This window comes from Aegilops tauschii, chromosome 4, assembly GCF_002575655.3.
Source record: "Aegilops tauschii subsp. strangulata cultivar AL8/78 chromosome 4, Aet v6.0, whole genome shotgun sequence".
Classification (NCBI taxonomy): domain Eukaryota; kingdom Viridiplantae; phylum Streptophyta; class Magnoliopsida; order Poales; family Poaceae; genus Aegilops; species Aegilops tauschii.
The window spans coordinates 358,645,211-358,717,299 of NC_053038.3; the positions used below are offsets into that span (position 1 = coordinate 358,645,211).

General features: G+C 44.4%; 3 protein-coding genes across 4 annotated transcripts; all 3 read left to right on the plus strand.

Moving 5' to 3' along the window:
* Positions 1-8,755: 8,755 nt before the first annotated feature.
* LOC109766085 (histone-lysine N-methyltransferase family member SUVH2-like) lies at positions 8,756-11,318 on the plus strand. Its single transcript, XM_020324853.3, has one exon. It carries the CDS (start codon positions 8,875-8,877, stop codon positions 10,912-10,914), a length of 2,040 nt encoding a protein of 679 aa, XP_020180442.2. The 5' UTR covers positions 8,756-8,874; the 3' UTR covers positions 10,915-11,318.
* Positions 11,319-15,538: 4,220 nt separating this feature from the next.
* On the plus strand, positions 15,539-16,580 carry LOC109766080 (uncharacterized). Its single transcript, XM_020324849.3, has one exon. The coding sequence runs from the start codon at positions 15,618-15,620 to the stop codon at positions 16,353-16,355; it is 738 nt and encodes a 245-aa protein (XP_020180438.1). The 5' UTR covers positions 15,539-15,617; the 3' UTR covers positions 16,356-16,580.
* Positions 16,581-20,746: 4,166 nt separating this feature from the next.
* LOC109766088 (uncharacterized) lies at positions 20,747-23,111 on the plus strand. Of its 2 annotated transcripts, none has more exons than XM_040387271.3 (9): positions 20,747-20,964; positions 21,233-21,337; positions 21,414-21,465; positions 21,570-21,670; positions 21,769-21,863; positions 21,993-22,148; positions 22,300-22,374; positions 22,468-22,533; positions 22,647-23,111. In XM_040387271.3, the coding sequence occupies exons 2-9, from the start codon at positions 21,283-21,285 to the stop codon at positions 22,860-22,862; spliced, it is 816 nt and encodes a 271-aa protein (XP_040243205.1). In that variant the 5' UTR covers positions 20,747-20,964; positions 21,233-21,282; the 3' UTR covers positions 22,863-23,111. The 2 variants fall into 2 exon arrangements, with proteins under 2 accessions (XP_040243205.1, XP_020180445.1); XM_020324856.4 differs by having other exon boundaries at positions 20,754-20,964; positions 21,567-21,670.
* Positions 23,112-72,089: the final 48,978 nt, after the last annotated feature.

The following is a 72,089-nucleotide window of genomic DNA, read 5'->3' on the forward strand; positions in this document are numbered from 1 at the left end:
GCATCTGCTCCTGCAATAGGTCTGCCACCAAGTGGTGCATCAAGGACATAATTCTTCTGTGCAGCAATGAGGGTAATCCTCAGATCACAGACCTTGTCTGCATCATTGCTACTATCATCTTTCAAATTAGTTTTCTCTAGGAACATATCAAAAATAAACGGGGAGCTACATCGCGAGCTATTGATCTACAACATAGTTATGCAAATACTATCAGGACTAAGTTGATGATAAATTAAAGTTCAAGTAATCATATTACTTAAGAACTCCCACTTAGATAGACATCCCTCTAATCATCTAAGTGATCACGTAATCCATATCAACTATACCATGTCCGATCATCACGTGAGATGGAGTAGTTTTCAATGGTGAACATCACTATGTTGATCATATCTACTATATGATTCATGCTCGACCTTTCAGTCTCAGTGTTCCGAGGCCATATATGTATATGCTAGGCTCGTCAAGTTTAACCCGAGTATTCTGCGTGTGCAAAACTGGCTTGCACCTGTTGTATGTGAACGTAGAGCTTATCACACCCGATCATCACGTGGTGTCTCGGCATGACAAACTTTCGCAACGGTGCATACTCAGGGAGAACACTTGTACCTTGAAATTTAGTGAGAGATCATCTTATAATGCTACTGCCGTACTAAGCAAAATAAGATGCATAAAGGATAAACATCACATGCAATCAAAATAAGTGATATGATATGGCTATCATCATATTGTGCCTTTGATCTCCATCTCTAAAGCACCGTTATGATCACCATCGTCACCGGCTTGACACCTGGATCTCCATCGAAGCATCGTTGTCGTCTCGCCAACTATTGCTTCTACGACTATCGCTACCTCTTAGTGATAAAGTAAAACAATTACATGGTGATTGCATTTCATACAATAAAGCGACAACCATATGGCTCCTGCCAGTTGCCGATAACTCTGTTACAAAACATGATCATCTCATACAATAAAATTTAGCATCATGTCTTGACCATATCACATCACAACATGCCCTGCAAAAACAAGTTAGACGTCCTCTACTTTGTTGTTGCAAGTTTTACGTGGCTGCTACGGGCTGAGCAAGAACCGTTCTTACCTACACATCAAAACCACAACGATATTTCGTCAAGTATGTGCTTTTTTAACCTTCACAAGGACCGGGCGTAGTCACACTCGATTCAACTAAAGTTGGAGAAACTGACACCTGCCAGCCACCTGTGTGCGAAGCACGTCGGTAGAACCAGTCTCGCGTAAGCGTATGCGTAATGTCGGTCCGGGCCGCTTCATCGAACAATACCACCGAATCAAAGTATGACATGCTGGTAAGCAGTATGACTATTATCGCCCACAATTCACTTGTGTTCTACTCGTGCATATAACATCTACGCATAAACCTGGCTCGGATGCCACTGTTGGGGAACGTAGTAATTTCAAAAAAGTTCCTACGCACACGCAAGATCATGGTGATGCATAGCAACAAGAGGGGAGAGTGTTGTCCACGTACCCTCGTAGACCGTAAGCGGAAGCGTTATGACAATGTGGTTGATGTAGTCGTACGTCTTCACGATGGACCGATCATAGTACCGAACGTACGGCACCTCCGCGATCTGCACACGTTCGGCTCGGTGACGTCCCACGAACTCACGATCCAGTAGAGCTTCGAGGGAGAGCTTCGCCAGCACGACGGCGTGATGATGGTGATGATGAAGCTACCGGCGCAGGGCTTCGCCTAAGCACTGCAACGATATGACCGAGGTGGAATATGGTGGAGGGGGGCACCGCACACGGCTTGGAACAATCAACTTGTGTGTCCTAGGGTGCCCCCCTGCCCCCGTATGTAAAGGAGCAAGGGGGGAGGCCGGCCGGCCCTTGGTGCGCCCCAAGGAGAGGAGGAATCCTCCTCCTAGTAGGAGTAGGATTCATCCTTTCCTAGTCCTACTAGGAAGGGGGAAGGGGGAAGGAAAGAGAGGGAGAGGGAGAGGGAAAGAGGGGCCGTGCCCCCCTCCCTTAGTCCAATTTGGACTCCCCTTGGGAGGGTGCGCGCCACCTCCTGGGCTGCTGCCCTCTCTCTCCCCTAAGGCCCACTAAGGCCCAATACTTCCCCGGGGGGTTCCGGTAACCCTTCCGGCACTCCGGTTTTCTCCGAAATCACCCAGAACACTTTCGGTGTCCAAATATAGCCGTCCAATATATCGATCTTTATGTATCGACCATTTCGAGACTCCTCGTTATGTTCGTGATCATATCCGGGACTCCGAACTACCTTCGGTACATCAAAACACATAAACTCATAATACCGATCATCATCGAACGTTAAGCGTGCGGACCCTACGGGTTCGAGAACTATGTAGACATGACCGAGACTCATCTCCTGTCAATAACCAATAGCGGAACCTGGATGCTCATATTGGTTCCTACATATTCTACGAAGATCTTTATCGGTCAAACCGTATAACAACATACGTTGTTCCCTTTGTCATCGGTATGTTACTTGCCCGAGATTCGATCGTCGGTATCTCAATACCTAGTTCAATCTCGTTACCGGCAAGTCTCTTTACTCGTTCCGTAATGCCTCATCCCGCAACTAACTCATTAGTTATATTGCTTGCAAGGCTTATAGTGATGTGCATTACCGAGAGGGTCCAGAGATACCTCTCCGACAATCGGAGTGACAAATCCTAATCTCGATCTATGCCAACTCAACAAGTACCATCGGAGACAATTGTAGAGCACCTTCATGATCACCCAGTTACGTTGTGACGTTTGGTAGCACACAAAGTGTTCCTCTGGTATTCGGGAGTTGCATAATCTCATAGTTAGAGGAACACGTACAAGTCATGAAGAAAGCAGTAGCAATATACTAAACGATCAAGTGCTAAGCTAACAGAATGGGTCAAGTCAATCATATCATTCTCTAATGATGTGATCCCGTTAATCAAATGACAACTCATGTCTATGGCTAGGAAACTTAACCACCTTTGATTCAACGAGCTAGTCAAGTAGAGGCATACTAGTGACACTCTGTTTGTCTATGTATTCAAACATGTACTAAGTTTCCGGTTAGTACAATTCTAGCATGAATAATAAACATTTATCATTATATAAGGAAATATAAATAACAACTTTATTATTGCCTCTAGGGCATATTTCCTTTAGTCTCCCACTTGCACTAGAGTCAATAATCTAGTTCACATCGCCATGTGATTTAACACCAATAGTTCACATCGTCATGTGATTTAACACTTTATAGTTCACATCGCCATGTGACCAATACCCAAAGGGTTTACTAGAGTCAATAATCCAGTTCACATCGCCATGTGATTAACACCCAAAGAGTACTAAGGTGTGATCATGTTTTGCTTGTGAGAGAAGTTTAGTCAACGGGTCTGCCACATTTAGATCCGTATGTATTTTGCAAATTTCTGTGTCTACAATGCTCTGCACGGAGCTACTCTAGCTAAATGCTCTCACTTTCAATATGTATCCAGATCGAGACTCAGAGTCATCCAGATCGGTGTCAAAGCTTGCATCGATGAAACTCTTTACGACGAACTCTTTATCACCTTCATAACCGAGAAATATTTCCTTAGTCCTCTGAGGATAGTTTTTTGACCAATGTCCAGTGATCTACTCCTAGATCACTATTGTACTCCCTTTGCCAAACTCAGGGCTGGGTATACAATAGGTCTGGTACACAGCATGGGGGCCATGCGCGGTGGTGGCGGAGCGTGGATCGACGGAAGGAAAGCTTCGGCGCACCCCTACCTGGCGCGCCAAATGCCGGATTTTGGGTTTTGGCAAAACCCTTGAGGTTCGAACACTGGGGTGCGCACAAAGATCTCTCCTCCCCCTGGCACTCTCCCTCACCGCGGTCTCAAGGCTCAGCGCGTCGAACTCGCAGAACAAAGAGACACAAGGTTTATATTGGTTCGGGCCACCGATGTGGTGTAATACCCTACTCCAGTGTGGTGTGGTGGATTGCCTCTTGGGGCCGAGGATGAACAGTTACAAGGGAAGAACAACCTCTTGAGGAGAGGTGCTCTTGTGCTTGGTGAATTTGTGTGGATGAGGATGATCTGAATGGCCTCAGATCAGTTGCCTCCTACTGTGGTGGCTAGCCCTATTTATAGAGGCCCTAGTCCTCTCCCCAAATGCGGGCTGAAGGGATGCCACAACGGCCAAATTTGAAGGGAGACAACTAGTACAAGTTATCCTGACTAAAGGTGGTCTTCGCCTGCCAAAGGCTCTGGTGGTGACGCCGTCCTGGGCTCCATGGTGACCTCCGTCCTGTCGTCCTGCTGGTCTTGGTCTCGTTGCACTGATAGGGAAACATTTGCCTGACGCCTCAGGACTCCTCGCCTGCACTTGCCTCTTTAGCACCAAAGAGGAAACGAGGACACTGTGCGCGCTGGCGCCCGCCTGACCCCGGTCATCTTGGCTTGCGTCACAGAAACCTCGCGAGGTGCCCCTTGCCTTGATCTCTCCGCCCCTCGCGAGCCAGCCTAGTGAGGCCGCCCCCGAGGAGGTCTTGCATCGTCCGCCTCGCGAGGCTTGGCCCCTCGCGAGGGTCTTGAGTGTTTGCTGGTGAAGATGGGCCGTACAGGGCTGCTGGTGGAGCCACGCCGTGGGCCGCAGGCAGGCAAGTCTGGGGACCCCCGTTCCCAGGACACCGACAGACGTAGGGTTTTACCTCCATTAAGAGGTCCCGAACCTGGGTAAACATTGTGTCCCACTTGTCCCTTGTTACCATCAATCCTCAGACGCACAGTTTGGGACCTCCTACGCGAGATCTGCCGGTTTTGACACTGACACATGTGTTTTTAGTTCCTCAGACCATGAGGGTATCATAGTCACTTCCTACCGTGCAGTGGACTTTGGGGTTGCTCAAACGTCACAGTAACACGGTGATCATAACGACAACTTACGGGTTCATCGGAAAGTTTGACAAGGGACTAGATAGCTCGAGAGTGGGATTTGCTCCTCTGACGATGGAGAGATATTCTTAGGGCCCTCTCGATGTGATGGTATCCATCATATTCTGGCCAGACACAGGTGACCACGTCACGGGGATGCCGAAACACTTCAACGAGAAAGAAGAACAAAACCGGCAACGAGATCAACGGAATAGTGAGCATGTGTATGACTCAGGAGGATACCGATGCATCACGGGTTTTGTAAAGTATCACAAAGCAAAGGGAACATCACATGATAACCAAAGGTTCACTCAAATGTCATTCGTGTAATCATAGGGATCGGTATGGACGTCCACAGTTCCGCTATCGGTCATTGAACGAATGGTTTCTTTCATGTCTATGATTTACCGAACCTATGGGGTCACAAGCTGAAGGTAATCATGATCTACTAAGTGTTAGTAGGACGAGAGTATCAAGGATTTATTTGTGGGGTTGTTTCATTAATATTCGGAATAGTTTCGAGAGGAACCGGAAGCGTTTTGGGGTCACCGAAAGAGTTCTGGATGTTTCCAAAAATGTTCTGGTGCGAGGACACTTTGGATGGGCCAAGGGGTAAGGCCCACAAGTCTTGAGGTCAGTGCAAAAGGGGTTCTATGGAAGACATGGGCCAAACGCCAGGGTGCTTGGCGTCTGGTCCTGGGCTAGACAACGAGGTCCGTGGCGTTTCCGGAAACGCCAGGAACCTTGGCGTTTCGTGTTGGAAAATAAGGAGGACTCTTCCTTGCATTCCAAACCGACTTTGGAGAGGTCCCCTCCCCAAGTTATGACCTGAGCACTCAACATATAAATAGAGGGGCAGGGCTAGCCCCTAGAACAAAATGGTTTGGAGCCTCCTCTAGTTCCTCTAGTTCCTCTAGTTCTAGTTGATCCTAGTTGATCAATTAGAACTTGACCTAGCTCCTATAATTCTCATAATTAGAAGCCCAATGTGGTTCTAATCTCCTCCCTCTAATTCTCCGGCGATGATTAGCGCTGCCAGATCATGAAGACCGTACGCTTGTAACCAAGTAGAGAGGTCGTGCTTTCGGTCTTCCATTCGTGGGATCGTTCGAGGGCAATTCGCGGCGTTGTCATAAACAGCTCGAGGGACTCCAAGTACGATCTACACCGACTAATCTACTTCCACTTCACTCAGGAGTCGGTAACGATCGTTGATCCAAACCCTATATGCATCTTTTATTGTTCCTGGGTGATCGTAGGCCGATTTTTTTGTTTTCTACTACGTTTCCCAACATCAGCAAGTTGTTACTCTCACCGGGAGGGCACAAGTTCCTGCTGGTGGCGAGCGACAAGTTCACAAAGTGGATAGAGGCCAAGCCGGTAACCAACACGGAGGCCAACACAACAGTGAAGTTTGTCTCCGAGTTCATCCACCACTTCGGCGTCCCGCATAGCATCATCACGGACAACGGGTCCAACTTGACCGCCACGGCATTCCAAGATTTCTGTCACAAAAGGTGGATCCAAATAGATTACACATCAGTCGCTCACCCCCAGTCCAACGGACAAGTCGAATGGGCCAACGTATTGATTATGCAAGGTCTGAAGCCATGGCTCATAAACGCCGCTGGTACGCTCAAAGGGCAACTGGGTGGAGGAGCTCCCCTCCATCTTCTGGATCCTGTGGAAGACACTGAACAAACCAATTGGCTACACACCTTTCTTCATGGTGCATGGAGCAGAGGCAGGCCTACCATTAGATATCGAGTACGACTCGCCACGAGTCCACGCCTACAAGGAGGAGGCCGCAGAAAAAAGCAGAAAAGACGACGTGAGCGCCAAGGAAGAGGCACACCACCTCACCCTCGAGCTCACAACAATCTACCAACAGAAGTTGCGGCAGCACCAATGCCAACGCGTACGAGCACATGAATTCAACGTCGGCGACCTCGTACTGCGCCTCCAGCAAAAGCCACGCAAGAACAAGTTGTCCTCTCCTTGGGAGGACCCCTACATGATCCACGAGGTCCTCAACAATGGGGCCTACTACCTCCGCAACAAGAAAACATATCGGGTAACTTTGCGACCTTGGAATGCCGAGCATCTCCGTCTATTCTACACATAAACTCTAAGTATTACGTACTTTTTCGCATAGATAATTGCAAATCTACATTACATGTATACTTAGTTCAAACAGAATCAAATTGAAAAATAAGGAGGCCCTTGAGGCTTCCCACATTTTTTTCATTTCCCTTTTATAGTTTGCTAATAAACATGACACACAACTTTTTAGCACAAACACTATCATGAACCCCTTGGGATAGACAAATCGTGGAAGCACAAAGGTATCTCTTTGTTGATGGACTCGGGGCCTACATCGCTTTAAGTGGACCCCCCGCAGCTCCACCCGGAGGATGAATCGTGCGTTCCTGCTTTTTGCTCCGGACCCTCGCGGACGTTTCTTTTGCGGACCCCCCCCCCACAGCTTCTTGCTCTCGGGCTGCATCGACACAATTTTTATGGTAGTCCTTCCTTTGAGGAGAGCAACCATAGGGATGCCAGAAGATTGAATCAAGCATTCTGGTCACACGAAGCCCTACTATACGGCGTCAACCAACGTAGGGGGACCTAGTTGAGACGATTTAGAGAGTTGCAATTATTATGGGGAGAAAATCTCCGCGACATAGCCTATATAAGATGATCTGGAAGATCATCAGTCCTGAAGACCATGGTGACTTTTCCCCACTTGGTTTTCACGCATAAGGTTTTTAATGAGGAAACATGTGCAATAGAAGGTAACCGGGGAGATCATTGGTCCTGAAGGCCGCAACTAATCCATGAGATTAGTCATTGTACCTTTTTTAGTGAGGCTTTTTTCAATTGGGTTTTCTCACATAAGGTTTTTTATGAGGCAACTTTGCGTATATAGTGCACTCTTTTCTTCATCCCTTTTTCTGTTGGTTTTTTAGAGGATTTTTTAGCGAGGTATATGCTTTGCGCGGTAATCGCCAAGGGCGAATGTTATGACACCACGTGTTAACAAATAATTATTTGACGAAAACTAGACACCTTGATCAAGGATCAAACCTCATATGTAAGGAAACTTACCATGCAAGTTTCCTTGGTTAAGCTAACTTGCCATAGAAGTTTCCTTCTAGACTATGGCAAGTTCCCTCCTCTCCAAGGGATCTTGTAGACAAGCTTTCATAGGTGAAGTAACTTGGTGATAAAAAAGTCTAGCAAACTTGTGAAGCAAGATTGCTTATGGGCTAAGGAACATATAGGTATACTCCCTGCGTTTTTATTTACTCCACATATTTCCTTTTACCTAAGTCAAATTTTATAAAGTTTTTTGCAAAAAAAATATATATAAAGTTTGGCCAAGTTTATCCAAACAATCTAAACTTTCACGATAACAAATATATATGGTATCTAAACTTTCACAATAACAAAAATATACTACTTCCTCCGTTCCAAAATAAGTGGCTTAATTTTGTACTAACTTTACAGTATATGATATGAACATATTTTCATACCAAAGATTTATACATGGTATGAATATATTTCCCTGTCTTGTACAATGATCCACCGAAGATTAATGAGAAAGAGCCTCCAAGTTTCTCTCCCTACATTTTACATTTTGTGCTCGTTGTTCTCTACAAATATTTGAAGGCAAGACATCCTTAATTCTCGCGTCCAACCTACCCTTAATAACGGCGTTAATCGCAAGTCGTGCAGCGACGACCGACCAACCCATCCACGACTCGAAATGGTGACTGAAACTACGGAATCCGGAAAGGCATAACTGCCCTCAGGAGGAAGTAGAAAAGACCCGACGCTGGCGGCAGCAGCGTGGTCACATGGCAGAGTAAAATCAGGAGCGGTCTCCAACCAACGGCGGAGAGAAGGAAAGCCCCCAGCCCAGGGCCCAAAAACCCTCTTCCGCCGTCGCCGATCGCCCATGGCGTCCGCTCCCGGCCGTCCCTTCCTCGTCCCCAAGCCAGATCCCGACGCCCCCGCTCCCACCGCCGAGCTCTGCGCCGCCCTCCTCCGCCGGGTGTCCACCAAGCCCGAACCCGACGCCGACGCGCTCCCGGCCCCGACCCAGACGACGCCTCTCACCCCCGAGCTCTGTGCCACACTCCGCCGGGAGCTCGAGCCCTCCCCCGACGACCATGCCGACTTCGCCCACAGCCTCCGCCTCGCCCAGCGGCGCCTCGACGCCATCTCCGCCAGCCTCTCCACACCTCCCCAGCCATCGCCTCCCTCGCCACCGCCTCCCCCACCTCCGCCCGCTCCGCGCAGCGCCAGCCTTTCCTCTACGCCTCCCCCGCCTCCGCCTGCTCCGCGCAGCGCCGACCCGGCGCGGGCCTCTTCCTCGACTGCCAGAGCCAGCGCCAAGGGCAAGAAGCGCGCGCGCGGCACCGCCGGCCCGGAGATGGTGCGCGCCACCGTCACCGCGGAGGCCGACCACCTCGAGGTCCGCACACTCGTGCGCCGGGCGCGCCTCACCTTCGAGGCGGTCCGAGGGATCTACCACCGCGGCGGCCGCATGCGCGCCGACATGACCGCCCTGAGCACGATGCTCTCCCAGGGCCTCTGCCTCTACCGCGACGTGCGCATCGTCGGCCCCATCCCGGGTGTCTTCGTCGGCGACGTCTTCAGCTACCGCGCCGAGCTGATCGTCGTTGGCCTCCACAACCAAACCCAGGCCGGCATCGGCTTCATCCCCGCCAACCTCGTTAGCGAGGGCCACCCCGTCGCCACCAGCATTGTCTCCTCCGGCGGCTACCTCGACGACCACGACAACGGCGAAGTCCTTATCTACACCGGCAGCGGCGGCCGCCCGCGACACGGCGTCGAGCACAACACCGACCAGGAATTCGAGCGCGGCAACCTCGCGCTCGCCTACAGCCACAAGTACGGCGTCGAGGTACGCGTCATCCGCTGCCACGACTGCGACACCAGCCCCAGCGCCAAGCTCTACGTCTACGACGGCCTCTACAAGGTCGACTCCATCACCTACGGCCCCGGAAAGTCAGGCCACGAGGTCTGCAAGTTCAAGCTCGTTCGCATCCCCGGCCAGGCCCCGCTCGGCAGCAAGATCTGGCGCTCTGCCCGGGATCTCACGAACATGCTCGACTCCAACATCCGGCCGCGCGGCTACGTCACTCGAGACCTGTCCAAGGGCAAGGAGGTGATCCGTGTCCCCGTCTTCAACAATGTGGATCGAGACATGTCTCCCCTCGGCTTCGAGTACATTGCCCGCCCTGACTTCCCGGCGCCCCCGGTGCTGCCCAGGACGGCGAGGCGTCTCAAGTGCTGCCAGTATGCGACGGCGTCGTGCGGCGGGACGTCGTCATCTGGCAGCTGCGCCTGCGTGAGGAAGAATGGCGGAGGCGGCCCGGCGTACAATGCCGACGGCACGCTCGTCAGGGGAAGGCCGGTGGTGTACGAGTGTGGCGCGCAGTGCGGGTGCCCAGCGAGCTGCTCGAACCGGGTGACGCAGCGGGGGATGCAGCACCGGCTGGAGGTGTTCCGGTCGAGGCAGACAGATTGGGGCGTCAGGGCACTGGACTTGATCCAGCCGGGCGCCTTCGTCTGCGAGTTCAGTGGAGACGTGGTTACCGTGGACGACGACAGTCACCACGAAGGCAATGCCGCCGGCGCGTCGACTGAATGGGGCGGCATCGTCGATCCGAGGAAGTTTCGGGCGAGATGGAGGGAGTGGGGAGACGCCTCCGCTGCCACGCTTCCGGACGACGCCGAGGAGCCTCCCCGATTCGCACATTTGGCAGGGCCGCGCCCGCGCTACGTGCTGGACGTGTCCCGGAGGAGGAACTTTGCTCCCTACATCAGCCACAGCAGCGCCCCGAACGTGTTCGTCCAGTTGGTGCTCCGTGGCGACGACAACGAGTCGTACCCTCGTCTGATGTTGTTCGCCATGGACACCATCCCGCCGCTGCGGGAGCTGAGCATCGACTACGGCATCGGTCCGTGATCTGCAAAGTTAACTGGCGAGAGGGATCAGAGATGAAAAGGTTTTACTGCATCTTAAGCTCAATAGCTGGTGGCTTCACGGGTCTCTGTTGTTGGTGGGGAATTTTCCTTTTGTCATTTCGTCATTCTTGATGTGGGTTTAGGCAGGGCTTACTTGCACAAGTGCTGGTGTAGTTACCTTAGTACAGGTGGCTGGCACAAAACACGTTCAGTCCTTCATATTCAGGAACTCTATCGCGTATTTATGTGGCGAATCAGACTCTGAACCTTGCATCTCATAACATGGATGAATGTTAAGTTAATCCCTCCGATCCAAATCTAAGTCGACTAGCAGTTTAGCTAAAGCACATCTAGATGTGCCATAAGTATTGCATATCTAAGTCTTAAATCATTGATCTTACGGAAGATTCATGTGTATATTTCCCCCCTTTTTCTTTTACTTCTTAGGCTTGATTGAGGGACTGAGATGTGCAATAATTAGGGCACATCTAAATGTGCCCTAAACAAACCCACTTATACTAAAACTGTGTCAATTAATGTCCTGCTTTATTAGTCCTCACTGTAATCCGTGCCAAATTTTGATCATAAATTTAACTAATGAAATGTTCATGCATGTCACTAAAAATCATATCATTGAAAACTATGTTCAAATACGAATTCAACGATATAATTTTCATTGACATGCACTAATGTTTTGTCAGTTAAATCTTTAGTCAAAATTTAGCACAAATTACAAAGAGGACTAATAAACCAGAACGGAGGTAGTAGTTTGGTAGTAACATAGTTTTTTTTAAATACGTGGTAATCTAAAATCTCGGTATTTGATTGCGTGGGCAATGAATACTTTCATCCCTAAAAATCACGTTTTTTTAATTCGGTTAGAAAAAGGGGGTCGAGGTCTCTTTCTCAAATACTTGCACACACACACAAAAGGGAAGTATTCAAAATACTACGGTTTATAAAGTACTCTAGCTAACAATCGTGCCCACACACTTCAATTTGACAGCATCTTGAGAAGATTTACCTCCTTGTCACCCACTGCATTGATGCTGCCTAAAATTCGGGTGTCCGGGAATCTGAGCTGTTAGGTGTTCATATGATTGTGATCACTTTGCATCGGTTGCAGACCTATGGTGTCACCCTCGTTTCTCACCCAAAGGAAGTGTCGCGTCATTCTGTCTGAACATCTTAGAACATCACGATCTTTGCTCGGTTGCTTTCCATCAACATTGCATTGATGCTACCTAAATTTTGGTTGCTCGGGAATCTGAGCTATGTCATGTGTCCATATGATTGTGGTCACTTTGCATCGGTTCCAAACCTATGGTGTCACCCTCGTTTCTCCACCCAAAGGAAGTGTCGTGTCCTTCTATCTTAACTTCTCAGGACGTCAAAGATCTTTGCTCGGTTGTTTTCCATCAACATTGCATTGATGCTGCCAAAAATCGGGATCGGGTTGGTTTAGTTTTCTGGTGTATCCAACTGGATGCGGCTGGCTTTTATTGTCTTTGGAGTTTCTACATTCCATTATCTGTGTTTTCTTCTCCGGGGCGGTGATTTGCATCCCAGATCACGGCCATCGGCGTCTTTTGATCTGCATCGATGACTTCATGACCGCTACTTCCACAAGTGCCTAGGAATAAAAAGTTTGCTTCACCGAAGAGGAGGCCCACAGGTGGCATCGAGCTATACTCATGGCGCACCGCCGGTAGATGTAGGAGAAAGAAGACTTCAACATCTCATGAATTTGAATGAAGTTTGGGTTTTACTATATGGATGTATTTTGTAAGGACAAGTGGTGTTTAATATGTGGCTTTAGGCCCTTACAAAAATTCATTTTTCAGTTATTAAATTCAAGACGGGAGCTCCTATATGCCACATTTTGCTGCGAGGTCGCGCGACGCACAACACGGCAGCGAACACGGCCGGCCCCAAAGGGGGAGCCGACTATGCCAAATTCCAAAAAATCATGCGCTTGCCCGAGTTTGAACACACGACCTCACCTGTTGCTAACAAGCCGAGTTTAACATATTTGCTGATTAATAGATAGCGTTGAGGTTTAAGAACTATTAGCAGCATTAGATCAAACATTTTCTAAAATTTCGAACGTGTTTTTTTTTGCAAAAAGTGGATTTTTTTTAAAAGCGTAAGTTCCAAAATGTTCAAACAATTTATTTGAAACTTTAACATTTTTTGAATTATGAACAATTTTTGAAAAATGGATTTATTTTTAGAAATTCTAGTTTTTTAAACGCGGACATTTTTTGAAACTCCGAAAAAAGGAAAATGCTAACATTATTTGTATTTGTGAATAAAATTTGAAAACACAATTTTTTTGCATCTATGAACAATTTTTTTTAAAGAATGCTTTTTGAGAAAGAAAAGAAATTTTTGAAAAGATTTTACCATTTTTTAAAATACTAACACTTTTTAAATTTCCTTAATATTTTTTCAAATACAGGAATTTTCAAATTAGCACACAAAATATTAGAATATAAAATTTGTTAAATTCCCGTTCAATTTTTGTTAAAGGCAAATAATTTTTATTGTGTAATTTTGTATAAAATGATTCTGTTTTGAAAGGTGAACATTTTATGGAACTCTGAACAATTTTCAAAAATACGAAACTTTTTTTGAAATTTCCAACAATATTTGAAATTCTCAAACATATTTTGAAATAAAAAACACAAAGAAAACAAAAGGAGCAAAAAATAAAAAGAAAAAAAATATGGGTTCAAGGATCTTCCACAAGGTTCCCAGAATCGGTAAAAACCGACTGGGGAGGAAGTCCTCAAAACCAAAACCGCACGACTATATGTATAGTGGGAGATGGGTCGGCCGAATTGCCTATGCGATTAGTCAACCCTTTGACATAGAGAGTGTCAAATAGGGTTTTTTATTCTAGATGCCCAATCTGGATGTGAGCGTGAAGAGTGAGCATGTGAATTGTGGATTGGGCTATGTCCCATAAGCTTGATGGCAAGAGACCGATTGTTTCTCGCAACACCAAGACACACAGACATCCTTTTTTCTGAGGAAAACCCAAGTTTTCATTCATCATAAGCTACAACGTGTGGGATACAGTTCACATCGTGGGAATCACCAAACCAAAGGTGACGTCCTGGATCTAGTGATAAAGCAAACTTGGCTAAACTATGTGCCTCAAAATTGACTGCACGACCTTCAAAAGTAAAATTACACCAAACTAACGACGCTCTTACATTAATCTCACTAATAATGACCCCGTAGGTGCCACGGCTAAAGTTCTTGATATCTTCCACCACTTGTTTCGAGTCTGAAGCAATAATTAACTTTTGAGTATGGAGATCCTCCGCCAAAGATATTGCTTCTCTACATGCGATAGCCTCTAATGTGGCGGGGTCGTAACTCCCTGAATGCCTAGAGCTGAACTTCCGAGAAAATTGTCATCTCTATCTCTATACACCACAGCTGCTGAGCCTCCTCTTCCTTGTCGGACACCAGCGTCCACGGGGATCTTTGCGAAGCTCTGAGGGGGAGCTCGTGATCGCTGGTTGACGGTTCCTATACACAAAGACATCCTAATTAGCGCGTTTGGCACCACCTAAGGTAACGGCCCAACAACGCATTTTTATATCGTTAAACTAGTGGACCAACGCCCATTGACTATCGATCGGTCGATGACTATTGACAGTTGACAAGGAGAGTTTCCCGTTGACTTCTGGAAAAAAAATATGAAATGTGATTTTTTTCGCAAATTTGAGGAAATTTCAATACTTGGAAACTTCCTATTTTGTAAAAGTCCGAAAAAATGAAAAAATTCAAAAAAAAAGTTCACAATTTTTTAAAGAATTCACAAACAGATTTGATAAAATTTCATGAAATTTCGGTAAAAGGCTCATGAATTCTCAAAAAGTTCAAGACTTGGAAAATTGTAATTAGGAAAAATGAATGAAGAAAAGTTCATAATTGAATAAAAATCACGAAATTTCTAAAAACCATGAATTTGAGAAAAAGCTCGTGGATTTAAAAAAAGTTCACAAATTTTGGAAAAAAATCTTAAATTAGAAAACTTTCGTAAAGAAAAAAGTTAATGAATTTGAAAAAGTTCATAAACTTGGAAACGGTTTAAAGAATGGAGAAAATGTAACGAATTTGACAAAAGTTTTAAAGTTTAGAAAAATCAATTTATTTGAAAATAAAAAAATAAAAGGAAAAGAAATGAACCGGTGTAAAAACATGTCAGAAAAAACCTAAAGAAAAACAAAAGAAAACCATTACCAAAAGTTAAAAACCAATAAGAAACCACCAAGAAAAAAACTCGCGCCGCAACTACAATACTTGACCGGCTCAGTACCGCCGTGCCAGAGGCGAGGTTAGCGAGAAATAGACCTAGTGTGATGACGGCGGGAATGAAATACGCTGCTTGTTAGTTGTTTTTAGCGTAACATTTTTTTAGAATATGTTAGCGTAATAATAATGTACTTACTGCTTACAAGCCCGCATAAGTGGGGCTTCATAAGCCCGATAAAGCCTATAAACTGATTTGTACAATAAGGCCCGGCCTTATGAAGCCCATCTCCTGCAGTCCCAAGAAAAATATCTCCCCGTCTCTCACATCCAACAACCTCTCTCTGATCGTTCCCTTCGCCTATCTGCAGGTCTGCATCCACACAACACAAGCCCACTCCCACGCGCCCCCAAACCCAAAACCCTACCACGCCCATGGCCCCTCCCTCGCCGCAGCCGCCCCGCCCCTCCGCCGCCGCCGACGGCGGCCCCGCCCCCTCCGCGGCGCCGGTCGACGCGCTCTTCCTCCAGAACCTGATGAGCCGCGTCCAGCTCCGCCCGCCCTTCCTCGACACCAACTCCTTCCTCACCCAGGACCTCGACGACTTCCTCCTCAACGAGTTCGCCGCGCTCACCGCCGCGACGGGCGAGTCCGACGATGAAGACGACGAAGAAGGGGAGGACGGCGGCCTCTCCGACGGGGAGGCCTCCGGGGAGGCCAGGCGGCGCCGGATGCTCTCGCGGGAGGAGGCCAAGCTGGAGAAGGAGATCGTCAGGATGGTGCTCGCCGGCGACGGGGACGCCCTTAAGCCCAACTCGGGCCAGTCCGTTGCCGTCGGCGACCACCACGTCTGCGTCGGGTTCCACGACGAGGCCGGCGGGGAGTACCGCGTGTGGGAGTGGCACGGCCACGTCATGCTCTTTGACGACGAGGACGGCTACTCCGCCGAGTACATCTACGGGAACCACTTCGAGCCGCTCGCTGCCGCCGCTGCCAGGGCCAAGCAGAAGGAGAAAGAGAAGAGAGAGAAGGACCTGACCTCGGGCCTTCGGGATTTGATTGTGGGTGATGGGGACAGTGCCAATGGCTTGAATTTGAATGGCAATGGCGGAGGCCCCAGGGTGGTGCGCAGGAACGTGGTAAATGCCCCTGCAGCAGCGCCTGCAAGGTAATCCTTTCTAGCAGTCCACCGGGCTGCTCGAAGTGAATGCATCAATACCAGGGGCAGAGCCAATAAAGTTTAATCTTTTTTCTCTAATGCATGTTTAAGCGGTCTCTTTTGATCTAAGGAGAAAGGCTCTGTAATTCACTTTTGGCATGATATACACAATGTGCCCACTGGGTTTTGGGATGGAGTTTTTATTCAACACTACAAATATGTGCTGTTTCTTGAGTTAGCTCATTTTTTTCTCCTCGTATGAATCTACCAGGATACAGATTGGAGATAACACATAAGCCTCTGCTAATTACTTGTCAATATTTGTTCATACTTACTTCACATCCTCTTGTTTACTTGTTATACACTTATACTGCTGCAAGCCTGTAAGTGCATTGGAACTTTTATAACTTACGTTAGCGGTGAAATTGTAGTGGTTAGTACCACCAGGTGATTATGTCTAAAGCCTAGAAGAGTGAGGAGCACCTTTAATCTACTCTCTTATAGAGGTAATAATGTATTTATGGGGAAAGGGCAAAGAGATCAAACATAGGTAGACCACTTCGGTGAAACACTGTTTAGTTGTTGTCCACTTTGGTGTGAGTCGAACTGAATTTCCTCTTAGTGACCTATTCTGATACTAACCTTGAACACAATTGATGAAGATGGGCCAGAATTATTTCTTAATCCCCTGATTCGACCTTTGGATTTTCCGACTATGTAATTGTACTGGTGATCATTCCCCAAGGAAACTCAGTAGGATTGTTTGTTTTTCTTGCCTAAAGCCTGAATAAGAATAATGGATTTGGGTTGCATTTCATCATTTCATCATCTCATTGCTCCTTCGTTTCATTATCAATGATCTTTAGATGGTTTCTAGAGCTGTTGGTTGGCCCTAAAATCCTCTTGAATGTTCAAAACTCTACTGGTGACAATGTTCATATTGTGTTGGTCTTACTGAACTGTACTGCACTTGTGCTTCTCGATTTTCGGAGTTACAACTTCAGTTGTTACTTGCTAGTGTAAGGTTTAGTGACAAAGTCCCTTTCTGACCCTTATCTTGTGGGAGGGCTATACTTATGTACAGATATTAAATTAACTAAATTGTATTTGTTGTCCACAGCTTCTGTAATGTTTGACTTTCTTAAAGCCTGAGATATATGCGCCCTTTCTGATCCTTATCTTGTGGGAGGGCTATACTTAATCTTCTAAACCTCAAAGGTTTTGCTGCGTTTCCCGATAGCCTGAAGATATATTCACCCTATTCTGACTGCTGGCTGTGTTTTGCTTCCAGAGATGTTGAAGTGGTCTACATGCATATCTTGTTGGAGGGCTATACTTAAGTGAACTAAATTGGTTTTGTTGCCCACAGGCCACGGCTTATGTAATGTTTGACTTTCAGTGAAGAGTTTAATAAATCTTCAATCAAGATTTAGATAGAGAAATGTTTTACAAGCCTGTGCTGAAAATCAAATAGACATGCATCTCACTCTATCATAGTACTGGTCATGAAAATATGCAATACTAGAATTTTTTACTCTTTTAGTGAACTATTTCTAAATCCATTCTAGTTATCAAGGGCCTGATATTTATGGTAGGAGGTGCTGATTGTTATTATTGGTCATATAGGGCTTTGGTAATTTAGTCTATCCTTGACGGAGACACCTGAACTCCTATCATTTGACTATTCAAGCTTTCAGTTCTGTTCCGTCACCGAAAATCGACAACAAGGATGTCCTGCATAAGAGTCAAGATTCTCTTTACTATAAACCAAGAGCTTCGCAAATCGAGTATCTTATCTGACATATCAATCGTTGAGCTTTACTCTATATTTAGTTACCTTGCATCTTCCAAATCTGTGTTTGCTGCCGTAATGCATAAAGGTTATTGTTTTGAGTCACTTTCGTGTATGATTAGCTGTGTATCTATATGGTTTCTTCCAAGTCTGATAATTTGCTTCATTTAGATGCCGCCTGCATTTCAAAATGGGTTAGCCTGCACGCAATGTTTTTCTCTGCGGTGACTTCAGTCTTATGTCTTTGTCTTGTGTAGCTTGGGTGCCCTGGTTGCACTTTCGACTATCCATGTGAAAGTCAAATGGGTTAGCCTTCACGCTTTGTTCTTCCTATTTTTTGCCATCTATCTCTGCATCATTTTTCTTGTCTGCCGCCTTGTAGTTAAGTGAGATGTATGCGTTACGTCATCCTGGCTGTCTTAGTTTGGTGTAATGATCTGTACTGGCAAGGTATAATCTACCTGAAACTCTTGAGTCGTTTGTCTCTTACTCCCTCTGTAAAGAAATATAAGAGCGTTTAGATCACTACTACTTTAGTGATCTAAACGCTCTTATATTTCTTTACGAATGGAGTACCTTGTTTCCCCTGGTCGCCCACCTGCTTCCATATATGTGTATGGAGGGCGAACGATCTTCCAGCGTTATGGAATGTGGCATATTTTCTGGTTGAATGAACCTGCCACGTAGATGAATCCTGATTCTCCTGGGCAGTATCAGCCAAATGCAAGCTTTCTAGGCACAAGATTTCGATGATACGAATCACGACACTGGGCTCGTTTGCCCTCTTCTGCTTACATGTTATGTGCATAGATTAAGAGCTTTGCAGTAGGTTAAGCCTGAAGTGGTTGATACCACAGTCGCCCTGGTCAATGTGGGGCCTGTATATGTCATTTAGCACCGCTGAATCAATACTCTAACCCTTGATTTGTCACGCGATGAAACGGTTCTCTGTGATAACCACGAACCGAGTCAAATTTCGTTCTCCATTCTTTTATCTTGCAAATCATAGCTTGGTGAAAACAATTGCCGTCTGATCTGCTGCAGATAGAGGAGGAGGCCAAGGGCTGAGCTACAGTTGTGGACTTGTCAGCATGAACTATTCTAGGTTACTAAGACGGCACGCGTGAAGGCGACTGCTTCTTATAACTTGCTAAAGCAGGCGAGGGGACACGGTCGGAAATCACGCACCGGAAAAACTTGACGTGAAACCGCGTCTGGGATCAAATGAAGTGGTGAAATTTGTCTAGCAGTTACCCCCTCTGTAAAGAAATATAAACACTCTTATACTTTTTTTTATGGAGGGAGTACCAAAAAGGCTTGGGTTCTAGTAGTAGTCTCTTCTTTTCAACTTGGTCTTGAAACGGCAGGCCGCAGGCGTCAACTTCTTGACTTGGTGCATCTATTTGTTGAGCCTGATCTATCCTTTTTTAGCCACTGCAACCGCGCGTTTGCGTTTCTTCCACAACACATTGATGTCTCTGTGCACGCCACCGTGTTCAGGGGAAAACGCTGGATTTCGAGTCTGGGCGTGAGAGGACCGAGCGAGCGTCTATGTTTGGCAGCATAGTTTGCTGCGTTTTTGAACAAAACAAAGTGCCGGATGCGGAATATTGGCATTCACATTTTGTTTCTGGCTAACAAATGCAGTTAGTACAACTTGCACAATTCATTTGGATCGGAGGGAGTATATCGTTGATGAACGCATCAAAGTTATTGTAGCTAACTGACGTCAATGAAGTTTCCTTTTTCTTTTCCTTGAGAGGATTATTAAGATCTTCTTTTTTATACTGCGAGGTGGTAGCGTCTGCCTTCCAAGCGATCTGCTCTGCTTCGAGGCTCGGCCGATCCAAGCCGTTGAAACTTCACAAACATTCTTTCAAAAAAAAAAACTTCAAAAACACTCTTCCTTGTCGCGACGAAAGCTGCGATCGGCTGCTGTTTTGGCGCCTCATGAGCTGTGATGTCTCAGGAAAACAAGCGAGGCCATCGCAGCTCAAACAGAAACGCGATGCTTAAACAAACAATGGGGCCGGGCCGGCCTTGGCCCCGCGGCTCGGTCTCGGGTGTCTGGTCCATCGGCCGCCATAAAAAACACTGTGCCGCAGCCTCGAACTGACCCTGACACGATAAAGAAACCAAACCCTTGGTGAGTTGGGACAGCGGTCAACCGGACACGGACCGGCGTCCCGACACTCGTCAGCCGTCACGACGGCAGGACAAGCGCCCTGCGCCAAAAAAATCTCGTTTTCTAGCACTACATGACACTGCCAAAGCCGCGCAGTTGGCTCGGTAACAGTAGATGATAGAATGCCAACAGATGGTAACGTATTTGCAACAGTGATTGGATCAGATCAGCCTTGAGCCAATCATCATGCCAGTAGTACTAATGACATCTGCGTGTAATAAGTCAATGCATGTTAGTAGTATGTGGGTTGAACGGCCATGAACGGCCGGGGCTTGGATTTATTTACGAGAACCGGGAGGGGTGGTGGCCCTGCTATTTAAGGATGATGAGGTATAATGGCCTTCTCCATCCCGTGTTCGCGTCTCTCCTCTCTCTCACGTGTTTATTTTGGCAAGCTACGTACTACTACTACTACTGCAATTCCAGGAGAAGAGTGAAAACGGCAGGAGACGAAGAGGGGAAGGCAAAAGCAACCCACGCATTTATATATAGGTGCACCTCGGACTACTACTTAATTAGCGGAGTAGTTGGAATGAACTGCTAGCAGAGCGGCTTCTCTCCTCTTCTCTTCTCCTCTACACATGAGCCTTACGGTTTCATCCTTCTTCCTCTCCTTCTGCATTGCAGAGCGACGTTGAGGAGCAGGTTGTTTATTAGTGTTTTCTTCGTCTTGTTGTGGTGGATTCTGAATCTTCTTCTTTCTTCCTCTTCCACTTCTCGTGCGGTTTGAATCTTGTAGGGTTTTTTTTAATATTTTTTCTGGTCAACAACCAGTTGTTCATATTGCTCTCGAAGTTCGTGTCCCCGAGCTGTAGATCACCAGAATAAAGTTGGAATCTCGTACCGTGTGGTTCATGTTTCGACTCTTCTTTTTGCCTCACCGGAACTGAATGTGTCTTCGCTTCCGTTCCAGGTGATGAAATCCTGCGAGCTGCTGCCAGATCGAGTCTGATCGCAACCACAATGTGGAACTGCTCTGCGCCGTCCCCGCTCTTGCTGCCCTTCAGCGACGACTACGGTGCGTTTCACGTTCTCCCTGCCACGCGGTTCTCTGTGATAATCTCTCTGAAATCATCTTCTGTTTCCAATTGCAGTGAAATGTGAATCCTCCAGTTCGGCGCCCGGATCCGCGGGTTTCGACGGAATGTAAGTTGTCAAACCTGTCTGGGCTCCATATTACTACCACAGGAGTCTCCATGGTTACCCGCGTGAAGTGGCTGATGGACTTGTTCCTTCCCCGTGAGCAGCAGGATCGCCGCCGACTACGGCCATCTCTGCCACCACATGTCGTCGCTTCAGAGCCTTCCGGCGCCGGCTCTCTTCGCCACGCGCAGTTCCGAGAGCTATTTCGGTACGCCCTTATTTACTTCGTGTACATACAGTTGGGGTTTTCTCTTTGCTTACTTGTTTCTGCTCTGATCTGATCTCGCTGCTCGCCGATGAACCTAGGAATGGGAGACGGTTCTGCCTACGGCGGCGACGGCAGGCCTGCTGCGTTCATGCACTTCGGCTACGCCCAGACCCAGCCACCCACTGCTGCCACCGTACTGCTCTTTACTCTATTATTATTATTGCCATCTTCTCTTCTAATCCCGTGATCGACCGATCTCAAGATACAAAAACCGAAGGTGATGTGGTGTTTACGTTTGTTGGCATGTTTGTTTTTCTGTCAGCATCCTGTGAGATGGACGGCAGCAGGCGGCGAGAGCGAGCCGGTGGTCTGTGACGGAAGCAGCTTCAGTGGCTCCAAGAGGCGCAAGACAACGACGACGGACAGCCGGCTGCAGGGTAGCAACGCAAAGCCAAGAAATACTACAGCAGCTGCCAAGGTGACGTTGCGTTTGCCTTGTCCCCTTTTTTATCTGCTGGATTCATAACAGGGCCGTGTGTCTGTCAGACAGTACACTTGAAGTGAAACTAGCTAGCTTGATCAGCTGCACGGAACAAGACGATTTTGACAAAGCAGTTGCATCCATGCAGGCGCCGTGCAAGAGGAGCCAGAAGCTGGGGGACAAGATCACCGCGCTGCAGCAGCTGGTCTCCCCCTACGGCAAGGTAAAAAAAGTGTGCATGCTACCGTTTTCTTGGCTCTCCATGAAGTAGCCTGAAGCCGCTCCTGAACACGATCGATCCATGCACATCTTGCAGACGGACACCGCGTCGGTTCTCCACGAGGCCGCCGCCTGCATCAGGAACCTCCACGACCAAATCCAGGTGACCGCCGCGCGCTAGACCCGCATCGTCAACCGGCGCCTGAGTGTCTCGTCATTTCTGCATGTCACACGCGGTGTCTCACCGGTGCATTTTTTTCCTGTCTCTTGCCGCAGATCCTGGCCGCGCCCTACCCCGGAGAGAGCTCCTCCTCGCCGCTGCCGTCGTCGCGGGATGCCGGAGAAGAGCCCGCGACGGGCCTGCGCCGGCGTGGCCTCTGCGTGGCCCCGCTGTCGCCGGCCGTCGTGAGCCTCGTGTCCGGCGCCGCGCGTGAGCGTGACCACGGCCGCGCTCACGCCGACGTCGGGGGTGCTTGGTTCGCTGCTCTGTAGCTCAACTGATGAAGAAGATTACGTTGGTTAGAGTCTATGTGTAGATGAACGGTACGGGAACCAGATAATCGTCACCGCGTCCTTCTATGACAAATTCACAATGCTAGCTAGCTCACGCCGAAGTAGAAGCCTAGAATAACTTCACTGGTGAAACGTCACTGGCAAAAAGAGAATTGTTAAGCTCCTACGGATATATATCTAGTTTCATGGATAAATACAGGCTCTAGTTTTATTCTCATGATTATATTATATACGAGTACCATGCAAACCTGGACTTCTTTATGTTATTTGGCAGTCTAGTAACGCCATCTGTTTAATCTCTTCCGCTTAGTTCCTCAAAAATAAATATCAACTTCTTCCATTAGTGAGTGACGCAAGGTCTAAGGAATTTGCAATTGGGTTTGACCCCTTTTTTCTATTTTTTATTTCTTTTCTTTATTTATTTGTTTTAAATTCAAGAACTCTTTTCACTTTTTCCATTTGTTTGCTTGAAATGTCGTGAAAATCTTGATTGTAGGTTGTTTTGTTGCGCGCGCACCGTGTTGCGTCGTCCGTCTGGTGTCTACTTGTCGGCTTGCTCGCGCCTGAATCTTTTGTTAGGCCGTTTTCGCGGCGCGATACGGGGTTCCGTTTCAGATTAGTTTTGCTAATTCGCGTCTAGATGAGAGCTAACAATGTCCCATCTAATTCATATATATGTGCTTTCGAGCTGTGCTCGTTGTCGTTGTGACGTTTTTTTTTATGTTCATCCGTCGTGAAACAATAGGCACAATAAGACTTTTTTAGTGAGTGTTTTTATGTTTTGTGTGTTAGGTTATTTTGTGGGCTGTAGCTTTTTGTGGAGGGTCATGTGTCTTTTTTTATTTTCTTTTTTCTTTTTTGGTTCGACTGTGTATCTAGAGGAGAGTGTAACTAGTTTTTTCCTTTCGAATTTGCTAGATGAGATTTAGTGATATTTCATCTAAGTCTGTAACTGTACGATTTGTTTGATTTAATGTTCGCATAAACTCGATCTCATGCCAGCTCATGACATTTTGAGAAAACATTTTCCCCTTTTAAACTTCTTTCAAACTAAGCAAAGAAACTGCTACATTAGATGTAGCTAAGATACAGGATGATACAACTTATTGACATAATTAATCTCTGGCTTAAAGCTATAACAAGACTAAACCAGAAATATGCTGAAATATTTTTGTTATAAAACTAAGCAAAGAAACTACTACATTAGATGTAGTTAAGTCTGTAACAAAATGCAAAGGTCAAGAAGATTGTTGAATCTACTGAGTATTTCGTCTTAAAAGAAGATAAAACCAACACACTACGAGAAATCAGTGACGGTGCCCAGCTAAGATAAGTATTACTCAAACCATTTAAATCCAATGTGAAGTCCATATGCAAGGAACAAGTTTTGAACTTGGAAAAATCTTCAGAAGGTGTATAAATGGATCTTCGATTATTCATGGATAAATGATACTGAAAGAAAAGTATTGCAAAAGAGTTTTGTAGGAATGGAAGAATTGATCTTATCAAATCTTCTTGTTAGTGGCAATACTAAAAATATTAATGGATTACAAAGGTGAGTGTTATCGATATATAACATATTAGTAACAAAACTATTTGAAAGAGATTTCAAACAGGATGCATAAAAGATACAAATAAAAGGTTTTGTTGGGAATACCGGAATGATATAAATATTTCAAGGTCATGTGTATGATTTGAAATAAAGTATCAAGTAGCTGGAAATTTGACAAAGTAATTGGTGAATTTTAAGTTTATCAAGAAGCTTGTGGATACAAGAAGTTTAGTGGGAGCTCTATGACATCTCTGATCTTACATCTGTATGACATATCACTTGATCCGAATTAATATAAAGTATATTAGCACAAAATATTAAAATTATGTTTTTAAAAGGACTTACATTTATTGAATGAAAATCTATATATAGATAGATTGAAACATCTGATTATGCTAAGACATGTACTGTGACAAAGTTTTAAAGAATTTAAAAGATGAAAATATTTTCTCAAAATGTCACTTAGCATAACATTATGCAGAAATCAATAGTTGATGAGCATGTGTGAATGAATAGAATTCAATTTACTTCAGAGATTGAATTCATCATATATGCTATCAAATGTACAAAGCCATATGGTTCTTATGAATGAATCGTTAAGAGTAAATACCATGGTGACTCTAGAGAGGTTCGCTAGGGTAATTACTTAAAGATTAAGTTCCTCAATTGGACGAAGTCTTTTTTGCTTCTTGTCCTTGGAGGAGATGAAGAGATTGTTGTAAAGAGTTACACAAAATATTTGTTGTGAAGGTTACACAAGGCAACTTCATGACTGATACGAATTAACTATCGGGCTATAACTTGAAATAGTTTCAAGAAAAACAGACATAATTGTGGATCTTATAAATGGTAGAGATTGAGGCTTGAGAAGTCCTCAATAGAACATAATCTGGATCAATATAAGGTTACTGATAGATAATGATGTACTTTGGCGGTATGGAAATATAGCAATTGGACTATATGGAGACATAGTGTTACTATAGAATGGACTATTTGGAGATATAGTGCTCCCATTAATGTAACAAAAGAACTTCACAATAAAATCAGATATTACCGACACAAATAACATTGAGATTTGAGAAATATCAGATCTAATGACGAAGACTCTACCACTAGCAAAGCATCAGCAACACAAGATAGCCATGTGTGTTAGAAAAAACATGCAACTAGATTATTGACTCTAGTGGAAGTGGGAGATTGTTGGAACTATGCCCTAGAGGCAATAATATTTGTATTATTATATTTCCATGTTCATAATTATAGAGTTTATATTCTATGTTATAACTGCTATGATCCTGGAATATGTGATTTAGTGGAAAACTCATATGCACGTGTGGAATGATAAATGGTTAAATAAAAGGTTCCTAATCTTGCCTCTAGGGCTAGCTCAAGTGTTGTTGGTGACCACGTTTACCGGATCTTAGGATATCGTTAAGTGTAATGATAGTCCTAAAACAACACTGAGATTATGAAGTTGGAAGAACGATCATATTTAATCGACCTAATCTTGTCTGTTATGAATTGAGTTAATATCGTATGTAAACAATTCTAATAGCACAAAGTGTTAACATGTGAATTTACTCCTTAGACCATGAGAGTATCATAGTCACTTCTTACCGTACGGTGGACTTTGGGGTTGCTCATGCGTCACCTGTAACACAGTGATCATAATGATAACTTGCGGGTTCATCAGAAAGTTGTACAAGGGACTAGATAGCTTGAGAGTGGGATTTGCTCCTCCGACGATGGAGAGATATTCTTAGGGCCATCTCGGTGTGATGGCATCAATCATTGTCTGGCCAGACACATGTGACTTAGTCACGGGGATGCCGTAACACAATAAAGAAAAAGAAGAACAAAACCATTAACGAGGATTTCGCTATAGTGAGCATGGTGACGACACGGGAGGATGCGGATGCATCCCGGGTTTTGTGAGGTATCTTGAAGCAAAGGGAACATCAAAATATAACCAAAGGTTCACTCGAATATCATTTGTGTGCTCATAGGATCGATATGGACGTCCACGGTCCCGCTGTCGGTCATTGAACGAACGGTTTCGTTCATGTCTATGAGTTACGGAACCTACGGGGTCACAAGCTTAAGGAAATCACGATCCGCTGAGTGTTAGTAGGACAGGAGTCATGAGAGTATATTTGTGGAATCATTTCATGAATATTCGGCAATGTCCGGAGAGGATCCGAAAGCGTTTTGGGGTCAACGAAAGGGTTTCGGTGAATATCGGGGTAAATCGGGTGTTACAGATAAATTATATATAGGTGAAAAATATTTTCAGAGATGTTAATATATATAAATATATATATAATTTCTGAAAGTATTTAACATTTTATTTAATTTAAATATCAACGGGTCTCAAAAGGCCAAAAGGTGGAAGGCAACTTGGGCCACAAAGGCCCAAGTGGAGGTCGCGCCCCACTTTCCTTGTGGAGGAGGGGAGCGAATCCTACTTAGGGAGGGAGTACAACTCCGCCCCTAGGCCGATGCACCAAGGGGGACTCGTTCTCCCTTGGTGGCTGCCCAGTGGCGGATCCAGGAATTCAACTTTGGGTGTTCAATTTTTTTTCACCCTAACAAAGAAGTCCGTTTGTCCACGCAATGCAAATTGTTCACAATAGGATCAATATCTCGGGAGAAGATATTTTCTTTTACAAAGAGCTATATCTCTAAAACCTAAGATAATTCATTCGATCCTCAAAAGAAAGAGAAATCATTCGTTTATTTTTTTTTACAAAGAGCTATATATCTCTAAAACCAAAGATAATTCATTCGATCCTCAAAAGAAAGATAATTCATTCGTTTATTCTTTTACTAATGAAATCAATCCAAAGATAATTCATTTGTTGTTTCTAAATCAACAGTCTTCCTCTTTACTAGTGTGGTAACCTACAAAGCTATATATATCTGTAAATCCAAACATAAGCTACACATGCACTGGTCAACGAGTGAAATTTCAGATTGGAGTTTTGGACTGAGCTTTTTAAGGGGTATTTGACTGTGCTTAGAGCATCTACAACCGGGCATCCCAAACCAGCCTCAAACGTCTGGGCGCGTCCGCCATGTCGGACTAGCGGCCAGGTCTCACATGAAAACACTCTGAAACCAGACGGTCTGAAGCTCGTCTCCTCCGTCATCGTGTGGCGCTGCCCTGGCGGGCCGCGTAGTGCCCTAACCTGACTATTCAAGCCAACCGCCGGCACCGAAACCCTATCCATCCACACTTCCCCCCTCCCGTCCGTCGATGCCGCTACTTTCCACTCGCCGTTGACACCCTGGACATCTCCGACGATGAGGCGTAGTTAGCTAGCATGTGCGTAGTATGTAGGACTTTTTTTTGCATGGTTTGTATGGATCTAGGTGATGGAATACGAGAGACTCGGATGCACAAGACCAAGTATGAGGCGTGACCGGTCACTATCCGCGGACACGCCCGATCGTGTCCATGGACGTTTGAGGGGTCAGATTTCCCAAGTCCGGCTGTAGATGCTCTTAGTATCTCTCATGCGTGAGGGCAGAGGTGGATCGTTGCTGCTCTTGGGCTACTGGTTAGTTAGGTGTGGTTAGTGACCGATGGGTTAATATTGGTCTATTTGCCACATGAGAGCTGTGGTGTAGACTCTCAAAGTATGCCATTCTTAGTCTTTTTTGTCATATATATAGGAATTTTGTGCAGCAAATTTTGGGTGTACATCTGTACACCCTTGACCCATACTGGATCCGCCACTGCGGCTGCCCTCTCGCTCCCCTCCAACCTATATATTAGGGGATTTTGTCCTTTGAGGCAACACAAGTTTTGGTGCCTCCTCTAGTTCTTCTAGTTTAGTTCTAGTTGGTCCTAGTTGACTAATTAGAGCTAGGATAATCCCTTTGTCCTCATAATTAGAAGTCTTGTGTGGTTCTAATCTCCTCCCTCTAATTCTTCGGCGATGATTAGCTCTAGACAGCGAAGCGTTGCCGGATTGTGAAGGTTGCATGCTTTCAACCAAGTAGAGAGGTCGTGCTTTCGGTCTTCGGTTCAAGGGACTACTCGTGAGTGGTTCGCAGGATCGTTCATCGACGGTTAGAGGGACTCCAAGTACGACCTACACCAACATGTTCTTCTTTCGCTGCAACTAGGTGACGGTAACAATCGTGATCCCAGCCCGTTATGCATCTTCGTATTGATCTTGGGTGATCGTAGGTGCGATTTTTTTGTTTTCTACTATGTTTCCCAACACGCAACCAGGCTCGTACTTTGTTATTTCCCCAGATGCAAGTCCACCCTCGACTCGCAGATGGTATCGTAGATTTGTGCAGTTGTCCCAGGTGCAAGTCCGTCCCTGAATCGCAACTAGGCCTGCGGTTTTGTTTCATCCCAGTTGCAAGTTACAAATCCACCCTTGACTCACATATGGACTCATAGTTTTGTGGTTGTTCCAGTTGCAATTCCACCCTTGACTCGCAACTGCGCCTATCGTTTTGTTGTATACCAGTTGCATGTCCACCATCAAGTCACAACCCGTATCATAGTTTTGTGCAGTTGTCCTATTTTCCAGTCCACCTTCAACTTGTAACTTGTATCGTAGTTTTATGTAGTTGCCCTAGTTGCAAGTTCACCCTCCGACTCACAATTGGACCGTGGTTTGTTTCCGTCCTAGTTCCTAGTGTTGGGAAACGTTGCATGGAAAACAAAAAAATTCTATGCACACACAAGATCTATCAAGGAGATGCATAGCAACGAGAGGGGGAGAGTGTGTCTACGTACCCTCATAAACCGTAAGCAAAAGCGTTTCACAATGCGGTTGATGTAGTCGAACTTTCTTCGTGATCCAACCGATCGAGTACCGAACGTATGGCACCTCCGCGTTCAGCACATGTTCAGCTCGATGACGTCCTCCGCCTTCTTGATCCAGCAAGACGGCGAGGTAGTGGATGAGTTCCGGTAGCACGACGGCGTGGTGACGGTGATGGTGAAGCTATCTCCGCAGGGCTTCGCCTAAGCACTACGAAAATAGGACTGGGGGTGTAAACGGTGAAGGGGGGCGCCGCACACGGGTAGGCAATTGTCTGTTATGTGCTAGGCGCTCCCCTCCCACATATATATAGGTGGGAGGGAGGGAGGAGCAGCCAAAGGGGGCGCCCAAGTAGGGGGAATCCTACTTGGGGTCTCTCCCAAGGTGCCCCCCTGCCATGTATAGGAGCGGGGGAAAGGCAGGGGAGGGTGGCGCCCCCCTTTCCTTTCTCCCATGAGAGGCTAGCCCTCCCCCTTTCCTTCCCTAGTGTTGGCCAGCTAGGGAGAGGGGCGCACCAGCCCCCTGTGGGCTGGTCTGTCCCTTCCTTGGCCCATTAAGCCCATAGACATGCCGGGGGTATCCGGAACCCCTTCCGGTGACCCGATGGCTACCCGGTGCATCTCGAAACACTTCCGGTGTCCGAATACCATCGTCCTATATATCAATATTTTCCTCTCGACCATTTCGAGACTCCTCGTCATTTCCGTGATCTCATCCGGGATTCCGAACAACATTCGGTCACCAAAACATATAACTCATATAACACTATATCGTCAACGAACGTTAAGGGTGCGGACCCTACGGGTTCGAGAACTATGTAGACATGACCGAGACACCTCTCCGGTCAATAACCAATAGCGAAACATGGATTCCCATATTGGCTCCTACATATTCTACGGAGATCTTTATCGGTCAAACCGTTATGAAAACATACGCAATTCCCTTTGTCCATCGATATGTTACTTGCCCAAGAATTGATCGTTGGTATCTTCATACCTAGTTTAATCTCGTTACTGGCAAGTTTCTTTACTCGTTCCGTAATACATCATATCATAACTAACTCCTTTGTCATTTGCTTGCAAGCTTATGATGTGTATTACCGAAAGGGCCCGGAGATACCTCTCTGATACTCGGAGTGACAAATCTAATCTCGATCTATGCCAACTCAACAAACATCTTTGGAGATACATGTAGAGCATCTTTATGATCACCAAGTTACGTTTGACATTTGATAGCACACAAGGTATTCCTCTGGTATCCGAGAGTTTTTTTAGGGTTAAATGACAGTGGGAGAGGCTCCCACTGACTTTGTATTAACTCAGATCACAAGGTTACATACTTACAAGGGTGGGGTTAAGGCACCCAAGCCATTTCTAAGACCAATAGAAAACAAGAAAAGACACACTAATCAGTGGAAAGTACAATGACAGATCACAAGTTTTGGAGCAACGTGGAAATGAAGGGGTGTAGCTCTTGTTTACAATTATGTGCAAGTATCTCCATTAAACTCTTGAAGCGTGCCAGCCAAGAGTCCAAAGAGTGTGGTAACCCCCTAAAATGCTCATTGTTTCATTCCTTCCAAATACTCCAAGAGGTCAACATGAAAATGTCCATAAAGAGAGGCTGGCTCCATTGCTGTTTACCACCACGGATCAACCTAAAACGGTTGTCAGAGTCAAGGCAACTGATCCCCAGTTTGGCCCAACATTGCACGCTGAACGGACAGTGAAAGAAGAGATGTTCCACCATCTCCTCCGGGGGTTGGTCACACAATAGACATGCATAATTATTATCAGCGATGTTGTAGTGATGGCGCTTGAGCATATTTCTTGTGTTCACGTGATCAACCATCAAGAGCCAGCAGAACACTTTGAATTTGATAGGGCTTTTGGCCTTCCACAGCCAGACAAATGCCTCATCGACTTCCACCTCTCTGAAGCAATACTCATAGGATTTGCTAGAGGAGAACCTACTAGCAATAGAGCAAACCCAGACATCATTCTCATCTACATCTAATAGGACATGGGCATACCGTCCTTGTATCTCTCTGATCTCCTCCCGAGCCTGCGTGGAGAGTGGAAGTTGGAATAACTCACTTGGGTCATTGGCCTGCAAAACAGATCCTACTGTCGCGTCTTCATCCGTACAGAAGGAGAAAGCTCTGGGGTATGATTGTATCAGAGAGTGCTCCTTATCATCACTAATCCACAACTCTTTCCAGAATAGAGATGAGGATCCATCTCCAACCACCACCGATGTGATCCCTTTGAAGATATCACTATGTAGCATGACATCACGCCACCAAAACGAGCCAGCCGCATTGCATGCATGTGGCACTTTATCAGTGTAGTACGCATCCCATACGAGGGAAACCCAAGGAACATCCTCCTTGTTATAGAACTTGAATATGTGCTTGAGAAGGAGGGCCACATTTTGAGTCTTGATGTCAATGATGCCCAGGCCTCCTTTCTTCTTTGGTCTACAAACCAGATTCCAGGCCGCCAAGGAGTTTGATTGACACCATCATCAGTGTTCTTGGCCTAGAGACAGTACCTACGCAGCTTGTCCAGGTGCTCGACCACCCGGGGGGCAGTTTGATCGTACACATGGCATAGATGAGCATAGAAGTGATTGCATAGTTGACCAAAACGTGAGTTTTGCGTCGGTGGACATCAAGGACAAAGCTATTTCCTCTCTACCCCGTGGACCAGCGTCATAAGATCGAGCACAGATGGTCTAGTGGTCCCCATGGGAAGGCCAAGATAAGTGAACGACATCGTGCCCACAGTGCAACCAAAGATGTGAGCTATCTCATCCGTTCTACCCTGGGATAGGTTGATCGGGATGAGGGTGGGCTTATCAAAGTTGATCTTGAGCACCACTGAATCAGCATAGTCCACAAGAATAGCTTTCATAATGGCGGCTTGAGTCAGACATGCAGGCATGAGGAGAATTGTATCATCTACGTACTGCACTATTGGGTAGTCAGTCGCATTGGGCGAGGGGAAAGGCAAGTGGATTAGCTGATTCACAAAGGCATCGTTGATGGCGGCTTGCAACAGGTCTGCAGCAAGCACGAAGATCAAGGGCGACAGGGGATCACCTTGACGCACGCCACATTTGCACTTGAATTTCCTGCCCGAGCAACCATTTAAAAGAACGGAAAAACCCCAAACCGAAAATAGATTTCATCCAACCAAGCCATTTATCATCAAACCCCATGTGCTTCATAATATCCATCATCGCCTCGTGCTCAATTGTATCAAATGCTTTGGCAAAATCCAGTTTGAGTAGAGCAATCTCACGTGAGGATGTTTGACATTTATGGATGTATTCGAAGGTCCAGGCCAAGCAATCCTGGATCGTTCTCCCTTTGAGGAAGCCATATTGGTTCCTGTGCATGATTTTTAAGATCAACTTTTGCAGTCGATTAGCGAGCAACTTGGTGACAATTTTGAGACAACAATTTAGCAGCGTGATCGGTCTATAGTCATTAGCAGATTCAGGTGAGGCAATCTTGGGAATCAGGGTGATGTACCCTTCACTAATACTAGAAATATCTAGCTTACCCTCATAGAACTCATCACATAGTTTGTAAAAATCCCCCTTTATAATCTTCCAACAGCTCTTAAGAAAGCATCCATTGAAACCATCAGGTCCGGGCGCTTGATCAGGTGGCATGCCTTGCACCACCACATCAATCCTAGTATCCGGGAGTTGCATAATCTCATAGTCGAAGGAATATGTATTTGACATGAAGAAAAGCAATAGCAATAAACTGAATGGTCATTATGCTAAGCTAACGGATGGGTCTTTTCCATCACACATTCTCCTAATGATGTGATCCCGTTATCAAATGACAACACATATCTATGTTAGGAAACCTTAACCATCTTTGATCAACAAGCTAGTCTAGTAGAGGCTTACTAGGGACACGGTATTTGTTTATGTACTCACACATGTATTAAAGTTTCCGATCAATACAATTCTAGCATGAATAATAAACCTTTATTATGAATAAGGAAATATAAAGTAACAACTTTATTATTGCCTCTAGGGCATATTTCCTTCAGTCTCCCACTTGCACTAGAGTCAATAATCTACTCCCTCCGTCCCATAATATAAGAGCGTTTTTGACACTAAACTAGTGTAAAAAAATGCTCTTATATTATGGGACGGAGGGAGTAGTTCACATCACCATGTGATTTAACACCCATAGTTCACATCGATGTGACCAACACCCAAAGAGTTTACTAGAGTCAATAATCTAGTTCACATCGCCATGTGATTAATACCCAAAGAGTACTAAGGTGTGATCATGTTTTGCTTGTAAGAGAGGTTTAGTCAACAGGTCTGCCACATTCAGATACGTATGTATTTTGCAAATTTTAATGTCTACAATGCTCTGCATGGAGCTACTCTAGCTAATTGCTCCCACTTTCAATATGTATCCATAATGAGACTAAGGGTCATCTGAATCGGTGTCAAAGCTTGCATCGACGTAATCCTTTACGACGAACTCTTTATCACCTCCATAACCGAGAAACATCTCCTTAGTCTTCTAAGGATAATTTTGACCGCTGTCTAGTGATCCACTTCTGGATCACTATCGTACCCCCTTGCCAAACTCATTGACAAGGCACACAACAGGTCTGGTACATAGCATGGCATACTTTTATAGAACCTATGGCTGAGGCATAGGGAATGACTTTCATTCTCTCTCTATCTTCTACCGTGGTCGGGTTTTGAGTCTTACTCAACTTCACACCTTACAATACAGGCAAAAACTCCTTCTTTGACTGATCCATTTTGAGCTCCTTCAAAATATTTGTCATGGTATGTGCTTTGTGAAAGTCCTATCAAGTGTCTCGATCTGTCCCTATAGATCTTGATGCCAAATATATAAGCAGCTTCACCGAGGTCTTTCATTGAAAATTTCTTATTCAAGTATCCGTTTATGCTATTCAGAAATTCTATATCATTTCCAATCAATAATATGTCATCCACATATAATATAAGATATGCTACAGAGCTCCCACTCACTTTCTTGCGAATACAGGCTTCACCATAAGTCTGTATAAAACCATATGCTTTGATCACCTCATCAAAGCGTATATTCCAACTCCAAGATGCTTGCACCAGTCCATAGATGGATCGCTGGAACTTGCACACTTTGTTAGCACCTTTAGGATCGACAAAACCTTCTGGTTGCATCATATACAACTCTTCTTTAAGAATTTGCCAGATTTTATAATCATAAAATGCGGCAATTGCTAACATGATTCGGACAGACTTAAGCATCGCTATGGGTGAGAAAGTCTCATCGTAGTCAACCCCTTGAACTTGTCGAAAACCTTTTGCAACAAGTCGAGCTTTGTATATAGTGACATTACCGTCAGCGTCCGTCTTCCTCTTGAAGATCCATTTATTCTTTATGGCTTTTTCTGATGTACTACCTTCCAATTTGAGAGAAGGTACAACTACCTCATCAAGTTCTACTTTCCTCCCACTCACTTCTTTCGAGAGAAACTCCTTCTCTAGAAAGGACCCAAACTTAGCAACAAAGATCTTGCCTTCGGATCCTATGAAGATGCACTTCTCCGATTTGGGTTCGAGCTTATCTGGCTGAAGCCTTTTGACAGAAGCATCGCATCCCCAAACTTTTAAGAAACGACAACTTAGGTTTCTTGCCAAACCACAGTTCATACGGTGTTGTCTCAATGGACTTAGACGGTGCCCTATTTAACATGAATGCAACTGTCTCTAATGCATAACCCCAAAGCAATAGTGGTAAATCGGTAAGAGACATCATAGAACACACCATATCTAATAAAGTACGATTACGACGTTCGGTCACACCATTACGCTGTGGTGTTCCAGGTGGCATGAGTCGTGAAACAATTTCACATTGTTTTAAATGAAGGCCAAACTCGTAACTCAAATATTCACCTCCGCGATCAGATCGTAAAAACTTTATTTTCTTGTTACGATGATTCTCCACTTCACTCTGAAATTCTTTGAACTTTTCAAACGTTTCGGATTTGTGTTGCATCAAGTAGATATACCCATACCTACTCAAATCATCTGTGAAGGTGACAAAATAACGATACCCGTCGTGTGCTTCTATACTTATCGGACCGCATATATTGGTATGTATTATTTCCAATAAGTCATTAGCTCACTCCATTGTTCCAGAGAACAGAGTTTTAGTCATCTTGCCCATGAGGCATGGTTTGCAAGTATCAAATGATTCATATTCAAGTGACTCCAAAAGTCCATCTGCATGGAGTTTCTTCATGCGCTTTACACCAATATGACCTAAACGGCAGTGCCAGAAGTACGTTGCACTATCATTATCAACTTTGTATAGTTTGGCATCAATATTATGAATATGTGTATCACTACGATCGAGATTCAATAAACCATTTACATTGGGTGTATGACCATAGAAGGTTTTATTCATGTAAACAGAACAACAATTATTCTTTGATTTAAATGAATAATCGCATTGCAATAAACATGATCAAATCATATTCACGCTCAACGCAAACACCAAATAACATTTATTTAGGTTCAACACTAATCCCGAAGGTAGAGGGAGTGCGCGATGGTGAAGGAAATATGCCCTAAAGGCAATAATAAAGTTGTTATTTTATATTATATTTCCTTATTCATGATAAAGGTTTATTATTCATGCTAGAATTGTATTGATCGGAAACTTAAATACATGTGTGAATACATAAACAAATACCGTGTCCCTAGTAAGCCTCTACTAGACTAGCTCGTTGATCAAAGATGGTTAAGGTTTCCTAACCATAGGCATGTGTTGTCATTTGATAGCGGGATCACATCATTAGGAGAATGATGTGATGGACAAGACCCATCCGTTAGCTTAGCATAATGATCGTTCAGTTTATTGCTATTGCTTTCTTCATGTCAAATACATATTCCCTCGACTATGAGATTATGCAACTCCCGTATACCGGAGGAATGCCTTGTGTGATATCAAATGTCACAACGTAACTAGGTGATCATAAATATGCTGTACAGGCATCTCCGAAGGTGTTTGTTGAGTTGGCATAGATCGAGATTAGCATTTGTCACTCCGAGTATCGGAGAGGTATCTCCGGGGCCTCTCGGTAATACACGTCATAATCTTGCAAGCAAATGACTAAGGAGTTAGTCACAAGGTGATGTATTATGGAACAAGTGAAGAGACTTGCCGATAACGATATTGAACTAGGTATGAAGATACCCACGATCGAATCTCGGGCAAGTAACATACCGATGGACAAAGGGAATTATGTATGTTGTCATAACAATTCGACCGATAAAGATCTTCATAGAATATGTAGGATCCAATATGGGCATCCAGGTTTCGCTATTGGTTATTGACCGGAGAGGTGTCTCGGTCATGTCTACATAGTTCTCGAACCCATAGGGTCCCCACGCTTAACGTTCGTTGACGATATAGTGTTATATGAGTTGTATGTTTTGGTGACCGAATGTTGTTCGGAGTCCCAGATGAGATCACAGACATGACGAGGAGTCTTGAAATGGTCGAGAGGTAAATATTGATGTATAGGACGATGGTATTTGGACACCGAAAGTGTTTCGGGACTTATCGGGAAGGAATCAGGTCACCGGAAGGGGTTCCGGTGTAACATCCCAAAATTCTAAATTTTGGAATGTTATATTAAATAAATAGTTTTGATTGATTGTTTGATTGTGGTATGGTTGCTTGTGTTAAATTGAGTGAAATTTGAAACTTTTTCAAGTTGAATGAGAGGGAATAAAAGGACTTTCCCAAACTTTCACCTTACCTTTATGACCTCCATGAATTCAAATTCTTTTCATCACAAAACCCTAGAGTGAAGATGATATGCCTTCTTCCATTTAAATAATTGAAAAGGGATTAAAAAGATTCAAATTCTATTTGGAAATATTTCAAATTCAGAAACTTTATGCAACTCAATGATTTTCATGAGAGAAGATAAAATGACTTCTTCAAATCATATGAAATATGAGTTGGAAGTTTAAAAGAATCAAATTTAAAGTCCCTTTGAAGGTATTTTGAAAACCATTTCCAATTTGGAGTTATTTGGTTTTTATTCAAATTATTTTTCTCCAAAAATAAAATAAATGGAAATAAGGGTAAAATGATTCCCTACAGTAGAAAAATGGAGAGAAATGAGTTTGAAATCATTTTGGCATTTTAAAATGTTTTTATTTGGTTTCTAATTAAACTAGTAGTACTGTTTGCTTTATTTATTTATTTTATAATTTATTTGCCCTTGTTAAAAATAGTTCATATTATAGAAAATCTTTTTCTGAAAATTTTGATATGTAATATCCCTATATATCATTTTTAGTATTTGTTGTTTATTTTATGTTTGTTGTCTGTTCAAAAAAAATTCCGCCGAACTGGGCCGCGCCCAGCCCAGCCGCTGCGCGCTCGTCTCCGAGCTCGGGACAGAGTCCCGAGCGAAACCGCCGCCACGCCGCCTTCAGCTCCCGTCCCCGACCCGGACTCCCGCCGCCGCCTTGCCCCCTCCTCCACGCTTCGCGCCGCCCTCCCTCGCCTTTATAAGCCGCCGCCCCGACCCCCTCCCTCCCTCAAGCAGCAGCAGCAGCAGTAGCCACCGCAGCCGCCGCTTCCCTTCGCCGCCGCCGCCGTTGCTCCGCCGCACGCGCAGCAGCCGCCGCCCCGTGAAGCAGTCGTCGCCGCCGCCCGCGTAGCCGCTGTCGTTGCCGCCGCATCGCCCGAGTCGCCGGTGCCGCCGCCTCGCCGCTTCGCCCCGCCATCGCTGGAGATCCGCCGACGTCGAACTGCCGAAAACCGCCGGTAAAAACCGCCCGGTCTCTTTCGGTTTTCTTTTCGGCTTTTATTTTAAAACTCGATCTATTTTAGTTATTTAGAGAACGTTCGTTGTTTAAGCCTCTGTAGTGAATGCTTTCATCGAATATGCTTCTGTAGCGAATGTTCGTTCGTTAGTTTCTGTTTCGTAGCCAGGGACCCAGATGCAGTTGTTTTTCTTACAAATCACTCCCTATTTTTCAATCTATCATAACTTTTTACTCGTTTGTCCAAATTCGACGAAACCGATGCCAAATTCTTCGTCATGATCTCATCTATCCAGAGAACATATAAAATCAAATTTTTGAAAATTTAAAATTTGAATTATATCAGATTCAAATTCAAACTTGTTTGGCTATAACTTGAGTTTTACAACTCTGATTTATTTGATTCTTTTTGCAAATCGAAGTTCTTGACCTGTACTTTTTGTTAAGATCAAAATCACATTATTTTGCTACTGTTAAAAATATGTTTCTATCTAGAAGTTTTATTTGATGGTTTTAAAGTTTTCCGAAATATTTTCTTCGTTCTTTTGGATCTTTTGAGTGATTGCTTATGTGTAGTTATAATTGCTTGCTTACGATAGATTGATAAGAGTGTGACGAGTAGAACTATCAAGAATTATTTGTGCGAAAAATCTTCATCAACAGTACAAGGCAAGTTCACACCTTGATCATATTTTTGATACCCAGTTTTTACTATGCATTAGTTCACCCTTACAAATTTGCATGAGTATGATTTGGGAATTGGGATTTGCTATGTAGTTCATGAGGTAGGAACCTATGATCATTGAAACACCCCGAGAATATTCGTTATGTCATATATTGCTTAGCCATGCTAGTAGATGGGGATTGGTATGTGAGATTCATGCAAGATGAGAGAGATAAAATAATTAAGGGTAACTTTAAGGTGGCAACATTAACACACATCTGGGTGGAATGGTTGGGGCACCCTGGGGAAACCAGTGGCTTGCCCGGGCACCCGGGGAATCTAGTGTTGTCCTAGGAGATCCCGGGGTACCCGTGTGATCATCCAATGGAATGTCACCCAGACTCAAAGGGATCATAAGATTATTCATGCTAGAAACTTCCGTGTGCAGCCACAAGCCATTATGGGCTCTGGCATAGTTAAGTAAGTTGTGGGAAACCTTTCCATGATGGGCTAGCAGATGTAGGGGAATTGTAGGTGTACCGGCCTATCTATCGGTTAAGGGGACCTCCTCGGAAAGAATGTGTCTCGATCATCCGGTTCTCAAACATCATGCAATGCGAGAAATTCAACGGAGGAGATCGAGTCTTGTGGGGAAAGGTGCACAAACCTCTGTAGAGTGTATAAACAAATCATGATTTGCCGTGTCCCCGGTTATGGACAATTTGAGTATCTGGTATTTGAATTTATTGGTTGATCTCATCACTCTATTTAATGAAATTGTTGGCTTAATATTATTATTACTTGGTAATTTTGGGATTGAGTTGGGGAAACCTTCTCAATAATGGCATAAACTTGGTAGTAAATAAAATCTATTCCTTTGTTGTAGGAAAAAATTAGCTTTATGCAAAAATTAAACTTAGAGCCTCCACCAACCAAATATGCATATAGAGATAGACATTTTCATTATTACTCTATGGAGTGAAATTGCGAGTACATTCAATGTACTGACCTACATGGCTGCAATGTCTCATGTTGCAGGAATTCTTACGACGAGTAAGTGATACGTTAGGGTTACGATGTCTAAACTCAACTTTGTCGTTGGCGTTGTTGGGAACTCCACAACTTTGTTGTTACTTCCGCTATGGATTGAGGTAATAGTATTTACGTTACTTTATACATGTGATTTACCTCTGTTATAAATCCTCGAGTACTGTGTGTGTCAGCATACCGCTCCAGGGATGACACTTAAGCACAGAGACTTCGATCCATTTGGATCGGGTCGCTACATCCGGGCACCCCCCTCCCGACAAGCTATGGGCCTTATGGGCCAAAGGAGGGGACAGACCAGCCCGCAAGGGGGCTGGTGCGCCTCTTCCCTTGTTTTACCAGCCCTAGGGAAGGAAAAGGGGGAGGGCTAGCCCCTCCCGCCTTTCCCTCTCATGGGAGAAAGGAAAGGGGGGCGCCACCCTCCCCTGCCTTTCCCCGCACTCCAAATAAGGAAAGGAGGCGGCTTGGGAGGGACCCCAAGTAGGATTCCTCCTACTTGGGCGCCTCCTTTGGCTGCTCCTCCCTCCCTCCCACCTAGATATATGTGGGAGGGGGTGCCTAGCACACAATAGACGATTGACTAGCCGTGTGCGGCGCCCCCTCCACCGTTTACACCCCTGATCATATTTTCATAGTGCTTAGGCGAAGCCCTGCAGAGATAGCTTCACCATCACCATCACCACGCCGTCGTGCTGCCGGAACTCATCCACTACCTCGCCGTCTTGCTGGATCAAGAAGGCGGATGATGTCATCGAGCTGAGCGTGTGTTGAACGCGGAGGTGTTGTACATTCGGTACTCGGTCGGTTGGATCGCGAAGAAAGTTCGACTACATCAACCATGTTGTGAAACACTTCCGCTTACAGTCTACGAGGGTACGTAGACACACTCTCCCCCTCTCGTTGCTATGCATGTCCATGGATAGATCTTGCATGTGCATAGAATTTTTTTTGTTTTCCATGCAACGTTTCCCAACAGTGGCATCCGAGCCAGGTCTATGCGTAGATGATATGCACGAGTAGAACACAAAGAGTTGTGGGCGGTGATATTCATACTGCATATCACCAACGTCATACTTTGATTCGACGGTATATAGGGATGAAGCGGCCCGAACCAACCTTACATGTCCACGCACATGAGACCGGTTCCACCGACTGACATGCAACTAGTTTTGCATAAAGGTGGCTGGCGGGTGTCTGTTTCTCCTACTTTAGTTGAATCGAATTTGACTACGGCCGGTCCTTGAAGAAGGTTAAAATACAAAACTTGATGAATCACCGTTGTGGTTTTTGCCATAGGTAAGAACGGTTCTTGCTAGAAGTTCGTAGCAGCCACGTAAAACTTGCAACAACAAAGTAGAGGACGTCTAACTTGTTTTTGCAGGGTATGTTGTGATATGATATGGTCAAGACATGATGTGATATACATTATTGTATGAGATGATCATGTTTTGTAATTTATCGGCAACCGGCACGAGCCTTATGGTTGTCTCTTTATTGTATGAAATGCATGCGTCATGTAATTGCTTTACTTTATCGCTATGAGTTAGCAATAGTTGTAGAAGCAATAGTTGGCGAGACGACCACAACGCGACGATGGAGATCAAGGTGTCGAGCCGGTGACGATAGAGAAGATGACGATGCTTTGGAGATGGAGATCAAAAGCACGAGATGATGATGGCCATATCATGTCACATATTTTGATTGCATGTGATGTTTATCTTTTATGCATCTTATTTTGCTTAGAACGACGGTAGCCTTATAAGATGACCCCTTCACTAAATTTCAAGATATAAGTGTTCTCCCCGAGTATGCACCATTGCGAAAGTTCGTCGTCTCGAGACACCACGTGATGATCAGTTGTGATAGACTCTATGTTCACATACAACGTGTGTAAGACAGTTTTGCACATGCAGACTACTTGGGTTAAACTTGACGAGCCTAGCATGTACAGACATGGTCTCGGAACACTGGAGACCGAAAGGTCGAACGTGAGTCATATAGTAGATATGCTCAACATAGAGATGTTCACCATTAATGACTAACCCATCTCACGTGATGATCGGACATGGGTTAGTTAATTTGGATCATGTATCACTTAGATAACTTGAGGGATTTTCATTTAAGTGGGAGTTCATTAGTAATTTGATTAATTGAACTTAATTTATCATGAACTTAGTCTTAATAGTTTTGCATATCTATGTTGTAGATTGATACGTCTCCAACAATAAGAATATCATATTTCTTTTTGGAAGTAGGAAGAGGAAATTCAAAACTTCCAATAGTAATAGTTGAAATTTTTCCAATTGAACTGATACTATGAACTTGAGGTTGTTTCTTCGGAAAGTGTACCGTATGCTCATTACCATTAACATGAAAAGTGACATTGCCTTTGTTGCAATCAATAACAGCCCCTCAGTATTCAAAAAGGGTCTACCAAGAATAATCGACATACTATCGTCCTCGGGAATATCAAGAATAACAAAGTCCGTTAAGATAGTAACGTTTGCCACCACAACAGGCACATCCTCACAAATACCGATTGGTATAGCAGTTGACTTATCAGCCATTTGCAAAGAAATTTCAGTAGGTGTCAACTTATTCAATTCAAGTGTACGATATAAAGAGAAAGGCATAACACTAACACCGGCTCCAAGATCACATAAAGCAGTTTTAACATAGTTTCTTTTAATGGAGCATGGTATAGTTGGTACTCCTGGATCTCCAAGTTTCTTTGGTATTCCACCCTTAAAAGTATAATTAGCAAGCATGGTGGAAATTTCAGCTTCCGGTATCTTTCTTTTATTTGTAACAATATCTTTCATATACTTAGCATAAGGAGGCATTTTAAGCATATCAGTCAAACGCATACGCAAGACGATAGGTCTAATCATTTCAGCAAAGCGCTCAAAATCCTCATCATCCTTTGATTGTGGGTTATCAAGATCAAAAACAGGTTCAATTTCTACATTATTATCATTACTAGGTTTAGGAGGAAAGGGCATGGGTTTCTGAACCCATGGTTCTCTTTCTCGACCATGTTTCCTAGCAACAAAAATCTCTCTTATCATAACGTTGATTCTTTGATTGTGGGTTATCAAGATCAACAACAGGTTCAATTTCTACATTATTATCATACTAGGTTGAGCATCATCATGAACATCATTATTAGCATTATCACTAGGTTCATGTTCATCACCAGATTGTGTCTCAGCATCGGAAATAGAAATATCATTGGGATTCTCAGGTGTGTCTATAGCAGGTTCACTAGCATGCAAAGTCCGATCAGTTTTCTTTTTCTTTTTATTACTAGGACTAGGTGCATCAGTATTAGTTCTCTGAGAATCCTGCTCAACTCTCTTAGGATGGCCCTCAGGATACAAAGGTTCCTGGGTCATTTTACCACCTCTAGTCATAACCCTAACAACATTATCATTGTTCTTACTATTCAACTCTTTAAGCAAATCATCTTGAGCCTTAAGTACTTGTTCTACTTGAGTTGTAACCATGGAAGCATGTTTACTAATAAGCTTAAGATCATTAACAATACTATTCATATAATTACTCAAGTGGTCAAGCATGTAAGCATTATGTTTCAATTGTCTACTAACATAAGCATTGAAGTTCTCTTGTTTAACAATAAAATTATCAAACTCATCCAAGCATTGTCTAGCAGACTTATTATGAGGAATATCACCTTCATCAAATCTACGGAGAGAGTTCACCTCTACTATCTGTGTCGGGTTATCAAGACCATGTATTTCTTCAATAGGTGGTGGATCCTTAACATCTTCAGCTTTAATACCTTTTTCTTTCATAGATTTCTTTGACTCTTGCATATCTTGAGGACTGAGAAATAGAATACCCCTTTTCTTTGGAGTTGGCTTTGGAGTTGGTTCAGGAAGTGTCCAATCATTTTCATTACTCAATATATTATTCAATAGCAATTCAGCTTGCTCAATAGTTCTTTCCCTCTGAAAACACAACCAGCACAACTATCCATGTGGTTTGTGGAAGCATCGGTTAGTCCATTATAAAGATATCAAGTATTTCATTTTTCTTGAGAGGATGATCAGGCAATGCATTAAGTAATTGGAGAAGCCTCCCCCAAGCTTGTGGGAGACTCTCTTCTTCAATTTGCACAAAATTAAATATTTCCTTTAAGGCAGCTTGTTTCTTATGAGCAGGGAAATATTTTGCAGAGAAGTGGTAAATCATATCGTGGGGACTACGCACACAACCAGGAGCAAGAGAACTAAACCATAACTTAGCATCACCCTTTAGTGAGAAAGGAAATAATTTAAGGATATAGTATAAATAATTTTTTCCTCATGAGGAAATAGGGTGGCTATATCATTCAATTTAGTAAGATGTGCCACAACTGTTTCAGATTCATAACCATGAAAAGGATCAGATTCAACCAAAGTAATTAACTTAGGATCGACAGAGAATTCATAATCCTTATCAGTAACAAAGATAGGTGAAGTAGCAAAAGCAGGACCATATTTCATTCTAGCATTCAAGGATTTTTCTTTCAGCTTAGCTAACAATTTCTTAAGATCCTCTCTATCATTACAAGCAAAGAAGTCTCTATCAGTTTCTTCATCCATAACATAACCCTCAGGCACGACAGGTAATTCATACCTAGGGGGAGAATCATAATCATCAGTTTAAATGATATCATCAGTTTCAGTAATTTCATTCTCTCTAACCCTAGCAAGTTGTTCATCAAGAAATTCACCTAGTGGCACAGTATTATCAAGCACAGAAGTAGTATCATCATAAGAATTGTGCATAGCAGAAGTGGCATCATAAATAACATGCGACATATTAGAATCTATAGCATGTGTAGGTGTCGAAAGTTTACTCAAAACAGAAGGAGAATCAAGTGCAGAGCTAGATGGCAGTTCCTTACCTCCCCTTGTGGTTGAGGGAAAAATCTTAGTTCTTTGATCTTTCAAGTTCCTCATAGTGATCAACAGATATAAATCCCAAGTGACTTAGAGAATAGAGCTATGCTCCCCGGCAACGGCGCCAGAAAAAGGTCTTGATAACCCACAAGTATAGGGGATCGCAATAGTTTTCGAGGGTAGAGTATTCAACCCAAATTTATTGATTCGACAAAAGGGGAGCCAAAGAATATTCTTGAGTATTAGCAGCTGAGTATTCAATTCAACCACACCTGAAAGACTTAATATCTGCAGCAAAGTATTTATTAGCAAAGTAGTATGGAAGTAGCGGTAACAGTGGCAAAAGTATCAGCAGCAGTTTTGTAGCAATTGTAACAGTAGCAACGGAAAAGTAAATAAGCGAAGAACAATATGTGAAAAGCTCGTAGGCAATGGATCAATGATGGATAATTATGTTGGATGGCATTCATCATGCAACGTTATAACATAGGGTGACACAGAACTAGCTCCAGTTCATCAATATAATGTAGGCATGTATTCCGAATATAGTCATACATGCTTATGGAAAAGAACTTGCATGGCATCTTTTGTCCTACCCTCCCGTGGCAGCGGGGTCCTATTGGAAACTAAGGGATATTAAGGCCTCATTTTAATAGAGTACCGGACCAAAGCATTAGCACTTAGTGAATACATGAACTCCTCAAACTACGGTTATCACCGGGAGTGGTCCCGACTATTGTCACTCCGTGGTTGCCGGATCATAACACATAGTAGGTGACTATTGACTTGCAAGATAGAATTAAGAACACAAATATATTCATGAAAACATAATAGGTTCTGATCTTAAATCATAGCACTCGGGCCCTAGTGACAAGCATTAAGCATAACAAAGTCATAGCAACATCAATCTTAGAACATAGTGGATACTAGGGATCAAACCCTAACAAAACTAACTCGATTACATGGTAAATATCATCCAACCCATCACGGTCCAGCAAGCCTGTGACGGAATTACTCACGCACAGTGGTGAGCATCATGAAATTGGTGATGGAGGATGGCTGATGATGACGATTGCAATGGATTCCCCTCTCCGGAGCCCCAAACGGACTCCAGATCTGCCCTCCCGAGGAAGAACAGGGCTTGGCGGCAGCTCCACATTGTAAAACGCGATGAATCCTTCTCTCCAATTTTTCTCTCCTCGAAAGTGAATATATAGAGTTGGAGTTGAGGTCGGTGGATGTCGAGGGGGCCCACTAGGTCGGAGGGCGCGCCCTAGGGGTATGGGCACGCCTCCACCCTTGTGACCAGGGTGTGGGCCCCCTTTGTTGATTCTTTCGCCAATATTTTTTATTAATTCCAAATGTTATCTCCGTTGATTTTCAGGTCATTCCGAGAACTTTTTATTTTGCACAAAAATAACACCATGGCAATTCTGTTGAAAACAACATCAGTCCGGGTTAGTTCCATTCAAATCATGCAAGTTAGAGTCCAAAACAAGGGCAAAAGAGTTTGGAAAAGTAGATACGTTGGAGACGTATCATAGATCAATAGCTCGTGATAAGTTCCCCTATTTTTTATATGTTCCCGGAGAAAACTAAGTTGAAAGATGATAGTAGCAATGATGCGGATTGGGTCCGTGATCTGAGGATTATCCTGATTGCTGCACAGAAGAACTATGTCCATGATGCACCGCTAGGTGACAGACCTATTGCAGGAGCAGATGCAGACGTTATGAACGTTTGGCAAGCTCGATATGATGACTACTTGATAGTTTAGTGCGCCATGCTTTACGGCTTAGAACCGGGACTTCAAAAATGTTTTGAATGCCACGAAGCATATGAGATGTTCCAAGAGCTTAAATTGCTATTTCAGAATCATGCCCGTGTCGAGAGGTATGAGATCTCTGACAAGTACTTTGCCTACAAGATGGAGGAGAATAGCTCAGCCAGTGAGCATGTGCTCAGAATGTCTGAGTACTACAATCGCTTGAATCAAGTGGGAGTTAATCTTCCAGATAAGATAGTGATTGACAGAGTTCTCTAGTCACTATCACCAAGCTACTAGTCACTATCACCAGCGAAGCCCTGCGGAGATAGCTTCACCATCACCGTCACTACGCCGTCATGCTGCCGGAACTCATCCACTACCTCACCATCTTGCTGGATCAAAAAGGCGGAGGACGTCATCGAGCTGAACGTGTGTTGAACGCGGAGGTGTCGTACGTTCGGTATTCGACCGGTTGGATCGCGAAGAAAGTTCGACTACATCAACCATGTTGTGAAATGCTTCCGCTTACGGTCTACGAGGGTACATAGACACACTCTCCCCCTCTCATTGCTATGCATCTCCATGGATAGATCTTGCGTGTGCATATAATTTTTTTTGTTTTACATGCAACGTTTCCCAACAGTGGCATCCTAGCCAGATCTGTGCGTAGATGATATGCACGAGTAGAACACAAAGAGTTGTGGGCGGTCCATGATATGCACGAGTAGAACACTAAGATGATATGCACGAGTAGATGATATGCACACGGAGGTTTCTAGCATGAATAATCTCATGATCCCTTTGAGCCTGGGTGGCGGTCCATAGGATGATCACACGGGTACTCCGGGATATCCAAAAATACAGGCAGCACTGGGTTCTCCAGGTGCCTCAATCCACCCAGATGTGAGTTTTAGTTGCCACCTTAAATAAACCATTAATTAACAATCTCACATCTGTCATGAATATCTCTCAAACCCAATCCACGTCTACAAGCATAGCATAGCGATATAAGCAACGTAGAAGTAACTCCCAAGGGTTTGATAATAAAACAGGTAATAGGTACTACCTCAACTACTTCCCAATACCCACAATTTAATTAGATCCTAATCATGCAATGTTTGAGGATTGATCTAATGCAATAAAAACTGGGTATGGAGGAGTATGATCAAAGTGTTACTTGCCTTGCTGATGATCCGCGAAACCTAGAGATTCGAAGTAGCAAGCGGCGCACTCCGGGTACTCTATCGCAAACAAACAAGCAAACAATAAGTACTCATCTAATGCACAAGTAAAACTCAAATAAAGATCCAACCAGAAAGTTCAACTTAAGAACTCCGGTTTGCAAAAAGATTCAACTCAAACGAAGCAACGAAAGTCAAACGGCGGAAGAAACAAGCTTCGTTTACTAATCTGGATCTAGGTCAAATTTTACAGTAGCAAAAACTTGTTTGAGTAGGTTAAACGGAAAGAGAATTTCGAGACGAAACTCTAGGCGCTTGAATCGCCTGATTCCGATAAACGAGCGAAAAGTTAAACGAAAACGAAGATCTGATCAGAAATCACGATCTGGAATAATCGCGGAAAATCCGACGAAAAAGAAAAACTGACGAACAGCTAAACGAACGGACGTTCGTTAACAGCGACAATCCGACGAACACGTTCGTTAAAACGAACGGGTCGGTGAACGTTCACTAAGTAATAAAACCAAAAAATAAAAATAAACCGATCTGAAAAAGAACTAGGGTTTAGAAAAAAAACCGAATCGTTTTTTTTTTAAAAACCAGACTCGGCGGCGGCGGCTTCGGCTACCTCGGCGGGCAGCTCCGGCGGGGCTCCGGCGGGGCGGGCGAGGGGCGGCGAGGCTCGGCGGGGCTCGGGCGGCGACGGGGCTCCGGCGGGAGGCGGCGGCGCACGGGCTCCGGCGGGGCGGCGGGTGCGGCGGCGGCGGGTGCGGGTTGGGCGGCGGGGTGAGGAGAGGCGGCGGGGCTGGGGGGTATTTAAGGAGGGGGAGGGTGGCGTGGAGGAGGGAGCAAGGCGGCGGCGGGCGGCGTGCTCCTGGCGGACTCGGGCGGTGGCGGGCGTGCTCGGGAGGGAGACGACGCGGGACGGGCCGGCCTGGCTCGGCTGGGCCTCGGCCCAGTCAGGCGCGGGATTTTTTTAAAATATTCGCCGAATCTAAAAAAAATCGCAGAAAAATAAATAAAAATCCAAAAATACTAAAACAAATTTTCCCCGTCTAATTAAAATAATTAGAATGAGGTGAACATTTTCTTGGCCCAAAAATGCAGTTTTGAAAACGTGCAATTTTTTTAAATGCAATTAAAATTGCAAATAAAATCCGAATAAAATCAAATATTTGATTTTAATATTTTTCCTCCAATATTTCCATTATTTTGGAGAAGTCATATTTTCTCCTCTCATTTATCTTAATATGAAATATTTTTCGGAGAGAAAAATAATTAAAACCAAAATCCTCGTTTCATTATTTGATGAAAATCAAAATATGAAAAACCGGGAAAATCCCCAACTCTCTCCGAGGGTCCTTGAGTTGCTTAGGATTTATCGAGGATTTGCCAAAATGCAATAAAATATGCTATGCAATGATGATCTAAGGTATAACATTCCAAATTGAAAATTTGGGATGTTACAAACCTACCCCCTTAAGATGAATCTCGCCCTCGAGATTCGGGTTGGCTAGAAAATAGGTGAGAGTGGTTCTTCCGTAGATCTTCCTCTCGCTCCCAGGTGGCTTCATCTTCAGTATGGTGGCTCCACTGGACTTTGCAAAACTTGATAACCTTACTGCGGGTGACTCGGCTGGCATACTCAAGAATCTTAACTGGCTTCTCCTCATAGGTCAAATCACTCTCCAACTGAATCGCTTCCAGTGGCACTGTATCTCTCAGTGGTATCTCAGCCATCTCTGCGTGGCACTTATTCAACTGGGAAACGTGAAATACATCATGAACTCCTGACAATCCTTCAGGCAATTCCAGCTTGTAGGCATTCTCCCATACGTTCCAAAACTCTGTATGGTCCTACAAAACGAGGCGCTAACTTTCCCTTAACTCCAAAGCGCTTCACTCCTCGAAGTGGTGATACTCGAAGATAAACTCTATCTCCGACTTCGTGAACTGTCTCCTTACGTTTAGAATCCGCATAACTCTTCTGCCTGGACTGGGCTACCTTGAGCCTATCGCGAATCAACCTCACTTTCTGTTCAGACTCCTTAATCAAATCTGGTCCAAACAACTGACGGTCTCCAACTTCGTCCCATAACAATGGTGTTCTACACCTCCTTCCGTACAAAGCTTCGAAAGGGGCCATCTTCAAACTGGTTTGATAACTGTTGTTGTAAGAAAACTCTGCATATGGCAAATTGTCGTCCCAACTAGATCCATAATCTAGCGCACAAGCTCTCAACATATCTTCCAAAATCTGATTGACTCTCTCGGTTTGTCCATCTGTCTGTGGGTGAAAGGCTGTACTGAATTCTAGCCTGGTTCCCAAAGTCTCATGTAACTGATTCCAAAACTTTGAGGTAAACTGGGTTCCTCTATCTGATACAATGGTCCTCAGAACTCCATGCAAACATACGATTCTGGTAATGTATATCTTTGCCAACTTAGCACTGGTGTAAGTGGTCTTCACTGGGATGAAATGAGCTACTTTCGTCAAACGGTCGACTACAACCCATATTGAGTCATAACCTGAACGAGTCCTGGGCAATCCCGTGATGAAATCCATGCCTAGTTTATCCCACTTCCATTCGGGTATCGGCAATGGTTGTAGCAATCCCGCTGGCTTCTGATGTTCTGCCTTCACTCTCTGACATACATCACAAACTGCTACATACTCCGCAATATCCTTCTTCATTCCGGTCCACCAAAAAGTATCCTTCAAATCCAAATACATCTTGGTATTTCCTGGGTGAATCGAATACGGTGAATCATGGGCCTCTTGCAAGATCAACTTCCTGATCTCCGGATCATTGGGCACATAAATGCGGTCCTCAAACCATAAGGTATCGTGCTCATCCTCACAAAATCCCTTGGCTTTTCCTTTGCTCATCTTTTTCTTTATCTCGTCAATCTCCTTGTCTGTCTTCTGAGCTTCTCTGATCTTTTCCATCAAGGTAGACTGAATCTCCAATGTTGCTAAATAGCCTCTTGGAACTATCTCCAAACATAGCTCGCGAAGATCCTCGGCTAACTCCTGGGGTAACTCTCCTGTCATGAGGGTGTTGACATGGCTCTTGCGGCTCAACGCATCTGCTACTAGGTTAGCCTTCCCTGGGTGATAATGCAATCTCATATCATAGTCCTTAATAAGCTCCAACCATCTCCTCTGCCTGGGATTCAACTCCTTCTGCATGAAAATGTACTTCAAACTCTTGTGATCCGTGTACACCTCACAATGGTTTCCGATGAGAAAATGTCTCCATGTCTTCAATGCATGCACTACGGCTGCTAATTCCAAATCATGCGTGGCATAATTCTTCTCATGGGGTTTAAGTTGTTGTGAAGCATATGAAACAACTCTTCCTTCCTGCATAAGCACTGCTCCAAGTCCTCGACGAGAAGCGTCGCAATAAACTTCATAATCCTTGCGTTGATCTGGCAGAATCAACACTGGTGATGTAACCAATCGTTTCTTCAACTCTTGGAAACTAGCTTCACATTCCTCAGTCCAATTGAATTTGGTGTCCTTCTTCAATAGCTCAGTCATAGGTTTTGCAATCTTTGAGAAATTCTCAATGAATCTCCGGTAGTATCCTGCGAGTCCAAGAAAACTCCGGATCTCTCCAACTGACGTGGGTGATTCCCAACTTGTTACTGTGTCAACTTTGGCGGGGTCTACTGCTATTCCTTCTCCGGATATAACATGTCCGAGGAATCCAACTTCCTTCAGCCAAAACTCACATTTGCTGAACTTGGCGTATAACTGGTGTTCTCTGAGCTTCTCAAGTACCAAACGCAAATGCTCCTTATGCTCTTCTTCATTCTTGGAGTAGACTAGAATATCGTCAATGAACACCACGACGAACTTATCCAAAAACTCCATAAACACTTTGTTCATCAGGTTCATGAAATAGGCAGGTGCGTTAGTCAGACCAAATGACATAACGGTATACTCATATAGCCCATACCTGGTGGTAAAAGCCGTCTTAGGTATATCCTGCTCTCGAATCTTTAACTGATGGTATCCTGATCGTAGATCGATCTTGGAAAATACCTTAGCTCCTTGTAAGCGGTCAAACAAATCATTGATCATCGGCAGTGGGTACTTGTTTTTGATGGTCACTTCATTCAATCCACGATAATCAACAACCATCCTCAACAATCCATCTTTCTTCTCTACTAGAAGTACTGGTGATCCCCAAGGTGACGAACTTGGGCGAATATAGCCTTTATCCAGTAACTCCTTAATCTGCTTCTTAATCTCCTCCAAATCTTTTGCGGGCATCCTGTACGGTCTCTTAGATATTGGCCCTGTGCCTGGCAAAAGTTCAATCAAGAATTCAATGTCTCTATCCGGTGGCATGCCTGGCAACTCTTCTGGAAATACATCCTGGTAATCCTTCACCACTGGTACTCCCTCCTGTACAACTCCTGATAAGGAATTCACTTGAGTCCTCTTCGGCACATGCAGGGATACATACTTAATCCTTCTTCCTTCTGGGGTGGTAAGCAAAATCGACTTACTGGCGCACTCAATGTTCCCTTCATACTTTGATAACCAATCCATGCCTAATATCACATCCAATCCTTGCGATTCCAGTACTATTAGGTCTGAGGGAAACACGTAGTTACCAATCCTTAATGGTAACCGATCACACCATAAACTAGCCATATACTCTGCTCCTGGCGAGGTTACTAACATGGGTAACCTAAGGGCTTGGCTTGGCAGTTTATACTTATCCACAAATCCCCTTGATATGTATGAATGCGATGCACCAGTATCAAAAAGAACGAGTGCAGTAGATGACTTAACCAAAAACTTACCTATTACTGCATCAGGCTGTGCTTCAACCTCTTCCACGCTAACGTGGTTCACTTGTCCTTTGTTGAAAGGGTTCGGCTTCTTCCCAGAGCTTCCATTGCCATTTCCATTCTGGGCTTCAGGACAATCAGTTGCATAATGTCCAGTCTTCTGGCACTTGAAACAAGTAATGTGACTTAGATCCCTCTTGGTTGGGGTAGATGGGTTATTACGGTTCTGCCCGTTGCTTCCTCCATTCCCATTACCATTCTTCGGGCCATTATGGTTGTGCGAACTACCTCCTCCATGGGTATGCTGAAACTGTCCTCCAGGTTTCGGGGTAAAACGTGGCTTCTTCTGAGCTCCAGAATTATACTTCCCTTGTCCATACTTCGTCTTACGGTTTTCAATCTGCTGCTGCTTCCCTTCAATCATGAGTGCTCTATCTACCAACTCCTGGTAGTTGTTGAAGGTTGCTACCATTAGCTACATGCTCAACTCATCATTCAATCCTTCCAAAAACTTTTCCTGCTTGGCTGCATCTGTGGCAACGTCATCTGGTGCATAACGTGCTAACTTACTGAAATCCTCCACATATTGGCCTACGGTGCGTCCTCCTTGGCGTAGGTTGCGAAACTCACGCTTCCTCATGGCCATAGCTCCTGCTGAAACATGGGCTGTACGGAAAGCTTGCTGAAACTGGTCCCATGTCACAGTGTCAATAGGGTGTGTGGCTGTGTAATTCTCCCACCATGATGTTGCGGGTCCATCAAGCTGATGTGCGGCAAAACGCACTCTTTCCGCATCTGTGCATCCTGCAGTGGCCAACTCCCTTCCAACTTTGCGGAGCCAATCATCTGCAACAATCGGCTCGGTGCTGCTGGAAAACACCGGCGGATTTAGCCTCAAGAAACGGGCTAGGTGATCAACAGGTGGTGGTGGTGGGTTGTTGTTGTTGTTGTTGCCTTGGTTTTGTACTAACACTTGCATCAGGGCATTCTGTTGCTGAATCAACTGAGTGATCTCCGGTGGGAAAACAAATCCGGTGTCGTGTCTCGGAGGCATCTGATAGGTTAGAAAAGATGAGAGTTTAGAATAGAATGAGGTCTAGTGAGAAAACACTACCCATATGCTCATGAGACAAACACAATCAATATCACTCAATCAATTCAAACAAGGCATACAATCGATCTAACTGGCGTTACAAAAGTGCTTGAACTATACTATATATATGGGGGAAAACTACTACTGATATGGTGGTCTACTAGAAATTTTGATCAGTCGAAGACTCCATGATATCTGCTCCAGCTTCATCAACAAAGTCATCTTCACTGGGGTCCGAGTCGGTGTCGTCGATGATGATGTAGTTATCCGGGCAAGCGCCTTCATCATCTTCTGCTTTTGATACTGGATTTCCCATGAGTACTCCAATCTTCTTCTCCACGTCGTCATTCTTCCCTACTAGCGCGAGGATTTCCTCCAAATAATCCTCGCGTGTAGCCTTGAGTTCTTCCTCCAGCTCCTTGATCTTCGTCAATGCCTTCTTCAGATCTATCTTGTCTGAGCACATCTGGTTCTCCTGGCGACGAATGTGTTGGTTTTGCTCCTGGATGAAAGCTGCAATTGATCCATCCTTCTTGGTGCTAATCATCTCCCATTGCTCGTCTCGGCGTCCACAAATATGATAAATAGTGTCTTTAAGCTCCCTGTGGTAGACTTCTCCAATGCGTCCCATAGAGATGTGGGCTGCCATAGTCTTCCCTAAACTCCAGGTTGGTGCTTCAAAAGCCAACTTTATAGGCTCAGTGACTGGCGCAAACGTCCTTCCTGGAACTTGAACTTGAATCTTCCAACTCTCCTCTTCAGGTAATGTGGCGTTGTAGGTTCCGGTGATGCTTGGTATTCCAATGTTCAAGTACTTAGTGACTTCCTTCAAGTGTCGTCCAAAAGGCGTATCTTCATCTGGTTGCATGAACTTGCTCCTTGCATCCGCCATTCCTAAAAGAGTAGAAAGTGGAGAGGGGTCAGAAATGAGAAGAGAGAAGTGTTCTAGTGTTTAAGCTTAGTGGTCGTGTCCTACAGTCAGCGTGTTACAGTTTTGCGAAAAGCCAATTTTTCCCTACTGCAAAGGAATAAATTTTGTTTAACTATCATGGTGGTTGTTAAACATTGAGAAGGTACCTCCAACTCAATCCCAATTAAGTATCATCATTAACCCAACAAAATTAATTGAAGTAACATGATGATGAGATTCATATGATAATCCAAGTACTAGATACTCAAGATGTCCATAACCGGGGACACGGCTAACCATGATTAGTTTATACACTCTGCAGAGGTTTGTGCACTTTTCCCCACAAGACTCGATCACCTCCGCTGGATTTCTCGCACTGCATGATGTTTGAGAAACGGATGACCGAGACACAGTCTTTCAGAAGCGTAAACTCTCTACTCCGGGTAGACAGTACCACCTACAACCCCTACATCTGCTAGTCTACCTCTTCAAGAGCTCACACAACCTACTCAACTATGCTAGAGCCCATAATAACTTGTGGCTACACACGGAAGTTTCTAGCATGAATAATCTCATGATCCCTTTGAGCCTGGGTGGCGGTCCATAGGATGATCACACGGGTACTCCGGGATATCCAAAAATACAGGCAGCACTGGGTTCTCCAGGTGCCTCAATCCACCCAGATGTGAGTTTTAGTTGCCACCTTAAATAAACCATTAATTAACAATCTCACATCTGTCATGAATATCTCTCAAACCCAATCCACGTCTACAAGCATAGCATAGCGATATAAGCAACGTAGAAGTAACTCCCAAGGGTTTGATAATAAAACAGGTAATAGGTACTACCTCAACTACTTCCCAATACCCACAATTTAATTAGATCCTAATCATGCAATGTTTGAGGATTGATCTAATGCAATAAAAACTGGGTATGGAGGAGTATGATCAAAGTGTTACTTGCCTTGCTGATGATCCGTGAAACCTAGAGATTCGAAGTAGCAAGCGGCGCACTCCGGGTACTCTATCGCAAACAAACAAGCAAACAATAAGTACTCATCTAATGCACAAGTAAAACTCAAATAAAGATCCAACCAGAAAGTTCAACTTAAGAACTCCGGTTTGCAAAAAGATTCAACTCAAACGAAGCAACGAAAGTCAAACGGCGGAAGAAACAAGCTTCGTTTACTAATCTGGATCTAGGTCAAATTTTACAGTAGAAAAAACTTGTTTGAGTAGGTTAAACGGAAAGAGAATTTCGAGACGAAACTCTAGGCGCTTGAATCGCCTGATTCCGATAAACGAGCGAAAAGTTAAACGAAAACGAAGATCTGATCGGAAATCACGATCTGGAATAATCGCGGAAAATCCGACGAAAAAGAAAAACTGACGAACAGCTAAACAAACGGACGTTCGTTAACAGCGACAATCCGACAAACACGTTCGTTAAAACGAACGGGTCGGTGAACGTTCACTAAGTAATAAAACCAAAAAAAATAAACCGATCTGAAAAAAAAACTAGGGTTTAGAAAAAAAATAAACCGAATCGGTTTTTAAAAAAAAACTAGACTCGGCGGCGGCGGCTTCGGCTACCTCGGCGGGCAGCTCCGGCGGGGCTCCGGCGGGGCGGGTGAGGGGCGGCGAGGCTCGGCGGGGCTCGGGCGGCGGCGGGGCTCCGGCGGGAGGCGGCGGCGCACGGGCTCCGGAGGGGCGGCGGGCGCGGCGGCGGCGCGGGCGCTGCAGGCGGCGGCGGCGGGTGCGGGTTGGGCGGCGGGGTGAGGAGAGGCGGCGGGGCTGGGGGGTATTTAAGGAGGGGGAGGGGGTGGCGCGGAGGAGGGGGCAAGGCGGCGGCGGGCGGCGTGCTCCTGGCGGACTCGGGCGGCGGCGGGCGTGCTCGGGAGGGAGACGACGCGGGACGGGCCGGTCTGGCTCGACTGGGCCTCGGCCCAGTCGGGCGCGGGATTTTTTTTTTAAATATTCGCCGAATCTAAAAAATATCACAGAAAAATAAATAAAAATCCAAAAATACTAAAACAAATTTTCCCCGTCTAATTAAAATAATTAGAATGAGGTGAACATTTTCTTGGCCCAAAAATGCAGTTTTGAAAACGTGCAATTTTTTTAAATGCAATTAAAATTCCAAATAAAATCCAAATAAAATCAAATATTTGATTTTAATATTTTTCCTCCAATATTTCCATTATTTTGGAGAAGTCATATTTTCTCCTCTCATTTATCTTAATATGAAATATTTTTCGGAGAGAAAAATAATTAAAACCAAAATCCTCGTTTCATTATTTGATGAAAATCAAAATATGAAAAACTGGGAAAATCCCCAACTCTCTCCGAGGGTCCTTGAGTTGCTTAGGATTTATCGATGATTTGCCAAAATGCAATAAAATATGCTATGCAATGATGATCTAAGGTATAACATTCCAAATTGAAAATTTGGGATGTTACACTCTCTAAATAGATATAAGTGAAGCAAGAGAGTTTAATTCTTTCTACAAAAGATATGCCCATGCGCTAACAAATATAAGTGAAGCAAAAGAGCATTCTACAAATGGCGGTTTTCTATGTGATGAGAAACACGCAATCCATACTTCAAATGATATAAGTGAAGCACATGAAGCATTCTATAAAGCCATACTCAAAAGATATAAGTGAAGTGCAATGAACATTTTATAAATCAACCATGGACTATCTCATACCAGCATGGTGCATCAAAGAAAAGTGAAAACTAAATGCAAAAGACGCTCCAAGATTTGCACATATCACATGAACGAAATGAAACCGAAAACATACCGATTCTTGTTGAAGAAAGATGGGATGCCTTCCGGGGCATCCCCAAGCTTAGACGCTTGAGTCTCCTTGAATATTTATTTGGGGTGCCTTGGGCATCCCCAAGATTGAGCTCTTGCATCTCCTCCTTCTCCTCATATCGAGTCCTCCTCGATCTTTGATCACTTCATTCACACAAAACTCAACAGAAAGCTCGGTAAGATCCGTTAGTATAATAAAGCAAATCACTACTCTAAGTACTGTTGCAAATCAATTCATATTTTGTTTTTGCATTGTAGCTACTGTAACATAACTTTTCCATGGCTTAATCCACTGATAGAAATCGATAGTTTCATCAAAACAAGCAAACATTGTATCAAAAACAGAATCTGTCTTAAACAGGACAGTCTGTAGTAATCCGAACATTCACCATACTTCTGGTACTCCAAAAATTCTGAAACAATTAGGAAAAATAAAAAATTTGTATAGAAAGACAGTGAAAAAAGTTTCAGAACCGTTTGACGTTCCATTAAAAAAATGTAAAATCGTGCACTACAGCCAAAGTTTCTGTTTCTGCACCGCACAAACCAACAAGCAATCTAATCATCCTAAAGGCAAATCTTGGCACATTATTTTTATAATACAATGGAATTTTAGAAGGGGATAATTATTTTTCATGAAAAGTTTCTGTAATTAAGATTCACAAAGTTTCCGTGAGCATGAACAAAGTTCAAGGAGCTCCCCACTTCAACAATGCTTGTCTCTCTCACTTTCACTTTCCTTTCTGAAATTTTTTGAGTTCCCTCTATATTTTTTGTTTTTAAACTTTACAAAAGCAATCAACAGAAATAAATGACTCTCTAAAACTTCCGGGTTTTCTTTAAAGCCATTAAGCTAGGCATATAGTGCTCAAGTAATGGACCCACCTGGATCCCAAGGTATATCAAAGCCAATTTTAATTAACAATGATTTGTAATTTAGTAGTGAGCACAAAGTAACATATATCATGTAATGACGAAGTCTAACTCTCTTCCTATGCATCGGCATGTCATAAAAGAACAATTCATGCACACAAAGTAAAGGCCAATACATAGCATAAGCAGTTTCTTGCAATTTTATCGTGTGGGAAACATAGAGAGGTGGAGATATAGTTCCTCTCTCATAATAATTGCAAGTAGGAGCAGCAAGCACATGCATATTATATCTATCAATATCATCATGTGTAGTAGTAAAACGCAACCCATCAATATAATCCTTAATAAGGGCAAACTTCTACGATATAGTGTAGTCGGGAGAATTCAAAAAGATAATAGGACTATCATGCGTGGGTGCAATAACAACAATTTCATGTTTAACATAAGGAACTATAGCAAGTTCATCTCCATAAGCATAATTCATACTGGCATCTTGGCCACAAGCATAGCAAGCATCATCAAAAAGGGATATTTCAAAAGAATCAACGGGATCATAACAATCATCATAGCATTCATCCTTCGGTAAATTCGAAGGGAAATTAAACAATGTATGGGATAAAGAGTTACTCTCTTTAGATGGTGGGAATGGGTGATCAATCCGCTCTTCCTCCTTTTGTTCTTCACTCTCCTCCTCATCTTTTTCATCCAATGAGCTCACAATGTCATTAATTTCTCATTCCAGAGACTCCTGCAAAATATTAGTCTCTTCTTGGACAGCGGAGACTCTCTCAATAAAATCATCAATATTAGAATTGAATTCATAATTATCATAGCAATATTTAAGTATAGCAAAATTTTCAGGTCTGTAAACAGCATCATCAAGATTTTCACACTCTTTAAACAAAGATTCAATTTCATAAGCACCCATAAAAGCAACGAATTCTTCTATTTGTTCCACATCATAGTAATCATATATACCATTAGAATAAGAAGCCAAGGTTTTATCATCACTAAATTTGCATGAAAAGGGAAGGTGTGGAGCCTTCATCCTAGAGCAACAAGTATAATCATATCTCAAGCATAGTTCCCAAGCATACCAATGCAACATATGAATTTGATCCCATAATAGTTTCCCTTTTTGAGTCAAGCGATAATCCCTAAAGTATTCACGTTGATCCAACGTGTCTCCCATTACATAATTGGATGGGGTTTTCTCAGGATTATTAAAGTAGTGCATAATATTTTTCACATAACCAGTATCGAGGGTTTTAGGAGGTTCCCCATCTCCATGAGTAGCAAGTACACCTAATTTTTTTGGTATTTCGTGTTCCATATCCATAACTAAAGATAGAGAACAACTTAGAACATAAAATAAAAACTACTTAGTGATAAAGCAAACAAGCACACACGAGAATAGTCACCCCACGCTATAACTCCCCGGCAACGGCGCCAGAAAAAGGTCTTGATAACCCACAAGTATAGGGGATCAATTGTAGCCTCTTTTTTGATAAGTAAGAGTGTCGAACCCAATGAGGAGCTAAAGGTAGAACAAATATTCCCTCAAGTTCTATCGACCACCGATACAACTCTACGCACGCTTAACGTTCACTTTACCTAGAACAAGTATGAAACTAGAAGTACTTTCTAGGTGTTTTTGGATAGGTTTTCAAGATAATAAAGAGTGCGTAAATAAAAAGTAGGGGCTGTTTAGATAAAGAAACAATAAAGTTAGTATAGCGAGTGTGGAAAAGTGGTGGTAGGAGTTGCGAAATTGTCCCTAAGCAATTGACTATTTACTAGAACGATAGCAAGTTTTATGTGGGAGAGGCCACTGCTAGCATGTCATCCCTGACTTGGAATTATATGCACTTATGATTGGAACTATTAGCAATCATCCGCAACTACTAACGTTCATTAAGGTAAAACCCAACCATAGCATTAAGATATATTGGTCCCCCTTCAATCCCGTATGCATCAATTTCTATGCTAGGTTGAAGCTTTTGTCACTCTTGCCCTCCAATACATAGTCCTATCAACATACAACTAACCCTATGGTGTGATCCACGCGCGCGCTCATATGATGGGCACCGAAGGACAGCAACATAACCACAAGCAAATTAAACCAATCATAGCAATTCACCAATTACCGACAGGACAACGAAAATCTACTCAGACATCATAGGATGGCAACACATCATTGGATAATAATATGAAGCATAAAGCACCATGTTCAAGTAGAGGGTACAACGGGTTGCGGGAGAGTGGACCACTGTAGATAGATAGGGGAAGGTGATGAAGATGTTGGTGAAGATGACGGAGGTGTTGGTGTAGATTGCGATGATGATGATGATGGCCCCAGCGGCGTTCCGGCGCCACCGGGAGAGAGGGGGAGAGAGCCCCTTCTTCTTCTTCTTCCTTGACCTTCTCCCTAGATGGGAGAAGGGTTTCCCTCTGGTCCATGGCCTCCATGGTGGCGGAGGGGCGAGAGCCCGGACACGAGGGCCCAGGGCGCGCCCCTCACCCTCGTGGGCCCCTCGGGCATCGTCTCGCGTTGATTCCACTTCCCAAAATTCACATATATTCCAAAAAAATCTCCGTCAGTTTTTATCCCGTTTGGACTCCGTTTGATATGGATTTTCTGCGAAACAAAAAACATGCAAAAAACAGGAATTGGCATTGGGCACTGGATCAATATGTTAGTCCCAAAAATAGTATAAAAACTTGCCAAAAGTATATGAAAGTTGTATAATATTGGCATGGAACAATAAGAAATTATAGATACGACGGAGACGTATTAGCACCCCCAAGCTTAATTCCTGCTCGTCCTCGAGTAGGTAAGTGATAAAAAAGATAATTTTTGATGTGGAATGCTACCTAGCATAATCTTGATCACACAATCAAATCATGGCATGAATATTAAGACACGAGTGATTCAAAGCAATAGTCTATAATTTGACATTAAGACAATAATACTTCAAGCATACTAATAAAGCAATCATGTCTTTTCAAAATAACATGGCCAAAGAAAGTTATCCCTATAAAATCATATAGTCTGGCTATGCTCCATCTTCACCACACAAAATATTCAAATCATGCACAACCCCGATGACAAGCCAAGCAATTGTTTCATACTTTTGACGTTCTCAAACCTTTTCAACTTTCACGCAATACATGAGCGTGAGCCATGGACATGGCACTATAGGTGGAATAGAATATGATGGCGGAGGTTGTGTGGAGAAGACAAAAAGGAGAAAGTCTCACATCGACGCGGCTAATCAACGGGCTATGGAGATGCCCATCAATTGATGTCAATGTGAGGAGTAGGGATTGCCATGCAACGGATGCACTAGAGCTATAAGTGTATGAAATCTCAAACTGAAACTAAGTGGGTGTGCATCCAACTTGCTTGCTCATGAAGACCTACGACATTTGAGGAAGCCCATTATTGGAATATACAAGCCAAGTTCTATAATGAAAATTCCCACTAGTATGTGAAAGTGATAACTCAAGAGACTCTCTATATGAAGAACATGGTGCTACTCTGAAGCACAAGTGTGGTAAAAGGATAGTAACATTGCCCCTTATCTCTCATTTTTTTGTTTTGTTTTTTTGTTTTGGTGGGCACCTTTGGCCTCTTTTTTTATTTGGGCTTCTTTGGCCTCTTTTTTTTAAAGTCCGGAATCTCATCCCGACTTGTGGGGGAATCATAGTCTCCATCATCCTTTCCTCACTAGGGCAATGCTCTAATAATGATGATCATCACACTTTTATTTACTTATAACTCAATATTACAACTCGATGCTAGAACAAAGATATGACTCTATATGAATGCCTCCGGCGGTGTACCAGGATGTGCAATGATCTAGCGTAGCAATGAAATAAAAAAAACGGACGAGCCATGAAAACATCATGCTAGCTATCTTACGATCATGCAAAGCAATATGACAATAAATGCTCAAGTCATGTATATGATGATGATGTAAGTTGCATGGCAATATATCTCGGAATGGCTATGGAAATGCCATGATAGGTAGGTATGGTGGCTGTTTTGAGGAAGATATAAGGAGGCTTATGTGTGATAGAGCTTATCGTATCCAGGGTTTTGGATGCACCGGCGAAGTTTGCACCAACTCTCGAGGTGAGAAAGGGCAATGCACGGTACCGAAGAGGCAAGCAATGATGGAAGGGTGAGAGTGCGTATAATCCATGGACTCAACATTAGTCATAAAGAACTCACATACTTATTGCAAAAATCTATTAGTCATTGAAACAAAGTACTACGCACATGCTCCTAGGGGGATAGATTGGTAGGAAAAGACCATCGCTCGTCCCAGACCGCCACTCATAAGGAAGACAATCAATAAATACCTCATGCTCCAACTTCGTTACATAACGGTTCACCATACGTGCATGCTACGGGAATCACAAACTTCAACACAAGTATTTCTACAATCCACAACTACCCGCTAGCATGACTCTAACATCACCATCTTTATATCGCAACTATTGCAAGGAATCAAACATATCATATTCAGTGATCCACAAGTTTTATGTAGGATTTTATGACTAACCATGTGAATGACCAGTTCCTGCCAACTCTCTAAATAGATATAAGTGAAGCAAGAGAGTTTAATTCTTTCTACAAAAGATATGCCCACGCTCTAACAAATATAAGTGAAGCAAAAGAGCATTATACAAATGGCGGTTTTCTATGTGATGAGAAACACGCAATCCATACTTCAAATGATATAAGTGAAGCACATGAAGCATTCTATAAAGCCATACTCTAAGTGAAGTGCAATGAGAATTTTATAAATCAACCATGGACTATCTCATACCAGCATGGTGCATCAAAGGAAAGTGAAAACTAAATGCAAAATACGCTCCAAGATTTGCACATATCACATGAACGAAACGAAACCGAAAACATACCGATCCTTGTTGAAGAAAGATGGGATGCCTTCCGGGGCATCCCCAAGCTTAGATGCTTGAGTCTCCTTGAATATTTACTTGGGGTGCGTTGGGCATCCCAAAGCTTGAGCTCTTGCATCTCCTCCTTCTCCTCATATCGAGACCTCCTCGATCTTTGATCACTTCATCCACACAAAACTCAACAGAAAGCTCGGTAAGATCCGTGAGTATAATAAAGCAAATCACTACTCTAAGTACTGTTGCAAAACAATTCATATTTTGTTTTTTCATTGTAGCTACTGTAACATAACTTTTACATGGCTTAATCCACTGATAGAAATTGATAGTTTCATCAAAACAAGCAAACAATGTATCAAAAACAGAATCTGTCTTAAACAGGACAGTCTGTAGTAATCTGAACATTCACCATACTTATGGTACTCCAAAAATTCTGAAACAATTAGGAAAAATAAACAATTTGTATAGAAAGACAGTGAAAAAAGTTTCAGAACCGTTTGACGTTCCATTAAAAAAATGTAAAATCGTGCACTACAGCCAAAGTTTCTGTTTCTGCACCGCACAAACCAACAAGCAATCTAATCATCCTAAAGGCAAATCTTGGCACATTATTTTTATAATACAATGGAATTGTACAAGGGGATAATTATTTTTCTTGAAAAGTTTCTGTAATTAAGATTCACAAAGTTTCCGTGAGCATGAACAAAGTTCAAGGAGCTCCCCCACTTCAACAATGCTTGTCTCTCTCACTTTCACTTTCCTTTTTGAAAACTTTTGGGTTCCCCTCTATATTTTTTTGTTTTTAAACTTTATAAAAGCACTCAACAGAAATAAATGACTCTCTAAAACTTCCGGGTTGTCTCCCTGGCAGCGCTTTCTTTATAGCCATTAAGCTAGGCATATAGTGCTCAAGTAATGGATCCACCTGGATCCCAAGGTATATCAAAGCCAATTTTAATTAATAATAATTTGTAATTTAGTAGTGAGCACAAAGTAACATATATCATGTAATGACGAAGTCTAACTCTCTTCCTATGCATCGGCATGTCATAAAAGAACAATTCATGCACACAAAGTAAAGGCCAATACATAGCATAAGCAGTTTCTTGCAATTTTATCGTGTGGGAGACATAGAGAGGTGGATATATAGTTCCTCTCTCATAATAATTGCAAGTAGGAGCAGCAAGCACATGCATATTATATCTATCAATATCATCATGTGTAGTAGTAAAACGCAACCCATGAATATAATCCTTAATAAGGGCAAACTTTCTCCGATATAGTCTAGTCGGGAGAATTCAAAAAGATAATAGGACTATCATGCGTGGGTGCAATAACAACAATTTCATGTTTAACATAAGGAACTATATCAACTTCATCTCCATAAGCATAATTCATACTGGCATCTTGGCCACAAGTATAGCAAGCATCATCAAAAAGGGATATTTCAAAAGAATCAACGGGATCATAACAATCATCATAGCATTCATCCTTCGGTAAATTCGAAGGGAAATTAAACAATGTATGGGATAAAGAGTTACTCTCATTAGATGGTGGGAATGGGTGATCAATCCGCTCTTCCTCCTTTTGTTCTTCGCTCTCCTCCTCATCTTTTTCATCCAATGAGCTCACAATGTCATTAATTTATTCTTCCATAGACTCCTGCAAAATATTAGTCTCTTCTTGGACAGCGGAGAGTCTCTCAATAAAATCATCAATATCGGAATTGAATTCATAATTATCATAGCAATATTTAAGTATAGCAAAATTTTCAGGTGTGTAAACAACATCATCAAGATTTTCACATTCTTTAAACAAAGATTCAATTTCATAAGCACCCATAAAAGCAACGAATTCTTCTATTTGTTCCACATCATAGTAATCATATATACCATTAGCATAAGAAGCCAAGGTTTTATCATCACTAAATTTGCATGAAAAGCGAAGGTGTGGAGCCTTCATCCTAGAGCAACAAGTATAATCACATCTCAAGCATAGTTCCCGAGTAGCATCCTAGACAACGAAAATCTACTCAGACATCATAGGATGGCAACAGATCATTGGATAATAATATGAAGCATAAAGCACCATATTCAAGTAGAGGGTACAGCGGGTTGCGGGAGAGTGGACCACTATAGATAGATCGGGGAAGGTGATGAAGATGTTGGTGAAGATGACGGAGGTGTTGGTGTAGATTGTGATGATGATGATGGCCCCAGCGGCGTTCCGGCGCCACCAGGAGAGAGGGGGAGAGAGCCCCCCTTCTTCTTCTTCTTCTTCTTCTTCCTTGACCTTCTCCCGAGATGGGAGAAGGGTTTCCCCTCTGGTGCATGGCCTCCATGGCGGTGGAGGGGCGAGAGGCCCTCCGAGATTGGATCTGTCTCTCTGTCTCTTTCTGTTTCTGCGCTTCCTGATTCTGCCCTTTCACCGTTTCTTAAATTCCCGGAGATCCGTAACTCCGATTGGGCTGAAATTTGGACACGATTTTTATCCGGATATTGGCTTTCTTGCGGCGAAAGAAGGGCACCAAGCGCCTTACAGAGTGGCCACAAGGGCCCAGGGCGCATCTGACCCCCTGGGGTGCACCCCTCACCCTCGTGGGCCCCTCGGTCATCTCTCGCGTTGATTCCACTTCCCAAAATTCACATATATTCCAAAAAAATCTCCGTTAGTTTTTATCCCGTTTGGACTCCGTTTGATATGGATTTTCCACTGAACAAAAAACATGCAACAAACAGGAACTGGGCACTGGATCAATATGTTAGTCCCAAAAATAGTATAAAAAGTTGCCAAAAGTATATGAAAGTTGTATAATATTGGCATGGAAGAATAAAAATTACAGATACGACGGAGACATATCAAGAGCCAATATGAGCATCCAGGTTCCGCTATTGGTTATTGACTGAAGAGGTGTCTCGATCATGTCTACATAGTTCTCGAACCCATAGGGTCCGCACGCTTAACGTTCGATGACGATTTGTATTATATGAGTTATGTGATTTGGTGACCGAATGTTGTTCGGAGTTCCGGATGAGATCAGACATGATGAGGAGTCTCGAAATGGTCGAGAGGTAAAGATTGATATATTGGATGATAGTATTCGGACACCGGAAGTGTTTCGGGATGTATCGGGTACATATCGGAGTACCGGGGGGGTTACCGGAACCCCCCCGGGGAAGATATGGGCCATATGGGCCATAGGAGGGAGGCACACCAGCCCACAAAGGGGTGGAGCGCCCCCCACAGGGAAGGAGGCCTAATAGGACTAGGAGAGGGGGCGGCGCCCCCCTTTCCTTCTCCCCCTCTCTCTCTTTCCCCCTTTCCCCCTGTGATAAAAGGAAGGGGCACTAGTAAAAAAAGACACATCCGTGACATTTTGGGCCGAACGAATTTTTTTTCTGTCATACATATGACACTTCTATGACGATAATTGTGACAAAACCCGGTATCATCATAGATGTGGTGGGCTCCTACTTCTATGACAAAAAATCATGACAAAAAATGGGCTTTTCGTCCTGGGCGGGCCAGAGACGCAACTGCATGACATTCTTTGGGTCGTCCATGACGGAAAAAATCGTGGTAGAAGCAAGGGCGAGGAAAATTTTAGGGAGTTCCCGGTTACGGTGGGAGGTCGGGGGCCGAGCGATGCACGTTTCTCTCGTACACGTACGCGCGTGTGTGCGAGGCGTTGGCTCTAACTGAACCCGAGCGAGGCGTTGGGCTTTGACTGAACCCGAGCGATTGCACTGCAGGCTACGCATTACTGAACCCGTGCGATCGATCGATGGCTGTTAACTGAACCCGATCGAGCGATTCCTTCGCTACTGCTGCTAACTGAAGCCAATCGATTGGATGAACAGTGAGTGTTGCGGGGGGAGGGTTGGATGAACAGTGAGCGGTGGCGTTGCCTCTGGATGAACAGGACCCCGTGGTGTGGAGGGCTGGATGAACAGTAGACGGTGGAGGGGTGCCCGTGGAGGGGTGGTTGAACAGGACCCCGTGGTGTGGAGGGCTGGATTAACAGTAGACGATGGAGGGGTGCCCGTGGAGGGGTGGTTGAACAGTAGCCGGTGGAGTAGCGCGCGGTGGAGGCTGGATGAACAGGAGCCCGTGGAGGCTGGAGGAGCTCGACAGTAGCCCGTGGAGGCTGGAGGAGGTCGACGGTGGAGATGAACAGTATCCCGTGGACTCCCGTTTTGCGGTACGCCACACCCCTCCCAATGAACAGGACCCCCGTTTCGACCGTAGGAGGTCCATTTCGTCCGTTTTGCGGTACGCCACACCCCTCCCGATCAACAGGACCCCCGTTTCGACCGTAGGAGGTCTGTTTCGTCCGTTTTGCGGTACGCCACACCCCTCCCGATCAACAGGACCCCCGTTTCGACCGTAGGAGGTCCGTTTCCTCCGTTTCGCGGTACGCCAGACCCCTCCCGATCAACAGGACCCCGTTCCGAACGTAGGAGGTCCGTTTCGTCTGTTGTGCGGTAGCCAGGCCTCGTTTCCATTGCCTGTTCCGTCCAAGCCCTCCCGATGAACACGACCACGCATTCCGTTCTGACCCAGCCGGTTGGCTCCCACGCGTTCCGTTGCCTCCCGATGAACACGACGCATACCGTTGCCTCCCCATGAACACGACGCATTCCGTTGCCTCCCCATGAACACGACGACGACGCTGTTTCTCCGTTCCGACCCAACCATGTACACGAGCCCTGGCAGTACGTATGCGCGAGTAGGCGTTCGAGACCCCGCCCGTATGTACACATACGTGGCTGTATTTTCTTTCTTGCACCCTGGCCGCTGTACGTACGTGTACATGCTACGTGCGCGCCTCTACTACGACACGTACGCGCCTCTACTACGACACGTGCGCGCCTCTACATCCACCAGTATATATGTACGTACACGTTCGCGACCAGATGACAACGCTACGTACGCTTCGACAAGGTGGGTCCCGACTGTCAGGCACTTCCTTGCGTGCGAAGATGTAGCTGGTGGGTCCCAGCAGTCAGGGGGGCGAATCGTTTTTTTTTCCCGGACGCACTTCCTTGCGTGCGAAGATGTAGCTGGTGTGTCCCAGCAGTCAGGGGGGCGAATCGTTTTTTTTGCCCGGACGCACTTCCTTGCGTGCGAAGATGTAGCTGGTGGGTCCCAGCAGTCAGGGGGAAATGTTTTTTTCACGAAATACGGTGGCCCGTCCGGTGGGTCCCCGCTGTCAGGTGGAGGAATCATTATTTTGCGCGTAATAAGGAGGCACTTCCTTGTTGCGGCCGTGGACCCAGCTGTCAGCCTCTCCACGTACAGTCCACGTCCGATGGAAGTTGTTCCTTGACCATGTTGACCATGCTGCGCCGAGAGCACCACGGCGGTGGACAACGGCGAGGACTAGGAAGGGGACGACTCGGAGCCGGGGAAGACGCAGCAGTGGATGCCCACGCGAAGAGGAGTACGAGGGTTCACTGGTTCGGCTGCGGTGTGAGGCTGATGTCGCCGCAGAATAACAGGGGGTGTGGGTGAGTAGAGGGATGGCCTGGACAGCGGTGGGAGTAGTAGGGGGCGGTGAGGCCTCCGCGGCATCACAGCCATCCACGGGAGGCAGGAGCACGCGGCACGACCGGCGCTGGTTTGGGCGGCTGGAGCAAGAAGACCAGAGGTTGAAGAAGCACTACGGCCGTTGGATGAACATCGTACGGTAACAGGAGCTAGAATCGTTCATATTGACTAAGTTGACAAAGCCCTCCGTCCCCGTCGACTTGGTAGGCCCACAAGTCAGCCTCCCACTATGCTGGGTTCCAGCTGGCAGGGGGAGTATTCATTTTTTTGTGCGTAATAAGGAGGCACTTCCTTGCGTGCGAAGATAGCTGGTGGGTCCGACATGTCAGCGGGGGGCACATTATTTTCGCGAAATACAGAGGCCCTTCCGGTGGGTCCCAGATGTTAGGTGGAGGAATCATTATTTTGCGCGTAATAAGGAGGCATTTCCTTGTGTGCGGCCGTGGACCCAGCTGTCAGCCTCTCCACGCAGAGTCTACTTCCGATGGTGTCGTTCGTTGACCACATTGACCACGCCGCGCCGAGCGCATCCAAGGTGGTGGACGACGGCGAGGCCCCGGACAGCAACGAGCCGGAGATGGGAAGACGCGGGAGTAGAGTCGTAGACGGAGAGGTGTACGAGGGTTAACTGGTTCTAGTGCAGTGTGGTTCGGCAGTCGGTGGAGAAGAACAGGAGGTGTGGAGGGGTGGAGGGATGGCTTGGCCAACGGTGGAGTAGCGCTTCATAGCGAAGCGTGCTAAGCAGAGCTGCTAGCAGCAGGAGGTGGGAGGTGGTCCCGGCGGCGTTGGAGGAAGAAGACGAGAGATTGAAGATGGATGCCGGTCGTTGGATGTAAATCCAACGGCTAACATGTCAGAATCATTTGTTGACTAAATTGACAACGACTTGCGTTGGCTTCGACCTATTGGCCCACATTTCAGCCTCCAAAAATGTGGCACGTATTCAACCCATTTTTTTAGAATTTACAGTCTTTTTTTTGCGCGGTAGAATTTACAGTCAATTTGATCTTTTTTTGAATTACAGCCATTAGCTGGGCTGGGTGAACAAATAATGTAGCGTCCATGCGGCCCATTTATTTTATTTCCTAAAAAATTACAGGCCATTTGCACTTTCTCGAAATACACGATTTTGTCGGCTGATTCTAATTATAATGTTGGGTTGGGCCAGCAATGTTATCAAAAAATAACAAGGGGCTGAGCATTTTGTTATAAATATATTTAAATAGTAAGTGATATTATTACATTCGTCCTTAAATCTTACCAAGCTTTTGTACAGAATCACTAGGATTTTCGTGCCAAAACAATCCAGGATTTTATTTGTTAAGAAATTATTTTTATAAGTTAATAAGATGTGGGATATTGTTTTCTTACATATGTAAGTATCTGTTAAATATATGATGACAATAAAAATAATATATAATAACATATAAAATCATTTAAATATATATAATATAGTTAGGGAAACATAAGTTGGACCTGGAGTTCCTATTCTTATATAGAAAAATAGAACAGACCTCTGCGTTTTCTTCAAAAAAATACATAAATTGGGCTGCCAAAAATAAAACCTCGGATGGGAGGTCCATAGGCCGGTCGATACATGACGGCCCTAAGAAAATACAAACAGGCCTATGGACCTCCCATCCGAGGTCGTGGGCTGCGCATGTTAAAAATGAAAGCCTAGACGGGGCAGCCCAAAACCACGTCCAACACTTGCCAAAACTTCGTCCCTCGTTTTCTCTGTGTTTCGCACACTCGACATTGTGTGGGCATTTTGACTGTGCATCATATGAAGATGTGCTATGCATGAATGTTGATCAGCATGATGTTAACTGGCTGGTAGTTCCATTTTCGACCATGAATAAAACTTCCAACATGATGTTAACCCTATTTGAAAAGGCCGTGTTAATATAAATGCTCTGCCTCTAAAAGTTGCAGTTTCTTATCTGAAACTGAACTTGCAGTTTCTTATCTGAAACTGAAACTTGCAGTTTCTTCTCTGAGAATCACATTGTCTGCACTTTTATACTCCTATGAAACTACATTTTTTTAAGTGCTAAAAATAGATCTCTAGAATTCATAAAATACTTCATATGCTCAATACTTCAAATCTGAAATTCAAAAGACATTCATATCTGAAAGTACTCTCAAAATACAAAACACAAAACACAATTCACAGCCTGCAAATACTGACAACCCTAAGCTCCTCCTGACAATTCACAACCTGCCTGACTATTGGGCTGGGGGGGGGCAGCCCCCTCCTATTCCTCGGCGGCAAACAGCCGCCCCGTGAGACGATGCAAACGGCGAGGGAGACGATGGCGGGGAAGCGTCGTCGGGCCAACTGCTTTTCTCCTCTTGCAGTTGGGTTCGGTCGACGAAGACTCCACCGCCTCGCTCTGGCAGGACACCCTCACAAACGGCACCCTGTAGATGCTCGATCCTTCAATCTCTGGTGGATGCTCCATCTGGGATCGATACTCCCACCACCGCTCCCTCACGATCGGATTCGGTGAATCTGTTTGCTCCATGGCCCAGAGGAGCAGCTCTATGTACTCCGGCGCGACTCCCTCCGGGAGTATCGCTGCCTTTTCGCTCTGTTGCAGATATTTGGCCATGGATGTCGCCGTCGCCGCTAGTTGGTCCTTGTTGTCAAACCAAGACTGTATCTCCAACATCCTAGCTAGCTTCACAGGGTCGCCGTCTGCGATTCTCACGTATCGGTTGTACTCCTCCATCGATCTACTTCTCCACAGCACCTTCACTCGCTAGCGGTGGTTTTTGAATGGAAGAGGAGAGGAGCAGCGCTGGTTTTGGATTAGAACGGGAGAGGAGCGATGCTGGTTTTGGACTGGAACAGGAGAGGAGGGGCGGTGGTTTTGAAATGGAAGAGGAGAGGAGCGGCGCTGCATTTAGATTGAAACAAGAGAGGAGCGGCGGTGGTTTAAGAGGAGAAGAGCGGAAGAGCGGCGCTGGTCTTGGAAGCATTTTTTTGTTGTTTTGCGTATTTTGGGTCAAAGTTTAACCACGTACTGTATTTGACAAGCAAAATGTGAATGCATGTCACCAAAAATTGTATCGTTTGGTTCGTATCTGAATGTACTTTCAAATTATATTATTTTTGCAACGTATAACATATATTTTATGTGCGAAAATCATGGTCAATTATGACCCAAAATAGAAGGGAGACTAGTTAATGTGGGGTCGCTTTCTTAATTGAAGGGTAAATTGATTTTGATTTTGATCCAGTCACAGTGTGCCGGCCCTCTCGTCCAATCCTAAATCGCTGCCGCACGCTCCTCTCCCTCTTCTCCATTGCAAAACCACCTCCTCTCCTCTCCATCATCTCCATTCCAAAACCACCGTCTCGCCTCTCCCTCTTCTGATCTTCTCCATTGCAAAACCACCTCCTCTCCTCTCCATCATCTCCATTCCAAAACCACCGTCTGGCCTCTCCCTCTTCTCTATTGC

Coding starts and splice junctions, on each gene's coding strand:
- LOC109766088 (XM_020324856.4), top strand. CDS start 21,283: ATGTGGAACTGCTCTGCGCCGTCCCCGCTCTTGCTGCCCTTCAGCGAC. Junction 22,375..22,467: donor TGGTCTCCCCCTACGGCAAG/GTAAAAAAAGTG, acceptor CACATCTTGCAG/ACGGACACCGCGTCGGTTCT. Junction 22,534..22,646: donor ACCTCCACGACCAAATCCAG/GTGACCGCCGCG, acceptor CTCTTGCCGCAG/ATCCTGGCCGCGCCCTACCC.
- LOC109766080 (XM_020324849.3), top strand. CDS start 15,618: ATGGCCCCTCCCTCGCCGCAGCCGCCCCGCCCCTCCGCCGCCGCCGAC.
- LOC109766085 (XM_020324853.3), top strand. CDS start 8,875: ATGGCGTCCGCTCCCGGCCGTCCCTTCCTCGTCCCCAAGCCAGATCCC.